Genomic DNA, 68,864 nt, shown 5'->3' with positions numbered 1-68,864 from the left:
GTTGGGGCATAACTTTGCTGGCTTTAGACCAGAATGTGGCTTCTGGTTGTCGGATGCGGAATTGCATGGGGTTATCGGTATTCCAGTGACTCCAGTCGGTTCGGGGCTGAAACTGGTCAGGTTGGTCGGCAATTAATTGCTCGAAGGGCTTCTGAAGGGTTGGTCTCGGACTCGTGGTAGAAGTTGGCTTGACCGCCCTCCTGGTGGACGTGGCCAGAGAAGAAGTCGGACTTCTTTTCGGGGTAAAAGAATATCCTTTTGCTGTCTGGCGTTCAGTTGGGCTTGGACATCTTTTTGAGCTTGGGCAGGACTGCGTCGCATGTAGAGGAAAACTGGCAACTAGGAGGGTGGAAGTGAGCGCAGGACGAGGTGCGGGCGATGTGAGTAAACTAACATGGAGAGACGCAAGGCGGAGTAAAGAAAGTAAGAGCTTCTGGATTGTGAGAGAATAGAAAGTAATATAATATTGAGGTCGGCAGTTGAGGTTTCTGTGTGTATGAGGGAGGAGAAGAAGAAAATGAGAAAGGAAAATGGAGTAATCAAGTTTTAAATATCCTTACCTATGGCGCATACCGGCCTGATGTTGGGATTGCCAGTTTGCACAACAATCAAGGGGCGTAAAGTCCTGGCAGCTGTAATTTCAATATTGAAGGTGCAGATGGAATCATTCCGATCTCAATCTTGGTCTTAATCCCTAAGCAGCAATCTGGCTGAGAGGGCACAGTTCCTGATGCAGGGGGTATCTGACATCTTGCCTATTGCAATATAATCTTAGGTCATTCTCCTGGAGATGGAGCCTAACTGGGCTTTATTGACTGTAGCACCCACACCATCTTTGCTGCCCAGAAATATAAAGCTTTACTTCAATCCCCATCATGCAGTTCTAAACCTCAAGACCAGTATTGTCAACAAGAAATACAGCCATCTTCAATACAGTCTTGGGTGTCGTTACTGGCTTATGAGTCCTGGTCGCTCGGCCGGTGGGGATAGACACGATAAGGAAACCTTTTGGAGGCATACAACACCTCGGCGGCGGTGCTGCTGGCACCGGTGATTATATGTCGACGGTAGGAGGCTGCTTGGAGTTGAGATTCATAGCATCCACGTCTACTATCTAACCGTCACAAAGAGTAGGGTCTGGTGTGGCTGGTTCTGTAACCGTTGCATGTGGCGTTTGGACGGTATGCTGGAACTTGCGCGTGGCATCTTTAAATCAGATTGTAGAGGTCGTAAATACAGCATCTGGTTTCGTCGACGACGGTCGCAAGCTCGCTGTGGGGGGGCCAGTATCGATTCATCCCCATGATGAAGTGTCGAGTCAGGCCATGGCGTTCAGAGGCTCTTGGATCCATTTTGGAGACGAGCTCTGCCTCGATGTTGCCGTGGAAAGGCAAAAGGTGGTGCGGCTGCTCCAGTGTCAATAGGATGACTTTTCTCCTTGCTCTTTATTACTTGGGCTCAAGGGAGGAGAAGCTGAAAGCGTGTGCTTGACAGTGGATATTGCAAGTTGCCCTCAGCCCAAGCGATGGCCGGATTGGATGCAGGAATTTGCTGATGCTCCGAGTCGCAGCGATTGATGGAGACCACTTGACTGGTTGTGAGACTATCGGGGCAAAGAAAGAAGGAGAAACGAACTGTACATATGTAGGCGAGGCGAGGTGGGCCGAATACATGACAATGGAGACGGCTGGCGCTCGGGGGTTGCCGAGAGACTGCAACATGAAGCCGGCGTAGGTGTGCTGAAATAAACGAGAGGCGGTTGTGTTGTGACTAGAAGGTGTATCTGGCGCCATATCCTCGTCGCTCCGATTGCATAAACTTGATAGTTTCTGTTTGTTAATTAATAAACATGTGGAAGGTATTTGAATAGGTAGCTAATGTAGGGAGGATGTCAAACCTGTAAGTTCGGGTCTGTGGCTGCTGAGGGTGGGAGGGGTCGATCATCTGACGTTAATTCAACACTCTGGATCTGGCCACGGAAGATGAATTGGATGACATTGATGAGCCTCCACACACTGTGCTCAAGGTAACGTTCTACAAACAAGGGGCTAAAAAGACACAATACCATAGCCGACCGAGACTAATAGCATCCAGATGCAGCCACCGGAGCAAAAAAAACATACACACGATCCATCCACCCTCACACATCGTCCCTTCGTCCTTGCATACTGCTGATTATACCGTCCTTGCCGAGCAGCTTGAAATTTCTGTTGTTCTTGAGGCTCAGTTCCCAATCCAGTGAACCCTCATCGCCGTGGATGGAAAACATCCGTACCAATTCCTTCTGCCCTGATCGGTGAATGCGCCCCTCCGCCTGCTCAATGTATTTATTATTCCAAGGCGCTCCCAGTTTGACAAGGTAAGAGGCGAATGTCTGGAGGCCGTCAATGCCAGTCGAGAGGAGAGTGTATGTAGAGACAACCACAATGGGTCGGTTGGGGTTTTTCAATGCCTTCTCCTCCAAGGCCTTGACAAACTTACGCCTCTTGTCGGGCTTCAACGTGGACGTCACCTCGGCGACGTGGACCGCATCTCCCATCCGATGAGTTAGCCATGACGCGACAATGCTCGCATTGAGGGGGTACATTGTCATGACCAAACCATGGGCAACCTTGCCCTCGTGTCGCTGTCTGACCACCTGCTCCACGGCGGTGAGCTGAGCACATGCCAGACTGGCAATGTGCTGTCTGGCGTAGTTGGCGGCGGCCGTAAAGTCGCGTTCCACTTTAACCCACTCGTCGCTGGGCAGGGCAGCGATTCCGGGCATCACGGAGCAGCGGAGCATGGTCTGGAACTCTCTGGTCTTGGACAATTTGGATATGGCGATGGTTCCGTCCGCCTTTCGGGAGTTTTCGATGACCTTGCGGAGCGCCTGCTTCATGTCATCGAGCTTGGTGGCATGTTGCTCGTCGGTCTTGCAGTACTTTTCGGGGTAGCGCAACAGCTGTGGGCGTGGGTCGTGAACCGTGCCGTCGAGGAACGGCATGCCAAAGTACCGCTCGAACATGCAGCCGCTGAGGTGCTTGTTCCGGGACTCCCTCCAGGCATTAACCAATCCCGAGTCTGGGTCCATCAAACCGGCCATGTCTCCCATGCTCTTATATGCAGCCAGGTAGGCTGCAAGTAGTTCTTCTAGAGTCTGGTCGACGTTCTCCTCCATCGAGATAAGCGGCAAAACGCCGACGAGGTCTTTCGGTCCCCGAGGCATGGGAGTCCCGCTCAGGAGGGACACCAATGGCCTCTGTCTGTGTGTGTCGTTGGAGCAAATGTCGTTGAGAACTTGGATCATCTTGGTGTCCTTCCCCTTTGCCTCCGTCCACTCGTCGTAATACACTGCGGATGGCCGGAAGCATCTCAAGACGGATATGGTTCGGGGGCTACCTCTTTTGTGTTCAGATACCTGGATAGCCTGTCTGAACAATGTATCGAAGCTTCCATGAGATATGATGTTGGAGCTGCACACAAGGACCAGACGCTCTGAACCAATGTCTGTTGTTGGGAGCTTCGAGGGATACGTGATCTTCAACGTCATACCTTCGAGTTTGCTGAGCTCCTTCATGGTGAAGGAGTAGAGCTCGTTGTCGTCAATCTTTTCTAGGGGCTTCTCGTTTTTCTTGAGGTGTTTGTTGCGCTCTTTGAGTATCTTGCGTCGGTATTTTGTTTTTTCCTCCAGATACCCAGTTACTTGGAGTTGGGCCTGAAAGTCGGAGAGATGAACGGGTTGGCGTGCTTTGATGTACTTGTTGCTGTGGTGCACGGTGCCGCCGTGAGCCCACCCCATTAACAACAGCGGCTGGTCGAGGACTTGGATCACTTTGTTCCCACTCTTGAACACCACATTGTGTTCAAGCTTGTCGTGCGCCTCGCTGATCCACTGCGTGACAATGCCTGCCGGAGCCACAACGAGCTGCGGCGCTCTGGTCGTCCTCTGGCAGATTTGTCGAGTCAAACTGTTCGGGTCACAGTAACAGTGTATTCCGAAGGGGTGATTGAGGGCGCAAACTCCTGGGCCCCGTGCATTGTGTTCGTCCTTGTTGCTCTTGTAGTGGTCCCGACTGAGATGGGCTAGGGCTATCACAGCAGCCGTCATTAACACTTCAAATGTTTTTCCAAGGCCGGGTTTGCAGGCGTTGAGGGTTCCGTTGAAGGTTATGGAGTCGCTTACTCGGAGCATCTTGTAGGCGTCGAGCATTTGGTAGTTCCGAGAAGGCTTCGTCAAGCCCGGTAGCCGCACACCAGTTTCTTTATCTGCGATATCGTGGCGGAAGAACTTGCATGCCTCAACCCACAAACGGCAGTCGTCTCCGAGTTCTTTGTCGCCCAGACCGCCAACCATGACCTCGTGGTTGGTTTCATCTTCGTTGAATTCGTCGCCGAGCGCCTCCTGATCGTTTCCATACATGGCAAACTCGAGTTCGCCCTTGCCAAACATCGCCTCGAACTGGTCAGGAGGTATTGGTTGTGCTGCCTTGCCTGTATTGTTTTCAGTTAGCTGCCATCTTTATATTTTCCATTGGGGGTACTGTATCTTGCTTACCAGCCTCGGTTGAAGCATACTCGACAATATCCAGCTCCATGTTGTCGATTTCAGTTTCATTTTGGCTGCTGCAGATGGTATGCTCCAAGGCTACCGAGTCGATCCAGCCGTTGGCCTGGCACCTGACTGCCTGTTCGGCACTGCACACCAGGATGACGGGCGGGGGACAGTGGCACCAGAAGCGAGGGTTCAGTCCCAGCTCCGCCCACAATACCTCCATCGCCAAGTACCAGCTGAAACTTGTCGAGATGTCGAGGGGGTCGGGCAGGTTTGGGATCTTGAGCATGTATCTCTGCTCGGCGGCTTGTTTGGCTGAGAGGCGTACAGATGTCAAAAAGCTGCCCCAGTTGGCCCAGCACGGCTTCCACATCTCACAGTCAACAATCTCGGGCGCGAGCCATTCTCGACATGAATGAGCAGCGGTGCTCTGTCCGAGATGCAACCACCGCACAGTGTCCATCGTCGTCTCGTCGTCTTGGGGCTCGACGTGCTCGTTCGTGCAGCCATTCTTTGTGTCTGATCCCCAAAGCGATGTGCTCTCCCCTCGAGGGTGCATGTCGGCGAGCGAGTCCTTGCTGCTGGGTCGGCACTTGTGCATGGCCATCGTGGAAAGTGGGCGATGCCCTCGCGGAGGTCGGCTTGTCGCGCTGGTAAACGGCCTGTGATGCTTTAGCGATGCCCTTTCAAGTGTTTTTGACATGCAGTCTCGAGCTTACAGGTGTGCTGAGAGAATGCGCGACGAGGACAAAGGTTCGGGGGTTTTAGTAGAATCCCAAGATGAGGAGGTAGGCAGAAGTCGGATTCCAATCACTCGGCTTTTCGTCGATCGAGCAACGTGATGTGGAAGAATGAAGGAGTGAGAATGAAGGAGTAAAAACGGAGGAGTGAGAATAGAAGAGTAAAAACGGAGGAGTGAGAATGGAGGAGTAAAAACGGAGGAGGGAAGTGAGCGGCTGTGATTGGGGTTTATCGAGGAAAACAAGTTGGAGGCAACAACAAGGCATAACTTGCGCAACCTGAGGCACAACTCGCGTATCCTCAGGTAACAATACAGACCGTCGACAGCAACGGTCATTGGGGGAAACTGAGGATATAAATAGCTGTTTGCTCAACAGTAGGTTCAGGTAGTTAGTTGTGCTATTTCAGGATCCAAATGTTTACTCAAGGTGGCAAGCAACAAAGATTTGGTATATAGAAATACAGATGTTGTTGTTTTGTTGCTTCAAGTAAATATTCTAATACAGCTACTTTCATCTTACACCCTCGTAACCCACTCGTTCAAATCTCTAAACATAATAGTTCCACGATCCATATATCGAGGTTGGTAAACATGGGCAATCAACTCTTTTAGCCTATTGCCTTCATCGCCTTGCGGAAACTGACCCACGTACCCAATAGCCATGGCCTGGAGCTTCCCATTGACTATTAGCTTGGGCTGTTGATTATGGCCTGGGATCCAGACGCTTGTGGGCTCCGAGAATACTTTGTCAAACGTGCTTCGAGTGGTGGGCGACAGGGCCGTGACAAGAATGATCCTCTCTTGGCAAAGGTTCTCGTCGGGGCTGGTGGACAGGCTGGGATGCGACAGGGGCTTTACCTGTATCTGCGTCCTCAGATGCGAGAGGGTGGAGGATTCCGGTATGTTTGATTGAGCGTTGCCAACCAGCGCTACTCTGGCCAAAAAGTCTGCCGCCAGCAGGGGACGGGTCTGGCTGGGTATCAGATTCCCGTCAGATAAGCCAGTCTCGCCGAAGATGGCTGCAGACATGAAGGGGATGATGGGTTCTTGACCGGGCGCAGAGCCGAAGAGAGTAGCCAGGATACGTGTTACGTATTGTACATCTTGCATACTGGCCACGAAGATGACGCTTGGGGCTCGTACCGTGTTGACCCAGATGTCGTAGGTAAGGCTAGGTGACGTACAAGGACACTGGATGCCGAATTCAAGGTGGTCGTGGTCGTGGCCTGTGCGACTTGGACATCGCCGACCATGCCTCCCGGTTAGGTGCTGGTCGACAGCAGACCAGCAGAGAGCAATGACGGCAACCTTTGCCACCTCCTCTTCTGTGGTGAGCGGCGGTGGATGATGCGATGGTTTTGCCAGCGCAAGAAGTGCGAGGAAGATTTTGACCATGGCAATAGGGTTGAGTGGCTTCCTGAAGCCGGGCAAGTGCGTCCCAACAAGCGTATCCGAGATGTCGTGACAAAAGAATTGGCAAGTAGCGCGCCAGTGTAGATAGAGGTCTGGACGAAGGTGCAAATCTGGGGAAACGAGGTTAGCAAGGGTCACTACGGACGAGGGCTGCCTTGTCCAAGCTCAAGAGCTGTCCAAAGACGTGAGAACAAGGTCCATACCTCGCAGGTCGGGCCAAGACGTAACAGGACCAATCTCGGCGGGCCAAAACTTGCTGGATGGCTGGGCGTCGTTGAAGAGCGACATGAGATCATGGATGGCGTATGCCCAGGCACGAGGGTGGTTGATGGGCCATGTACGCGAGCCCAGCCGCATCCTGTAATCTCGATCAACCATTTCGACACTGTCTGTCCCCAAGATAGAGAGGAGCGTCTCCCATTGGAAGCACAAGTCCACAAAACCGCCAGAGCCGCCGACAGCCTCGACAATGGTCTCGGGGGGGCTCGATCCTTGCATGAGTTCGAAGAGGTGGATTTGCGTGTCGAGTTCGCAACCGGAGGAGTCGAATATCTTGAAGCATGCGCCGCCAAGCTGGAAGATCTGTCGCCCGTGGTCGGGGGCTCGGTGCTTCTTGGGGCTGGGCGAGTTGCTGAGGAACTCTTCGTCAAAGAAGTCGGCCGGGGCAAGGCGCTTCTTTGGAGTGGTGATGTGCATCTGCTTCCGTCAGTAATGTCGACATGGCTGGTAGAGAGGGTTGCCGCGACTCACAATTGCGCTGGGTGTGGGCTGGTGCGATGCCGGAAACGCGTTTGCAGGTCGAATACGAAGTGTCGAAAGGGAGTTGAAGGAAACGTAACAAGTATGTCTCAAGTACAAGGGGTCGGAAGGAAATGGCAGCGCAGCATCGAGTGAATGAGGGCTGCAACCCAATAGATAAATAGAGAGAGAGAGAGGTGGAGGTGAAGAGGTGGAGGTGGAGAGGTGGAGAGGTGCGTGGCGGAGAAGGAGACATTGGTGATGCGGGCCTGAGGCAATTGTGAAGTGGTAACACAAACGCCCTGTGCAGGCCACAGTTTTGAGTGTTGCATCTTGGTGGCAAGCGTTAAGTGACTGAAAGGAAAATTCAGTAGAAGCAAAGCCTTCTGTTATGAAATGATTCGTACGTCTCCTAGAGAATAATAAAGCTATTGGTTTCCTATCGAATGCAGGGCTAGGGGTCAGTCCTGATGGTTTAGCAGCAGGAAGGGACGGAAAACAACACCCAACTCATTAACTTACCCTAGGGAAAATGCACAGAGAGTCGTCGCACAGGCGTCTTGGCCGGTCAGCCCGAAGCTGCACCAGATTACGCGTATGAGGTCGGATCAATCTGAGGCTTATGTCTCCTGATAGGGAAGCATCTCATGAGATAGAATATCGGGTCGGTCGCAGGGAAGTTCGCTGGCAAGGCATCAATGGGGCCTGCGGCAGCCCAATATCTGAGGGAGGTTGAAGACAGAGGTTGGACAGGGAACGTAGTAACGGCAAGGAGGTTCAAATAAATCTCTCAAAAATAAAGGCAATCAATTAATAGACTTCCTAGCAGCCTCGAGCCCTTCCGGCCTCTCTGACTTCCAGGAAGAATCTCTGATGAAAGAAAAGACGATGATTTTTCCCCAATGACGGCACTGACCTCCCCTTTTAACCCCATCCGGGTCACCCTAGAGACATCCCCGCTAGCGACCAGCTAGCCCAAGCGTCCCTAACCGCCTGTCACAATGGGTGGAACGAAAGCTCTAATAGAGGTATGTTATTTTGTGACAAGAAAGACAATTCTGTGTATGCTTGATAATCCATGCCCTATCCCATAGTGATGGACCGTCCCAAAAATACCACAGTCCGGTCAGAAAAAAGGCATAATAAGTGTGTAAACTGAATCGGATGGATCCATTGAGCTGCTTATATCGGCAGGGGAAACGGTTTCCTGTGGCACGTCACCAGGGCTTTCAACCGTCAAGAATCTCGCAATTGAATTACTTGGGTCATCAAACGACGAGTTCACAATCTCTCGCGTTAACTCGACTGCTAACTAGTTTGCATTAACCATAATTGAAGCAGGGGAGATTAATAGAAGGGGCATATTCTAGGTGGCGCTTCCCGAAACCTCGGGTTTCTCGGGTTCCACCGGGAAGAGGGATTGTAAAAGAACATCTAGTTCAAGGGAGTGAATGACCACTTAAACCATGACTTAAAGTGATAGCTATAGGTGACTCTGGAATTTCTCCCCGAGGCGTCGGCTGCTGGGCAGGTCAGAGACTCTTCTGGTAAGAACAGGGTTTGGGAATAGGCAGTATTCAAGATATTCAATCCAAGAGGGTTTACTGCGGAGTACTCCTAGCCCTGTAGTTGTCCAAACTGGAACGCCTGGAACTGGGTACTAACAGAGGGGCTCGGCTCAGGAGGATTCCCTACAGAGTGGGTATCCAGGCCTGATGGTGTCCGGGAGACCCACTACATTCCGGATGTCTAGGACGGGATTCCTGGTATCTAGTTAAATTTTAATTCCGAGTGCCCATAGCCCTTTTACTACAGTAGTCTGCTCTTGATTTAAGAGCTTTAAGCTATCAGTGTGACAGGCGGTCAGGGACGCTTGGGCTAGCTGGTCGCTAGCGGGGATGTCTCTAGGGTGGTCCGGATCAGGATAAAAGGGAGGAAAGGAACCTGTGCTGGAGGACAGGAAAAAGATCGGTTTTCAATTCTTTAGAAATTCAAGCTGGACGTCAGAGAGGCCGGCAGGCCTCTGGACAGCTTGGGAGTCTGCTTTTTCTTTGCCTTTAATTTTGAGAGATTTATTTGAGTCTATTTTTGCTGTTGCTACGATCCTTGTCAAACCTCTGTCTTCGACCTCCTCCGGATATCGGGCTGCCGCAGGCCCAATTGATGCCTTGCCATCACCTGAAGTCTCTCAATATGCAGCTGGAATTATATTTAATCTCTTTTGCGTCAGGTATAAGATGCTATCAACCATAATAACCTAGATGTAGATGGGATATGGCATTGCGCCTCCTTGAGATCCTTGCCGTTGAGCTCGACTTGCTATTCTGTATCTCGAGGGTCTCCTTTACTAACACACCGAGCGCTCCCGTAAAGACACTCGGCTACTCCTGCAGCCCAGAAATTATCCCCATAGTTGATCAAGATATCGTCGCCCGGGGCGATCTCCACCATGGCTTCCACCATAACGCGCCACCTTCCAGAAATCCTCCTGTCCACGAATTGGACATTGTATTCGCACGAATGATTGGCCTTTCGAGCCCAGTTCCCCATGAACCGAGGATATACCTGGCAAACCGTCTTCAGCTCGCCCTCGTCCGACAGATCGTCCCTTGCCATCTCGCAGGCCCATCCATCTTCAAAGGTGCCGATCGGGACCAGTTCTCCTACCAACTCCCCGAGCAGATCTCCCTCCTCGTATGTAGTATTGGATCGAACGCCTTCTCCCATGCTACCCGCCGGCACGATATCCGGCACATCTGATCGTACCTTATCCACGATACATTTGCAGAGACTCTTGGTGCAGAGGTCGCACTGCTGTAGATGCGGTTCGATGTATGTGGGATCCACATCGTACTCCTAGTGCTTGTACTTCCCATGATTAAACACATTGCATTTAATTTCGACAAAGCCTTGGTTGATTTCGGCATCCGTTGGCAAGAACCGTGTATTGCTGTACGGCGCGATTCTTGGCCGCCTTGTCGATCTCCTGGATCGCTTCTGCATTCGTGCGCTTGTAACCCAGCGAAAATTCTTCTTTATACTTCCGTCGCTCTCGTTGAAGAATGATGGCGCGCCATCCACGCGAACACCTCGGAGTGGCCCGGAGGTAAACATCCCGCCAGTGAATCGAACCTTTGCGGGTCTGGACTCGGCCATGTGCCTGATCCGCTCCAGCTCGTCGTCAGCAAGGCCTTGCTCCTTGGACATGGCCATGGCCTCCCAATGTCTCGCGGTGTTTGCATTGCGAGTCGCGTGAGATTGGCCGTTCGGGTCGGCCTGTGAGACTCTGATTAGCATGCAAGCCGAAGTGGAATAGACGATGAGAGAGAACGTGGGGGGGGGGACAAAAACGATGAGGGCGAGACAGACAATAACAACGAGCCAGGAGAGGAGGTGTGTGTGGTATTTATGGTGTGGTTTCGCGAGCCCAATTGGGGTGGACCAGCGATCGGGTGCACAGGGTGTTGCAGCATCACAGCGTGCAGTTTAGGTAGTCGAGCCTGTGCACAATGAGTCTTCAATGAGAACAACCATGGTAGATAAATGCGGCGTAGCGAAGTTATCCTGGTACACAAATTGTCTCTCTGTTAGAGTTCTAGGCGCCGCCTAGAAGATTGAAATAGACCGCCTACTAAGGCCAGTAGCTAACTGAACCATGTGCATTTATACTGGCCGCCTGCTTGAAGGTGGCGCCGGATCTCCTTTGTCCGAGACTTTTTCTACACCAAGGAGGTATGTAGAGACAGGTTTGACAACTTCTCGAGACCGAAGCGAGGAACGAGCGAGAGCCACCGTAGCGGAGCGTAGGTATGCCCCAGAATGGAGCGGAGGGTGCGGCCACCGTAGCGCAGCGCAGGTAGTCCCGCCCCGGCAGCGGAATGACGGGTGCGGCTGGGTCGAGAGAACCCCAAGGATCCATCCACCAAAAGATCCAGAGAACTACGAACGAGCAACCGGAGGTCCATGGAGCGTCAGCGACATACCATAGGGCGGTAGGGAATATGAAAGATGAAATCTCACTTGTGGTATTTGCAAACCGCTACTTACTCTGCGCTGGGCATTCGTCCGTTTCCTGCTGAGTCAGCAAGCCGACCGAGCAGCACTAAAAGTGGGTCCACCACACAGTTGTCCTCATCAAGCGCACACCATGGCATGCATCTACTCCTGTAGCTATGCCTTTGACCTTCTGATATTAAGCACTTCAGCCTCAATATTCATTTTTTGCTCGCCCAGATGGATAAGCAGCATAAGCAGGGTCGCCCTGGCGGGTGCAGCTGGGTCGAGAGACCCTCAATGGATCTTTATCTCCAGTAGCAATCCACACGCAATACCCCTACTGACGTTCAGTACCACTATACTGGCGGTATCATCGCTTTGCAGTCGGCACATCAATGAAGTCTCGTGCTGCTCCATGGCCACTCTGGCGGTTCCATTTGCAGTCGCCGCGCTCCTGGAATAGGTCACCGCCAAACAATAATGCAATCGTTAGGTGCTCCCTGATTTTTCGTCATATGATTGGCATTAATTTGTCTGAATTTTACCACTAGCCTAGTTCATACAAGATAGCCACTCGACTCCCTTGGCCTAAGTGCGTCTATGGATGGTAGAGAGGTGGGAATCGTCGATACAACAGCTACGGCGAATCTTGAAAGGCCTTCGGATCTCAAGATCTTGAATCGCCTCGACTCACTGATTCCATAGTTTGATGCGCCCCACTGGCCCAATCACGTTGCCATCGGCATCGACGACGTCCACCATGACATCCAGCCCCGACTTGTCGCAGGGGCTACTCTTGTAGGGGTGATTGCCGTTTTGTTGTTGTTCGACGCCCTCCATACTGGCGTCCTCCACGGGAGTCTCTCCCTATGCCCTTCGGCGTCTCTGTTTCCGAAGGCGCAGGCCGGGGCGCGGGTGCAAGCCTTTACAACTCGATATCTTCAGGGCCTTCGACGTTGGGGTCCTCGCCTCGCCTCTCGTTGAAAAATCGGCGCATGGTTTCCTGAACTTTTTGCTGCGCTTCTAATCGCGCCTGTTGTCTATCGCGATACCCTTGCTCGAACTTGTTCAGGCGCTCAGCCTTTTCATGCCATGCTTGCGACACGAGGGCGAGCTCTTCCTCGACATTGGCGAGTTCCCTGACTAACCGGGCTTGAGACTCAGACAACAGGCTGCGACGTCCCGTCAGGTTACTTAGCTCCACCTTTGCGTTGGTGATTGTGCTTTGGTACGCCTTGTCGGCCTTGATATCCGACGCTTCGTGCTAGCGTTCCCGGTCGAGCCAAAAGTTGCGTTCCGTCTCATTCCAGACTGATTGGCGCTCCTCAGCAGGGAGGGTCTCCCGTGCGGCCTCTTCATCAGCTGACGCCATGCCGGGCTGGGTTGAGATGAACGTGTCGTGTCAACGGTTTGAGTGATGTACGTAGGTTGGCCACGATACAAGTGGACGTACGTAAGAAGATGGGAGTGAGTAAAGATTGAACCCGAAGGGACGTCTTTGTCCAGATGGGTGGCGGGGGGATCCTTTGTTGAGATTCCCGTTGGAAGTGCTAAACGCATAATCTAGCAGCCTCTGCCTGGTCCTTTCACTTTCGTCTTTGTGGCTTGGCGTGTCTTGGCTTTCGCCTCCAACCAACAACCCGATTAACGATTGTGTATGGCTGTTCGGCGAGGGACGGCTTTTATGGACCGAAGATGAAACTCCCTGATAAAGCAGAGGGTCAGCGCGAGCGTGGCATTTTTTTGCCACCTATGCTATGCCGGGGAAGCCAACATACAAGGTGTAGGTGGGAGAATGCGAGGGACGTACACTTGTGCGCGCGCGTCCGAGGCCGCACGGCATGCGGATGTGTTTGGGTAGAGGAATAATGTTCAATTCGTATTCATACTTCCGCACGAGCTCAAATGCAAGCAAGAAGATTGCGAGGAGGGTGACCGATCGTTGCGCGCGCCTGTGTGTGCACAACAAGAGAGAGCGTTGAAACCTGCGAGGTTGTGGGAACTTTTCCTCTCTGTTTTTCTATGGTTGCAAAGAAACAACATTGAATCACTGCTCCCCGCTGGACTCGGCTCTTTTCACGAACCCTCTCTCGTAATCCTGTCGCTTCCACCGCTTTTATTTATTCATCAACACGTCCGGCCGTCCCCCCAGCACCCGCCTATCGCCAACCGGCGTCCTCGCAGCACCTCATTTCTCACTGCCCATTCCACCTGTCTCTCACAATACCCATGCAAGCACCTCCTACATTGCTGTCATCGTTTTGCCCGTCTGGCCAGCATCCCTATAGGCCACAATATAGACCTCCCCTTCCACATGCCGATTCAGACCGCAGTTGAGGTTGACGAGAATGACACAATTGATGCGGAAGAAGACGAGTCGGGGCCCGATGTCACCTTGCACTCGAGCAGCACCTACCTCGAGTGCCTAAGCCACTCTAAACCACAAGCCCGTCATTGGCGTCATGCAAGGCCGAATGTATGTCAAGACGAGCCTGTTCTCTCAAGAGACCTACCTACATCAACAGATACCAGTCCCCGCCAGTCCCAACTGATCAGTACTAATGCCGACGCAAGCAGCAGCGGCCGAAAACGAAGGGAAGCTCCCGATGCCACCTCCAGCACCACCTCCTCCGGAAGCCGGCTGGGACGCCATGGTTGAAGATGAATACACGATTGACGCGGACGAAGGACGAAGACGACTCGGAATCCGACATTGCCATGTACTCACGCAACACTTACCTCGAGCCCCAGCCGCTCACTCTGAACCGCAATCCTGTCATCGGCGCAGTCCAAGGCTCACCTCAGCAGCGACCCGGCCCTGCCCCTCCTCGCCGACTTTGAGCGAGATCAACTAGTGAGCCCCGCTGCAATTCGCGGCGGCCGGCGCCGCTCCGTGCGCCGCTCCGTACGCCGCCTCGGAGCACCTGCCTCTCCGGATGGACGGCTCCTATACGCGACTACGAGAACGAGAAGCAGGACCTTGAGGTGATGGATATGCCAATGTGGAGCTTGACGAAAAAGAGGGAGACGGTGCGGTGTGGGGGCCCGAATAGGATTGGGGGTGTGGAAGAAGATCCCCGGCATCCCAGAGACTCCCTGGATAATATTCGCTTTTGGAGCTGGTGGCAGACGTCGACCTGCCAGTGGCCTGCGAGAAGCACGATCGAATCACTCAACTTGGCCACCCTACTGATTGGGACATGATTCCAGGAGGCGGGTGAATGGAGCCCTGCGATGAGACATGTCCAAAAAGGCCACTCATGCGAATCCATTTGCCATATTGCCAACAATACAAATACCAAACGCCGATAGATGTGCGATAAAACTCTACCATACAGCCACAGGTGCAGCTCCTTCTGTGGATCCCCTTGCGAATGTCCTCGAGGGTGTAGCATTACCGCGCTTGGGGAAGTGGACATGCTAATACGGCCACATCCGGGTACAATAACAGCTAGAAGCCAAGAAAGTGAAAACCCAAGCCCACGTAACGAGCCACCTCGTGTTAGAGGAGGGACAGGAGGGACAGTAGTCGCAACATGTGCCCATTTCCCTTACCATTCGAGGGCGATCGCCGCAAGAGGCCCAGGGACAAGTCCAAAATTATCAGGATGTTACTCTTATTGTTATGTCCTGGCTGTCTTCCGTCTTGACATTGGCAGAGTCAGGATTTCCAGATGGCCTGGGACACTGTGCATCATTGGAAGTATTCTCGTCTTCTGTCTTGATCTCTTTGCAGCGCCAACATATGGTCAAGTCGCGTTGAGGCTGATTGGAATGAAAAAAAAAAGGAGTTCAGAACGAGAGGGGTTTCAGGAATGTGAGGGAGGGGTGGGGGGGGTAAGAGAGCGATGCGATGAAAAGAGGGAGGTGAAAACGATAGAAAGAGACGCCGGAATACCTACCTACCTACTGTAAGTACCTAGGCGAATATGACACAACGCCTAGGTACATCATACAACCAACTTCAGCCACCACCTCAACTGCTGCGAAGCAACCCCGCCCTGGAGGCCGCATGCATTCCCTCCACATGGGCAACAAAGAGGTAAACCCCCCTTTGTTCCCCTGTTGCTGTTTATTACTGTTCTGATCCTTGCAGCATCTCGGGCGGATCGGACGCGGCAAGCGAACCCCCCCGCCCCCCCGTCGAAGCTCGCTACCGACGGCTTCGTGACGACGGGGTCGGCCACTACGCATTGCCGTGAACATTGCCATCTGGCAGTTCCAAACCCAAACCGCCCGAGGTATGACCAGCTCTTGCATCGTATCACACTTCATTCAATTGAGTTCTAGGTGGAACCAACCCCGCGATCAGAACCCTCTTCTGCCGCCTCGCCAGCCTTCCTGGAGCTCCAACCGAACCCGTCGCCGTCTTCGACGGACCCAACAAGCCCATCTTCAAGCGAAATAAACGATCTGGCCGTGGAGACGGTGTCGCCACTGCCCAAGCGAAAAGAATGATTCGGTTGTTTGGCTTCACCATCCACTATGCGATGGGGGGGAGGCCGAGGCCGAATGTGCACCCCTTCAGCGACACGGCATCGTCGATGCGGCGCTCAGCAAAGATGTCGATACCATAGTGCTTGGGTAAACCCGGACGATGGGCAGTTGGTCGGCCGAGCCCGGGGAAGAGCGCGGAAACGCCCAGCCTCGTGTCTCTAACAATGTCGAGTCAATGAACATTGCGGAATCTGGGCTAGGTCGATGAGGCCTAGTTCTTATTGCTCTTATAAGTGGCAGTGATTATCTACCGGCTGGAATTCCCGGCTGCGGTGTCGAAGTGGCATTTGAAGCTGCCAAAGCTGGCTTTGGGAAGTCCATTTGTCGATGGAAGGCATCGGACGGGGATAGGGGTCCAAGTATAAGGTAGCGAGAGTCCCAGGTGCACAAATCGAGGGCCTAACAGGAACGACGGTTTCGGGATAGATCCAGACCCCAGCAATACCCAACAATCCGATCAATCTGGAAGTCCTTTGCCATTACACTCATCCAGCAGTTCCCCTTGAATGCAATCTCGATGCAGTTCGCAACAAGTTCGGCCGGAAGCGGGACCTTTGCCTCGAAGATCTGAGAGAGTTTACGAGAGGGGGGAGGGGGGCTTTCGGCTGGAACCTTCGGATTGACTCTACAAGTATGTTCTCTACGTTTACGATCTAGTTGCTAAGCACCGGTACGGTAGCTTGGGACAAATTTGTAGCAAATAATGAACTTGCAAAGTTGTGTGTATTCGAATAGCTAGATGTTTTGCGTCCATTGTATTTCTTGATTCGACTTTGGAGCAAAGTTGACTTCAGATTCCCTGAAACTCCGATTTTATAGCCAGAGTTCCCGTGAAGTATTGGAAGTTCCTACCCGGAAGCTATGAACCCAATTGTCAAGCAGTAACCCCAATCGTCAATTTCGACGGTCTCGTCCTGCCAACTAACTTAGGGAGTTCCACATGCCATTCATACATCTGCTTCTCCTGGTCTTCCTTCTCGACTGGAATATCATTCAAGTCCTTGGGGATGCCTAAGTCTTGAATAGGATATGGTCACCATCGAGGTGGCGGAACCGTCACTGACCCTCTCAATCCAAGAACCGCTTACGGGTGTTCGTGTTGGGGCCTCTTTCCTGTCTTGGGCCGTAGATCCCGTCCCGTCGTTCTCGAGGAGGTTATTAAGTAGGTACGCTACCTGCCCCTTGACTTTTTCAATGGCCTGCGATGCAACACTGTCGACTTCACCAGGAATCATCCTTTTCCTGGCGTCGAGGTCTCCGTTGAGTGTACTCATGACACCTAGGCAATTTTCTTACTTATGAGCTCCTGTCGCGCTTGATGCATGCCTTCGCCACCTGGATACTGTTAGCGAACTATGATACTGCTTTTTTTCATATGGCTGTCTACCTTCATCCGTGTTAGGTCCAGGCTTTGCCCAGTTGGAAACTACCTAAGAAATGGTGACGATCTCGAACGTCAGTCAGGCTCTGGATCACTTGATCCTATAGAGTACATACCGTATTCAGTCTGAGCAGGGAGTAGTAGACTCCTTCTCTCTTGTCCTTGACTTATTGATTCATCTTTCACGACACCTGTCCGCAGTCACCCCATGCCAGTCCGTTACAATCAGCAGGCTTTGTCTGCAGGGTGTGTCGTATTATTCGACGTCAGGTTCGGGCTTGAAGCTGCCTTTCCCTGTCCGTCTCGTTATCATCGGCTCCTAGACTCTCCCGAATTGTCCTCCAAGTCAGGCTCTGAGGATGTCCAGCCTTCATTAGGGATGTCCGACAAGCCCGATTCAATGTCGGAAGTGGAACCTCGGGGTCCTAGAGCACGTCCGGGGGATCGTCTTTTGGGATTCCATTGACTGGGAACGGTCCTGTCCACCTTGTTTTTTTTCGGAACCGGTAGCAGCGTGCGATGTTGATGTGTGCTGGCGATTCTCGGCGTGGGGCGTCACTCTCCTGTAGGCTACGAGGAGACCAAAATGAGGGTGACTGTGGCCGGGGGGGGGGGGGGGGGGGGGGGCTCTGGAGGTTCCACGCCACTCCCGGGAGACAGCAAGAAGAATAGGAAGCCCATCGACGGCGCCGAGCGAGTGGCACGTCCAAAACAGAGGGTGACGAATCTGTGCGTGTGGTCGTGTTGTGGTTGTGGTTACTGGGCCAGCCAGTATGACTTACGCGGTTCCCAGATGTGACCGCACGATGGGCTGATTTGTCAGCACGATATCAATGTGTTGTAAACTGCCGACCAGGAGCAACAAAAGCAATTCATCAGGGCGGAAGTTGCACCTATCCCACACGAAAGGTTTGCAGAGGAGGCTGTACAACTCCTTCAAACTTCCTCACAAGGCTGTATGCAGACCAGCCAAATAACTCTTCAGCTCGTGCATGCAGCGCAGCTTTCGCTACATACTACATTGAGGCCGACCAGCTTTGCAGAATTCAGGAGACATAGTCAAATAAAGATATTCTAACCCAGAAGCTCGGGTTACCACAGGATTTAGCAGAGGGGGACGTCCTCTTTTACATCATAAAGTGTGTTTTTGTTTTTTGGAAATTCTCCATGCGGTACCTGATGATCGATTCGATTATGATGGACACCAGTCAAATGCCTGGCATAAGACTCGATGGTTGAGTCGCGCTGAGCATAGGCTTCTGGACTACAGAATGATCAGGAATTAGTTGGCCTTGATATTAGGGATGTGGATTTTGGAAGCCCGGGATTGGTATGAGTCCTCGAGTGGGGGTTCGCGAAGGGTGGTGATTGGTATCATAAGGGAAGAGTGAGATAATGAAAGCAGCTGTTAAAAGCAGCAACATACTGAGTTGTGAGTATTCATGCATTTTTGCATTTACTATAGAGCTTGTCTTATTATCAATATTAATATTATTATTATTATTATACTTTATGAGGCTATTCCTACTATTATACCTATAATCAGTACAGAATTAATACAGATAGCTACATATCAATTTACTAGAATATAGATAGCATACCTCCACTGTATTGTTTCTTCTGGCCACACTATTTTACTACTCTTATTACTGCAGTAGTATAGTATATATATAAGACTGTGCCTTGAGGCGAAAAGTGGGTCTGTAACACTATAATCCATTAGATGTTATATTGCACTATATAGATATTCAAGACTGAATTATATTATATAGAGCGGGTGTGTATAAAGTTGTAGCTTTTATTTAGTGAGGTGGGGTGATATTAAGGCTGGTCTAGAGTCTTAACGGGAGTGATATTAAGTGCAGGCTATACTCAAAACTAAAGATGAAAATTGGGCACCCATAGATATTTACTAGTATTATATGGGTACCCATGGGAAATTGAAATAGACTATAATTAATATTGGGTACTTAAAGACCTATAGACCTATAGATGTTGCAGCTATACCAGTTAATAGTATCTAGCCCACAGTCAACATTCGAGGATTTTCCTTCCCTTTTATCCGGTTATATAAATAGCTTTCTAAAGGCATATTGCGAAGCATTTTAGCGGGCAGGTTGGTGTTATTAGGCTAGCTGGTTGCTAGTAAGAGTGTAATATGGGATAAGTAGTGAGGCAGCTGCCCATAGCTTCTGGATCATCATTGAGTCTTCAGGCTGTTTTTAATTCTATCAGTTAGAGAGACAATAGTCTCGGAGGCTATTCGCTTTGTCAGAGTTAATAAGGAATTCTGCTCTTTGATTTGAGAGAGATATTGGTGGTATATTCTTTTTTTTTTCGCCGGCCTTTACGATCCTTGTCCAACCTCCGTCTTCAACCTCATCAGATTAAGATCTTACCGAGCAGCCAATTGATGCATTGCCACTGTCTTTTGCCACGGCAAGTTCGATATATCATCTAATGGAATGCTTCTCTATTGAGAGGGCCAAGTCTCAGATCAATCCGACCTCACATATGCGTAGCCTGGTGCAGCTTCGGGCTGACCTGGCAAGACGCCTGCGCGACACATTCCTGTGCATCTCCACTCTAAACGAGGTTGTCGATTTGGGTGTTGGTTTTGTATCTTTATGCCGCTTAAAGTACGTAATAACACCATCATTTCCCAGGGGGGTAACTGGGCATGCCATAACAGCTGGGCTGGGGCGTAAGTTGGGTACCTACGGGACGCAATCAGACTGTGCCCTCGTGCGAGAGGTGTTATGTTATAATATGGTTCTGTGGTCCCGCAAGGAACGTTCGTCCTTTTGCAACGAAAAGTGAACACGATATTTCACAGGGGACCGTAATGTTAATTACTGCTGAATACCACCTTTGCATCTCATTATATCTGATAAGTAATCATTTTATTAACCTGTTTCAAAAAAAAAAAAAAAAAAAGAGATCATGGGAGGTTCGAGTCCTGTTCACATCTGGTAATATGTAGCGTATATAGTGAGCTGGGTAATCAAGAGTATTGGCAGATGAGGAGCTGGTGTCTTGACGACAGCTAGTTCCTCGGGTCATACTGCGATGATCAAGCTGATCATGGAGTGAGTGATCACCCATAGATTACCTATTGCTCGCGTCCGGAGGTTGAGGAATATTCGGTCCCTTCCGGGCCCTCTTGCCGGTCGCAGCCAGGCCGTGACACACATGCCTGTGCCGGGCAAGACAAAGGAGATTAATGCCACCACCGCCTTCGGCATTGCCGATAGATGGTGCCCCCCCCATCTCGGCTCTCCCTTGGCGCGCTTGTGGGAACTTAAATAGACCCTCAAAAGACAGATAAGTAAAAGAGACGAAATATAACAAAGAAAGCACTATTGAACAGAGGTCATGATATTAGACTGTCGAATAAAGACTTTCTCATGTATCACGTAGAACATCAAAAATAACACTCCCCACAAAGAATTAAAAAATTAAATCTAGATACTATAACGTACTTGATAAGCGAGCGCCGCAGACAAGCGAGCGCCGCAGACAAGCGAGCGCCGCACTTTTCCATCTTGCACCTAACTTTCTACTTTATCAAGCAAATCTCAACAACTCAACATGCCTCAGCAAGATAACGAAGCTAAAACCCTTCTTGCCCTTCAAGCCCTTCAAAATAACCCAAAACTAAGTATCCGACATACCGCATCGATATATGAAGTAGATAAGCAAAGGCTGCGTCGCCGACAGAAGGGCATTCAGTATCGACGCGATACCATTCCCAATTTGCGTTGACTAACCGATCTAGAGGAATAGATTATTATTTAATTCATTCTCGACCTAGATTCGCAAGGATTTCCTCCGCGACTGCGTAGTGTTGAAGAAATAGCCAACCGACTGCTCGCTGACCGCAACGCATTACCAGTTGGCAAGTGCTGGGCTTCTAACTTCGTCAGGCGACACCAAGAGCTTAAGATGCGTTTTTTTCGTAAATATAACTATTAGAGGGCTAAATATAAAGATCCGACTATTATTCGCGCCTGGTTCAGGCTCGTGGAGAATATAATTGCGAAGTATGGTATTGACCTCGCCGATATCTATAACTTTAATAAGACTGGCTTTATAATAGGTATAATTATAAGTAGAATGGTCGTTATAGGCGCAGAAAGGCGTGGAAACCCAAAATTAGTGCAGCCTGGAAACCGAGAATGGGTTACGGTTATCCAGGCGATTAATATGGAAGGCTGGGCAATCTAGCTGTTCATCGTGGTTGCGGGCTAATATCACCTTACCAGCTGGTACTGGGAAAGTAATCTCTCGGGCGATTGAGCTATTGTAATAACTTAAAATAGCTGGACCGATAATAAGATAGGTCTTGAGTGGCTTAAGCACTTTAATTAGTATATAAAGGATCGATTGATTGGTTGCTATTGTCTTCTGATCCTCGATAGGCACGAAAGTTACTACTCTGTCGACTTTAAGAAATATTATAAGGAGAATCAGATTATTATACTTTATATGCCGCCTTATTTATCTTATCTACTTTAGCCTCTTAATATCGGATGCTTTAGGCCGCTTAAAATAGCCTATAGTTGAGTAATTAAGTAATTAATTAGATACTCTATAACTTACGTTTTAAAGACTGAGTTCTTCCCAGCCTTTTATGCTGCTTATGCAGCTGCTATAATAAGGAGTAATATTAAAGGAGGTTTTTAAGGGGCCGGACTTGTTCCCTTAAACCCAGAAAATGTCATATCAAAGCTTGATATGCAGCTACAGACTCTAATACCAGCTGTAGAGGAGGTCGGTCTTGCTGACCCTTGGGTCTCGAAGACCCTAAAAATAGTACTTAAGGCCAGTTTGCAGTCTGAATACCTTAAAAGACGAGTAAGAAGACATCAGAGTAGCTCTCCAGCATCAATTCTTGAGGCGCTTGAGTCATTTTCTAAGGGAATAAAGGCAATAATATATCAAATGGCATTATTAAAGTCTAAGAACCAGATCCTTCGACAGGCAAATAAGACTCTTAGCAAGCAGCGCAGAGCAAAAAGAACCCACCTATATAAAGAAGGGAAGATGACTCTAGATGAAGGAAGGGATGAGATAGACCAGAGAGATATTAATATGCAGGTAGCAGCTAAATTGTTGAGAAGTGGTGGTCGGGCGAGGTTGGCAATACCGAGGGAAAGGCGCTGTGGAACTTGTAGAAAGGCCGGTCATAATGCAAGGACCTGTCAGGCTGTTATTGAGACCTCTGGAGAAGAGTATAGCGATTAGTTTTAATTGATTTAAGGTCTTATTGTGGTTTTATAGTAATTGTTGGATGATGACCCTGTATGACGAAACCTCGGATAGATTGATATCCTGACCTTAGTCAGAAGGGGGGTATGAAAACCCCTCTTCCGGCCGATCCGGATGACCGGCACAAGCAATCATCAACATCATCATCACTGTATTGATCCCTATCCATCTAATCGAATTGACCGTAACGGATCCATCAGTAATTTAAAAAGTAAGGGTTAGGATTTTTGATCAACTCGCTTGTTTGATCAACTCGCTTATCAAGTACGTTATACTTATACTTAAAGATATTTATACCCTTAGCCAGATACTTAAATATTTTAGTATTAATAGGTTAAGTGGCATTTTCGATTTTACAGCTAAATAATAGGCTAATTCAGTTTTGGTTTATTTTCCTTATCAGAATATCATAAGAATATTACAGCAGACTACTATTTATATTATTATTCCTTTTCCAGAATTTTTTTAGTAGGTTAATAGCTTCGATATAGCCGGTTAGGCGAATCTGATAGTAAAGTAACAATTAAATTAAGAGTAGGCGTTGTAGGGTTTACCGAGGCAGAACTCTGCCTAGTAATATTTAGCTTGTTAGAGGAAGATACTAAGGCTGAGGCAGGGAAAGATTGAGTGACAGTGCTGTAACTGTCAGACGAAGAGGAAGGTTTCGGGGCTAGCTGCAGCATACACAGTCTCTTTGTCAGTATCTGGGCAGGGTCAGGGTAGTATCGCTTTAGTGGTGGTATAACGGGCTCGGCTGAAGATAAAGTTAGAGGACTTAGTGGGAGAGTATTAGGCGTAGCCACAGAATAACAGGTAGCGTGTATATCTTAGAAAGCAGAGGAAGCCGAGGAAGTTTGTTGTTTTGGTGGTGTAGAGAGAGGCAAGGCCGGCTGGGTTGCTATAGTGGTAGTAGTAGCCTTGTCGAGAAAAGTCCAAGAATCAGGAACGACGATAAAGATGTAGTCTTATTCGAAGCCTGGTGGGTGGGCTATAACGCGATAATCCAGGAGGCCAGCGACTTTGCCTGTACAGACGAATTGGGTGTTAGTCTGGAACTGGGAATCTCGCCTCTCGGTCATCTTCCTGCACAGGATAGCCCAGGGATTCGTGTGAATAGGGAAGATGACGAAGACCTGGAAAGGGTAAAAGCCTCTGAAGGGAGTCTTGTCGGGATTTCCTGGGGTAAGATAAGTGGAAAGCTGGATGAAGCCGCAGCACTTTAGTTGGGTGGTGTCCAGACCCGGGAGAAGGTCCTGTCGCAGCAAGCAGTTACCAGGGCCGACAATAGGGCCGGTAAAGGAAACGACAGGCGGGACACAGAGGAAGCTGTCTATAGAGGTAAAGAGCCTGGGAAGAACGCTTTGGGCATATATCAGCCGAGTTTGTTTAGGAAGTAGGTGTGGGGGGAGTGTATTATGGCCTACGGCTGACAGCCTTTATCACAGATAATAAGGGCAGGTATGGTATAGAGAACGGTGCGGCCTATATCAGATTCTAGACTGTCTTGCTGCTTAACCTCCCATGCAAGTGCGTAGGGGTGGACGCGGCCATTCATAAAAAACCACTCTTCAGTCCATTCTAAGGCAACAATAACCTAATTATAAATCGAGAGATTAAGACTGAAGAAGATGGATATCGGCAAATCGTCAACATCCAACTGCAGGGGGGTATATTCTGCAGCTAGCAACTATAAAGGAGTAGGCAGGAAGATACAGGCGAGTGTTTCGGCATTGAGGCCCTTGATACGATACTGATCCTGGTAAGCGAATCTGGAGGGGCAGTCTGGTTGTGCGAAGAATATTATAGATATCTCTCCGCCAGCGCCCCTTTAGGTGGCGAGCAGCTTTCAAAGGTAGGGTGAAGCATAGGCGACGGGCGAAGGGGAAGATATAATACATCCTGTATAGATTAAATAACCGATATCGCTACAAGTAGAGGATTAAACTGCAGCTATAGTGCGGCACGGATATATATTTAGCTGACGACGGAGCAGAATATCCCTTAGTAATTCGGGTAAGAAACAGCTCTTAGCTTCTATTAAAAAGAGTGGTAAACTAGGCTATTTTATATACTAGATAATATCCGTTCGATACCGGACCATTTCTATATTAAGACAGTAAGTAATATAATAGCTCCTAAGCTTACTGAGACTATTATATATAGTAGACGATATTAGTTTGATATGGGACTGTTCCGTGTTGAGATAGTAAGCGATATAATAGCTCTTGAGCCCTCTAATCTCAATAGGTACTATATATTGCGCAAAGCAGCAACAATATAACCGTCCTCCTTAAAATTACAGAGGGACGGGGAGGAGAGGGTGGTATTAGAATAGCCCGCTCTTAGTAAAGTTACAGCAACAAATTATATATATAGACTGGCTGAGATTGTAGTAATAGATGCATACAGGCAGAGTTATAAGTAGTTAAGGGGACTATTACTATTATCAGCCAGAAGCGAAATTACGAAACTAAAGAGAGTCCAACGTAGAAGCCTTATAATCTACCGTCCGCCTGGAGGTATCGATATTAAGAGAAGGCAGCTGATGCGGATAGACCGATCCTGAGCCTCATGCTCAGGGTCGGGCCTGAGGCATCAGGCCTTGTGCGGTCACGTGGGTCGGGACCCTTACGGTCCCGAGCCCTCGACCGCAAGATAGAGGAATCAACCTTCTTTACACATCTTCATGACACCCTCACTTACGTGACTAGCGACCCTATTCGCATCAGCAGCAGCAGCATAAATAGTCCGGCGGCGAAGCTATATAAGGCGGTTGCTTATATAGAAGCCTGCTTGTTATCAGCTGGAAATAAATAAGAGGGTAATAATATAAGCTCCCTTCTTATCAAACTGTCAGTCCAATAGAACATACTTATAGCTGATTCTATCCTATTAAAGAAGGTTTATAGGAACTGCAAGCAGGCAAAGCCGGCAGATTAATTTATTTTAAAGAAAAAATCCTCTATATTATGTAGAAGACTTACGGTTAACTATCTTAACTATAGAAATCGGCAAGCTTTATATACCTCTAAGCGTACTGTAGAATAAGCTGAGTTATCCCTAAAATGTCAGGGGGAATTGCTATTAATAGACTTATAACTATATACACCAATTCTACCAAAGGAGTCTGAGGTTGCAGATACTGAATGGAGGAATTATACGGAAGCAATTGCAAGGTCGTTACCCAGAAGACCTCTGCGAGGCGGTTTGCGGTTAAATAGAGCACGGAAGTCTTATAATACAGCTAACAGTGGAGGTTCCGCGCTACATCGGCCACCGAGTCAGCTTTAAAGGCTCTTGTCGCCCAGAGAACGTAGTGCACCGGAGGCCGCGGGTTTTGATCCTCCGCTCTTTCATCAATGCTTTTTGCCCCAGGAGAGGCGGGATGGAGATAATAAGCAGCGTAGTAGGGCGGCAATTATCCAGCCCAAGCAATCAGTCTCTGAAGACATTAGGCAAAGCAAGCTAGCAGCAGCAATTACACGGGGTTTACCCCAGAGATATCGGAGACGGGGTCGGCCGCCAAAAGCAAGACCAGACACTAGCGGTACCTCCAACATAGGAGGTTCGGAGCAACATCCTGCGCTAACTCACCGAGACAAGCCTCCGAGAAAACAAATCCAAGCAGGAACCCGAAGGCAGAGAAGACGGGAGTTGCAGGCCGAAGACCTGGCGAGTATGTTGCGCTTCTTAGAGGACGAATTTGCCGTAAAGGAGAGTCTGTCTAACGAGCAGATATACTATACGCTAATATTATATAAGAAAAAGGTATCGACTGTGCAAACCTTCTATAAGGCGTTCTACAATGTTGATACTCTGCTAATATAGACTTATATACTGTACTACCGCAAGCGTACGAAAAAAGAGTTGAGAGATGTAATATAGGACTAATAGATATCGAGCTGCGTCGAAAAGGAGAACTGCTTGCTATTTTTATATTGGGGCTGCTTTCCCGTAGGCGAGACCTTCTCGGCATGTGCGGAGTATGCTTGTTACTTGAGGCGGGGTGTTCTGTCGCCTGCGGCCCAGCTTTACAGATGTATTGGGTGTGAGTATATATTTCCTAAAGAGCTGAAGGGTCTCACTCCAGTTAAGGAGAAGCTTATCGCGCTGAACTTATATTACAGTTTCGTTATAAGGTATAGTATTATAAGTAGCTAGAAGTAAAGTGCCCGGTATCTAAAGTATATTAAGGGCTATATTATAGTATTTGCGAACAATATGCAGAAGCTGGCTATAAAAATACTCCCGCACCTGCTTGTATAAGTTATAGAAGAGATCTATATCTCGTAGCAGGGTGCAGAGAAGCCAGCGCCAAGTAACCTGTCCGGCTTATTGTCGGTAAGGCGACGTATCGTTAAGAGGGCGCTCGTCTGGCTGAAGAAGAATAACCCGCATTATGCCGAGATCGAGATTGACGCGGCGGAGATGGAGAGCTGGGGCGCGCCGCCGCATGGGGTGCCGCCGCTGGTGTACGATCGCATGGAACGGAATGAGCCAACGGCATGGGAAAAAACGCGAACGGCGTAAGTTGTTCTGCCAACGGAGCGTGGCATGGACGACGAGGGTTCGTTGGAGATCGAGGAGGTCCTCGCTCGTCTTAACCGAGGAGAAGACATGCCCAGTGGCGAGACCCAAGGGCCGGAGCTGAGCCAAGACGAAGGTGGTAGCTGCCGGAGCGAGGTTAACTCTGACCGATTGGGAAAACAGATTAACGAAGTCACATCATCGGGTATGTTTGCTCTGGACGGGCCGCCAGATATACCCGATGTGGAGAAGCTCTTGTTTGCCTGCAATGCAGTGAACGGGGATGTGGCGGCTGGGGGAGGCAAAGCCGGCCCGACAACACGAGTGGAATCGGCGGAGAGACGGCCAGGGCTTGCTGACGGATGTGAGCCATACATTCACGTTTCTCGGGGCGACGAATTCGCCGACACATTTGATGCCTCGTTCTTCGCGAAGACGTTCCCCACGCTATTGCCCTTTGGCGTCGGGGGGCCACGGTTGGTGGAAGAAGCCGCCCTAAGCGTGGGAAGAGGTGCCGATATGGGCGGAGCAGAGGTGGCGGCGCAAGACCTCGTCTCTTCCCGTAACATGAGTCTGCGAACATGGGCCGATATCACGCTCCGGCGCCATGGTGGCCGATTTGCGACGTATTATATCTTTGTATTCCTTGTGTTTAATATGAGTGTACAGTCGAGGAACCGTCGCGTCAGCATGTTAAGCGTAACGAGGAAAGATTTCCGCAAGATAGAGCGTATTATACGGTTGCTCTCGGCAGACAGGTTAGCAGCAGCAAGGATTGAGTTGGAGAACTCAGGAAAAACGAGTGACGAGGCCGTGAAGGAGCTTTTGAGAAGTCTTTTCTTGTACGGCTTCCGGCAGCCTATATCCAGAGAAAATCGCTTGAGTATGCAGCGGAAGATACAGTCGCTTGTTCTTCGTTATGGCATGCCGGCGATCTGGTTCACGCTCAATCCAAATGATATTACGAACCCGGTGAAGCTGCGACTTGCAGCATACCGTACTAGCAAGCCTGACGCGGCCGAGGCTTTTCTAAAGAGCCTTGGCATATCGTACAAATGCCTGCAGCTGGCTATTTCGGACTCTATAAGCTCGGCTATCTTCTTCTACCGGGAGATAATATTATTCTTTAAGTACTATATTAAAGTGGGAGAGGAGTCAGTATTCAGGCGCATCATCGACTATTTTGGTACTGTTAAGACCAATAAATAAGGGGCGCTTTATATCTATGGGTTGCTTTAGTTGCATGGAAATGTACATTTAAGTTCGATGATTGCCGATATCGACGGTAAAGACCAAGCAATATATTGTAACCGTATTATCCAATATATAGATAGTATATTCTCTGAGGTATAGTATAGCCCTAGGCATATCGAGGCGGGGCTAAAGCTGATATACCTATAAGGTAGGACCTAGACCAGGAAGGGTATTGCGCCCTCTAAGCGGAATAGTCAGTAGTATCGAATATTTCCTTCCTGCTTAATAACAGGGAGTAATTTTCAGCTGTATTTAATGAGGAAGCGAATTTCTATGCCGGTGTAACACAGATCTATACTTATAGCCTAACTTGTATTAAGTACTCCTTGAGTAAGAGTAGAGAGAGGGAGAAAAAGTATGGCCTTTGTCGATTCCAGGTGCTATGGAGACTAGTCGAAAAGACTACCTTTACAGCAGACAGTATGTTGCAAATTCGAAGGAGGCATAGTATAGTGAATCGGTAGAATAAGGCTATGGCCGTGGGGCTTCGCCATAACTATAATATCTCCTTTATAGCAATATAGCAGAAGACTATAGCCCTTATTTATTATATTACAAATTACACAATAAAAGTGGAGGATCCGGTGTGGAAGCGCGTCGCTGCCGCAGCCGAACTGCTGCCTGTTATCTCAGCAGGTAGTGGAATGACCGATGGCGGAGAGGATTATGGAGACGACGGTGCCGGTGATGCTGGTACCGGGAATAGGACGCGGCAATTCTTGATAAGACTGGCGAACTGCATATTCACGGAGCGATCTCTATCGCAGGTCGAAGTAATCGCCCACCTTCTGGGATACCTAATTAAGTTCAGTAATAGTAGCAACTGGACGTTCCTGAACGAATCTCTGCTCTACTGGCACGTCTTCCGACGATGGCGATACCTCCGGAAAGAGAGTGGGGCAGAGGCTGTAAACGATTCCGTAGATAAGTTGATAGTTGTGGAAGAAGCAGGTGAAAGAATTAGCTATGCGGAGGCATACCAGCACCGCGGAGACGTTTTGCGAAGCCTGTATCTCTATGACTATGTGTCGCTCGTCAGACTCAAACGAATTAGTAAAGATGAGATCGCTGCTGCTTGGGGAGAGGTGCTATTCGAGAGCAAGTAGGAATCTGGAAGAGGCTGGTTATAGATGCTGAGACGGCCGGGAAAGCACGCCAGCGTCTGCCTTGATGGCTACCTGAGCAAGGATTTCGACCAGGATGACGAAGAGTCGTGCTATCGAAGGTGGGTCTGCCGCCGCCGACAGAGGGTAAAAAGGTCGTATTGAAGAGGCTAACCTCTATACTGAAGAGCAGCCGTCCAGCACCTTATACTATTTATGCTATAGAAGTCTTTTCTATACCGAGAAACAGATAACATTAACAGCATATAGATGCAGGCTCGAGAGGCACTTCCTGTCAGAATATTATGCCTCGTCGATAATATACAACTACTCCGACAGTCGGCTGAAGACGCGAAATACGACGCCAGGTAATGGGCAGCCTCAGCTGGTGACGCTGACTTTACAGCTGCATGTGCGGGTGAGGAAGGAGAAGGCGAGGCTGGTGGTGAAGAGGTCGCATCGGTTTACCAGTCTGGCAGCATCGGTAATACAACATATCTGATTGACGTCGTAAGAAGTGCAGTGGGCCCCGACCAGATTACTGCCGGCTCGCCGGAGCTTATAGTAACAATAGAGCAGCTGTATTGCTTTTAGAAGTCAGTACTAAGCTCAGCTGCTAAGCTCCAGGCTACCGTAATACCCAAATGGAAAGAAAGACAGATAAGCATACCAGAAGGGATATTTTCGGGGACCATTATACCACCGCAGGATCAGGTTAAGGCTATTAAGTCGCAGCAGATCTGTGCCTCCAGAGAGAGGGAGCGAATAATCCAGGGCATACAAAGTATAGCCAGGACTGATAAAACTGATTATAGCGCGGCAGTGCAAAGTATGCTTACTGGTTTCGGTGAGGAGGATATCTAAATAACAGCAGCCGACTTAGAAGAGACAGCAGGCAAGGCAGAAGAGGCAGGTCCGCATATAGAAGTCGACTTTAGTGTATTAACATTCTTCCTTAAGGCAGGTAAGGCTGTGGCAGCACAGTTCACATTAAACAAGAGGCAGACAATTACCTTCCTGATTATATACCGCCAGCTCGATTCGATATAATGTAGCAGCAGAGGCAATATCGGTTAGCTCTGCGAATTTATTAGTAGAGAAGGTAGAACCGGCAAGTTACGAGTTATCGAAGCACTCGTTAACCTCTTCGCATCAAAAGGTATTTCAAACCGTCTGCTAATCACGGCAACGTCGGGGACTGCCGCAGCGCAGATTAATAGCATCACAATCCACTCCGCCTGCAGGATCTGCAAGGACCAAGCAGCGGGCAGCGCGAATACAGCCAAGAATCTCGACGGTATACAACTGCTAAAACATACTAAGCGGTTCGTCTATAGCCAGTCTTGTATAGACTGGCAGAAGAAAGACCTGCTAGTAATTAACGAGGTGAGCATACTGGGAGCGCGGACGCTACACGCTGTGAACGAGCAGCTCTGCCGGCTCTGCGGATCGCAGCAGGACTTTGGCGGGATCCCCATCGTCCTCTTCTGCGGAGACTTCCACCAGTTCCGCCCGGTCTAAGAGAGGTCGATTCTGCTGCCCAGTGCGGCTATCTTATAGGATAAAGATAACTTATTTAAGGCCGAGTAACAGTACCAGTATGATAGGGCGTATGTATTATAGAAGAAGTTTACGACGGTTATTATGCTGGATGAGTAAGTATGTGCCGCTGGAGATACAAAATTACAGAGACTGCTAAAGCAGATCCGACTGGGCGTGCAGGACCGCACAGATTTGGACCTCCTTAACTTAAGATGCTACCGGGAAGGCAGGAGGATTCCGTGGGAATCGGATATTACTGTGGTAATGCTACTAAATTGGAATTGGTGGAACCTAAATATAGAGGTAACCTTATTATTCCAGATCCAGTAGCGGTTGATGATGCGAATCTTTATCTCTGAGTATAAGTAGAGGGACGGTCTGCTGACTGAGGAAGAAGCTACTATAATACTAAACTAGAGCGATAATAGTATAATACCAGTAGTAGGTATCTTTATGTTCGTGCCAGGAATAGCAGTCGTTGTAAACTACAATACCCACCAGGGCTTGAAGCTTATTAATAGGGCCAGTTACATAGCACTTGACGTTATCCTCGATAAGGTGTATCCGGGCTATCAGATCTCGGCTGATATAACAGTCTACTTCGGGCCGCCGGCAGGGATAATATTGGCATCGGAGGTAATAAAGAACTTCTACTTCGTCGGGATGCTGCCCGGCACGATCCTATTGATACCTATAAGTATCAGTATACATTGCCAGCAAAAGCAGCCGTGGCAACAGAAGGATGTCAGTTGGAAAGGTTTGCCCTGTGCGGCGGCCTTTGCGTGCACAGACTATAAGGTGCAGAGCAGAATGCTAGAGCGCGTAGCGCTGGAGTTGCGGGGGGCGAGGACGATAAATATCGACGGATACATAGTCCCCGCGCAATGTGATCCGTACAGCCTGTATGTGCAGCTGTCTCGGTGCCGGTCGCTGGACGGCATCATGCTCATCTCCAAGGTGCGGGAAAGAGATCTGGTGGGCAACCGGGTTCCCCACGAGATGACCGTGGCAGAGGCCAGACTGGAGGAACTGAGCGACAGGACGGTTCAGGAGGCATTGCGCTGGTTTGATGCGATTCTAAAGAGTCCAAGTTGACAGGCGTTGGGTGACGCGGATGAGAGGGGATGAGGAGCTGGACGAAAGTGGTAATTTTTTGGGCTAATGAGAGGGGTTCTTTTATATTTGCAGGGTGAAGTTAGCCTTTTTCGCGTCCTTTCGGTCCTCACACAAGGCACACATCCGACCAGTCCGCGTTGACTGGAGACCCATCTGACAAATCAGAGTAGAGCTTTTAGAAGCTGAACCGACCCATGAGAGGGGTTCTTTTAAGGTCAGTCGGGGGCGGGGCATAGACCTTTCGTTCCTCAAGGCAAAACGCCCTTCGGGCTGAATAAACAGTGTTGCTAATAATATGGCAATAAAACAATGTACTGCAATACATACGATATGATATGCCCTACACGATATTGTATCAATACAATATGCAGATTGCCATATTGATATCGGGACATCAAGTCATTTAGGAGGTGCCATTGGATGCTTCTCTGCTCCTTTGCCCTTTCTCCGGGCTACTGCAGGTCAATCCCGCGTCGTTGAGTTGTGAATTCGTCGTCCGTTCACCAACCGGAAACACCAAGCTGAACAGCGGAAGCGCCCATCACCATAACAACAGACCTACGGACTTTGCTTCTCAGGGGAGTCCTGCCCGCTGACTCCCATCGCGATGGGGTTATCTCTCACGTCACCATGGGCATGGCCAAGCCACCTAGTGCCTCGCCTGCCTCGCCCGAGCTGGTCCAGAAGGCTGAGCTGGCGACCAATCTGGCCATCATGAGCGAGAACAACCAGCCCGTGGTTGAGCATCTCCCGGCCTAAGAGGCACTAGCTCCGCCAATGTGCGTCATGTGAGTATATTGCAATGGACTGATAACAGCGCCGTTCGCGTCGGGGGCCGGAGCCAACTTTTTGCGAGCCGATGCCCCCAAACCAGCGATGTCCCGCCTATGCTTCGGGGGTCATAGGGGTAAAATCGCCTACCCGAGGATGATGTATCAGTATTACCTAACACCTTTCTGCATGGTCTGTATGGTTGTATAGAATTAGATTTAGGAGACCTTCGACTAATTTGAATGCTTCAGTCATAATTGAGCGTCAAAAATTGCTGGGTATATAAGAGCTCGGGCCGGCCGAGCCGATGTTGGGTATATCCAAGTTGTCGCGATACGTGAGACCCGATTCTATTCCCATTCAACCCAAGCAGCCAACAAATAGTTCCATAGCCGTAGAACCAGACGAATCCATAATCCTAGCGACCGTGATTCGGAAGAGTAAGGCCCTCTTCGATGCTCAACTTGCGGGTTGTCGTCGTCATCCGCCGTTAAACGTGATCGCTCCCTCACATCATAAGCAACTTCATCCAATCCAAATCCTTACGGCCTTCAGCCAGTCGACGAAGGCGGCCACTGAGGGCTCTGCTCTGGCGCTTTACCATCCCTCGCCTCCGCTTGCAATTCACTTTCGAAGATATCGACCGATAAACTCGCCTCCACGAAATCCTCAAGCTCCTCCGTCACGGTATTGAGCTTCTCCTTCACCGCAATGGCGCCCTCATGACCAACAATGTGTCGCGCTGGGGGATTCTCATGGCCCCCAATAGCTGACAGGGCATGCACCGTCTCCGTGACAAGCTTGTCTGCCGCGCCTGGGGGCAGCTTCGGATATCGATGCAAAATCTCGCCGGGAACAACATCTGGCTCAATGGCTGAGCTGGCGGGTGACATTGGTGAAGGTCCTGATTCAGGTGGAGACAGTGGGAAAGGAAGAGCCGTATCTGGGTGAGTGTTGAGGACGTTGGTGAGGATGTCGCGTATACTTGGCACTGACTTGGGCCCTTGATCGTAGGCGGACATCTGAGGAGCAAAGGTGAGGCGGTTCGTCAAGGATTGTATCTCCTTATTCGGCTGCACTATGGTGACTTTGATGTTGAAGGGCGCAACTTCGTAGGCGAGGGAGTCGCAGAAGCCCTCAAGGGCCCAGGTGGCGGCTGTGTATATTGACATGCCAGGAGTGCCAATGTGACCGCCAGTGCTTGTGAGGACGATGATGTGTCCGGTATGCTGAGAACGGAGCTGGGGGAGGGCAACTCTAATGAAGTTAACCTGGGAGAAGAAGATGGATTCAAACTGATCACGGACAAGGTTCTGGGTGAATGGAGTCGTTGATAGCTCCTCTACCGTCCCAACCACAGCTTCAGTAGAAAGCTAGTTAGCAAAGCTCATTGTCGTCTCAGGAGACGATATTATAGAGTGAGACATGTGACAGGGGTAAGCCTCGAGAGCCGCGGAGATTGAAAACACACCTTCGGATTTGCAGCACAGCAAAATATCAATACAGCCATAGACTTGAACAGCCTCAGCAACAGCGGCGCCGCAGCTCCCCATGGAGATACCATCATAGCGAATACCACGGATGCGATCCTTCCAGCCCTTGCAGTCCTTTCGCGTGCTCTTGCACTCGTTGACCAGCTCCCGGAACTCGGCGCTGCGGTCTTCATGGTCGATCTCGTGGGGCGGTAAACAGGCGACGACGTAGTCGCCATGAGCGAGCAGCGTCCGGATGAGGCGGACGGCAAGAGGCGACAGGGCTGAGGTGAGGAGCCATGTTCGCGGCGAGTTGTGCGTGGCTGCGGAGGGGTTAAGGTCAGCGTCGGCCATTATCACGGCAGTACATGATTATAAATATCCTCCGAATGCCTCCCTCATTCAACTCTTTTTTTTGCCCTGTAAAACAGTATTGTCCTTCTTTCCCTTGCTCTTCTTTTGTAACCGAGTTCCCTTGCTGGTGAATCCTGCAAAATGTCCTTCGGAAACTTGTCCGACCTCGGAGGGTAAAGTTGGCGGTAGCCGTATGAAGGTTGATGGATGAATGGAGGTTAAATAAAGAATTGCGGGAGGAATGTGGAGTCATGAGCTTCTATGGGAATTACATTATTAGCAGCAACATCGCTCCTAATCCACGGGGATAAGAGTATGATAAGAGTAGAACAAAAGAAAATGGAGAAGGAATGAGTTAGGAAAATTGATTTGCTGTCAAAGGGTACCTGGAAAAGTGACAGCTGTAGAGCTGAAAAGCTGGCGAAGCAAGGATAACCAAGGATAAAAATCTAGGAAATCTGGGGGTGACCGACGAAAGGAGGGGTTCGAGATTGAGTGAGTGTGTCGTGGGGTAAAAACCGTTTGGTGGGCGCCGCGACTCGCCCGCTCCGGGCCCGACATTTCGGCCTCTGATGATCCAGTCGGATGCCGCCCAATTACAGAATTCCAACCAAGATTCTGCAGGTATAGCCAGATAATCTCTCAGGGCAATCGAATTCTCCTTCCAATCACTTCACAGAATGCTGGATTCAAGACGGCAGGGATTCGAAATCGGGTGGTGTAGGTAATAGAGCAAGGTTCACTAGGCGCGGAATCGGCCTGACACAACTCGACCCTTCGAAATGCCAGAAGAACGCTACCATGACGTCAGTATGCGCCGATCTTTGATCCTTTTGACTTTCTTTTTGGGGTATGCAGTGTTGTCTGCCTTCATTTCCTTGGGATACTGCAGAGAGTGATGTCATTCTGACTACAAAATTCACCAACTATGACGGCATTTCCAAATCGGTGAAGAGGGGCATGATGGCCCTCATCGTTATAGAGGTTGAGGCGGCTCCTTAGCAACGGATCGTTGTACGTCTCGTCTACTAGCTTCTGAACCGCATTTTCCATAACATCTCGCTGGCAATTTCGGAGTCCAAGCTCGCTGCTAACTAATACCAATAAATACATAATTGCATAGCTGTCTAGCATCCAATAGCCTCAACTATCCAAACAGTCCTCTCAAACTCGCAGTGATGATTACAATGAAGAGCTAACCAGACCAGGATAGTTGTATGCCGGTTTCAGTCTCTACGTCTATTCTTGACAGTCCCCAGCAAAGCCAACGCTTATCCCCATACGATGTAATGGTTATCAAGTCGCACGAAATTTCTACCGTCAATAATTTTATAGCTGCCGTATCCAACTGGCTTTTCCTTGCTGGCTTCATAGTTATTTCAGGAGCTTTTACTTCAATCAGCCATACTGCGCTCCTGAATGATTCCCAAACAGGGAGGGTTGTACAGTATGCTCTACGTGGTACGCCCCTCCTTGTTCTTGGTAGCATATTCTGTTTTGCTGGTGGAATTGGAATGGCATGGGTTTATTGGCAGGTCAAACACAACTATAGCTGGCTTGTGGACCGGGTTTTCCTGTAAGTTACAATATTTCTTGATGCAGCGATAATCTTGCTAATATGCCTAACGGTCCGGGCTACTTAACTCGGTAATGGCTCTTATCATTAGTGTCAAATATTAGGGTGAGAAAATTGTCTTCTCCCTTCCGCCCCTATGTCTTGAGGTTTCAGGGCAAGCTTTATATACCCTTTCTCTTCTGTATAGAATCAGCTAGAAGCTGATTGCTAAGCCTTGTAGCAATAGGTAGCAATAGGTGACAATAGGTGGCAACTTTCGCCTCTGACGTATCTGACAATTAGTTTAGTGAATATTTATAGCGCACAGAACGGGGATTGGTCTGTCACAGCCATCGACACTGTTTGTATCATGGGGTCATCTGTTTTATGAAGGGGTTAATGTTGGCTGTGTATGAGTTCTGGCTCGTGGAAAATCTAAAGCGTGTATCTTGATTCAATATAGACAGGGTGGCGATCAACGCAACATCAATCAAGAGGCTGTCAACCAGGTTGAAGTCAACCAACTCAACCCAACTCAACGGAGCCTATTCTTACTAATCAACCAACTCAATATCATCACGATATTGAGTTGGTTGCGTTCACAAGGTTGATTAGGTATCGTAGCGATGTTCCCAGACTCCGGTGCCGGGTAGCTCATCCCAAGGCGGGTTGGGTGTTAGTATTTATTAGGAGTTACTTTCCATCACACCTAATTATATCATAAACCTAGGTACCATGGAGCGCTCCTTAACATGCTATTGGCTCGACGCGTCAACGCGTCAGATGCGAAACGCGTCGGATGCGATTCGCTCGTCCATCGACTCTGTCACTCTTGTATCAGCATCAGTCTAACCTCCCCTTCATGGCTTGCTTCTCTGGCATCTCATTTCTTTAGCTTTAATATATCACAAAGTTCAGATTTTGAGGCTGTGAATTTCGTAGCAGGTCGTAATCAGATGAGTTTGCTATGAAAAGCCGAAGATGTGAAATAGCCGCCCTGGCAACGGGTGGTATCAGTATAGTCTTTGTAGACTTCCGATTCAAACTCATGGGTATAGGGTAGGTACACTTCTAGCAGAGTAAACGTCATGCATTAGACTTAGTAGAGAAAATAACATAGACTTAATACGGATGCACACCGGAATTGACAGGGATTGATAGGTGGGCGCGGCTTACTTTGGACTGAAGGACATTTTGCTCAAGCTGCTGTCCCTCGCCGCATTATCTTGGAAACATCAAAGTTCATGATGGCAGCGCCGAGTATATTCCTATTAACAGCGGTATGAAGTTTGATCAGTCTTGACATCGACTGGCTATTGTCTGGATTGGTCAACTAAACCTATTTCCTATTCCTGGTTCTTATTTATATCATGTTGGGCCCAGCTTTCTAGGATGAGTAGGACAACTGGTTGACTATTGTTGTCTGCCTTAGCGATAGTAGAGTAGGCTGCACAATCACGACCCATGATGTGATTGAGCGTGGAAGGTACTTTGCGTTGAGTGCCGTGACTCGCTTTATATATTAAATCAGGTATGGACCACTTCTGTTCAGTCCACTTCTGTTCAGTCCACTTCTGTTCAGTCATGCCTAGGTTAGTCAATGGTCACACTTTGTCAGAACGGCCCAGTCTCGTCAAATGTCCGATTTAGTCAAAGCCAGAGTTGGACATCTTACGAACGGGAATCGAATCGATAGATTCATTCGATGCCAAGTCTTACGAATGTCGAATCGAATTTCTTGGCGTTTGATTCGCATCGAATTAAATGGGCGCACTCCATTCGATATGCGAATCGAACATGCCACATTTCATTCGACATCGAATCGAACGGCGCTAAGCATTCGATCGATTTTCGATCGATTCGGTCGAACAGGGCTCCCGATTGCAGAAACACGTCAGGGGGCCTAAATTTTAGCGTAATTGATCGACGTGTTAAGAAGCTACTGGCGCGATCTTACGTGACGATCCCAGTACGCTGCATCGTTCGCCACGAATCTGTCTTGTTGCTAAGATGTGTTAGTAAGTACGTCTATCCTCCCCGAGAGATCCATGGCGCAATAGGTACCTTGCAACTTCACTTATCATCCCGACAACCCACAATTGGATGTTTCATAAAAGTTCGAAGACAATCCATTTTGTAGCTTAGAATGAGGCGTCTAGTCGATTTCCATGAAGAATATACGATTTGGAGGAGATATTGAAGTGCGAGTTATCTTAGCTGCAAATTCCAACTTGCAAAGTTAGGAGGTACTGGCACTACCATTATTACGGAGGCCAGAGCTGCAGTAGCCTCTAACACAATTGTATAGGGTAGGTCGACCCCAGTAACATGGCGGCACACGCAAGGCCGAAATATCCCAAATATACGCCGCTTGTTCAGCAGAATCAAATGAATGCAACTAAAAATCAGTGCCTCTAGATTCTCTTACCGAGAGCTTTCTATTATTGCCAATCTTGGCATGATCAGATGAATATTTCAGACTTGGACTTTTATATATTGACATATATGGGACTCATGGTCTTCCTTTGTTCATCCAACGGTCCCTCTTTGTCTCGGGGACCTGCAACCAAACCAAGCCGTACCCGTGAACAGAAGTACTAGCGACTTCGTAGGACCCTCGGAGTGCTTTCATTTAGAGCCTCAACTTCAAGTGCCCACCGTTCCGCCTCACGTGTTCCAGTTTACGAAGAGCTCAAGAATCCATTCTCAATTGACGCCAGATTGGAATGAGACCAAACGTGAAAGCCGATACGGGCAGAAAGACTGGGCAACGAGGGGATGAGAATTTTTGAGGCGGGTGCGCAGTGACGCGAGCCAATAGGGGCCTTGGAACCAAAAGGAATAGGGAATATATGGAACCTGGCCGCCGGAAAGCTTGCCTTTGGCCCGGGGTCTGTGGACCTGACCAACAAGACCTGTGAATTGGTTAGTTGCGAAGCGCGGGGAGGTTTAGTAGATCAACACTTGGAAGAACATCCCTCCGCCAATAGCTGGAACAAAGGTTGACTCCTTCGCTACGCTGGCGTCTTCACGCGCGACTGCTTCGGATTAGGACGCGCCATGTCGTCACTCGCACTGGTGGTCAATGGCTCATTCATTCTTACAAGGCTCGGCAAGTTCAACGGCACTGGCGACTCGCGAATTTCGCGTTGACGACAACATGCGTGTGATATACGCGTGTTATTGGCCTTACACATCTGTGCAGCGATGGATGGATATTACTTGACCCTCCGCACGCAGCCTCAATGGCTTCCAACAACATCGTTCAGCTCACTCGATCCGTACGGCCGACCTTCCCGTCTAGCTAACTATGTCACGATGTCCTCCGAAACATTCTCTTCAAACAGCCCATTCTCCGATCAGCCAGAGGCTATAGAGCGCATTGAGTTCTCTTCGTCTTCGCCGGCTGTTTCGTCGCCAGCATCGTCGTTGCCAGCGACACCATCGCCCCGTCCTCGCGGGACTGCCGCCGACTTTATCAAGGTCGATTGGACACTCTGGGGCCGCCAAGAGTGGATGAAATGGCCAGGATTCGAGCGCTATACGGGCGGCCAAGACACGAGGGCGTGGTGGCAGGAATATGGGTACCGCGTTGAAGACCATTCCACCTGTTGACAGGGGCCTCTATCAAGAAACACCTTCGCGCAGCCCACGGGATTTTGGTATGTCCCCTGGTCCGCGGCCCGTTGATATGCTGATTTAAAAGGGCCCGAACCAAGCTGCCCGTCGCGGGGGAGGCTCATTGTTGCATAACCAGACTATCACTCATTTCCTCGACGCCGACTTCAATAACCCTAACGATCAGTTCCTCCTCAGCAACCTGCGTGGACAATTCAACGTCAAGGGCCTTCGAGTTCTTCTTCTCGACTGGATTACGTACCACAACTTGCCGTTCGAGATAGTCAATGCTGAGCGATTCCAACGGATCCTGCTTTACGGCAACCCACTCCTTGATAAGGCCCATATTCCCTCTGCGGAGACTCTTCTTCGCATGCTCGAATCTGAGTATAGAGGCGCCGTTGGGCCGGTGACTGAAGTATTGCGCAGTGCTCGATCCCAAATCCATTTCTCCCTCGACGGCTGGACGTCAAAATCATTCGTCTCGTTCCTTGGAATCAATGCTCAATTCGTCGATCGCGATTTCGTCCAGCACCGAATCCTCCTCGGACTTCGACCTCTCACCGGGCGACACACCGGCGCATCGCTTGCCGACGAGGTGGCGGATACTCTTGCATTCTGGCAAATCAATGATCCTGACAAGATTGGGTACTTCACTCTCGACAATGCAGCCAACAACAACACGTATATTAGGGACCTTGCATTCGAATACAGCTTCTCTCCTGAAGAGCGACGGATTCGCTGCGCTTGCTACATCGTCAACCTCTGCGTGCGGGCACTGCTGTACGGTTCCAAGCGGGGCAACCTGGCTGCAATTGTCGCAGCCGATGGCGACGATCAGGACGACGATGAGGAACGGGTTGATCAAGCTATCATCGAGGCACTGAATGGAGAGATGGAGGACGACGAGGACGAAGAGATACAGTCTGACGTTGCTGTCAGTAACCCTGATGAAAACTTCACGTCGTCCCACCCGGCTCCGGAAGAGATCAACAGCACCACGTTCAGGGAGTACAGCCAGAACGGCGCCCCGGGAATGCTTCACAACATCGGCCTTCAGCTACGAGCGAGTCCACAACTGTATGAGCAGTTTCTTCAGTCTCAGCGCAAGGAATCTGGCAAGGAATTAACACTCTACTGGGTCTTTAACAACGCCACTCGATGGGACTCGGACATGCGTATGATGGAAAGGGCCCTTTGTCTCCGCCCAGCACTTAACACATTCTTTAATGACGTTCAGAACCGCTGGGAAGCTGAGGGCGCCTGTGAGAATGCCAAGCCCGCAGTTCTACAGTATCGGCTAAGTGGGTACGACTGGAAGATTATCGAGATGCTGGTCAAGCTTCTGAAGCCTTTTAAGGTCGCTACTAAGCAGCTTCAGGGCAGCGGTATTCCCGGCGTGAGATCGACTTGTGGTAGCTTCGACGAGTACTTCCCTGTCTTCGAGATGCTCCTTGACTACCTCGAAAGTGCTATTGAAGGTACAATCTACGAAGAAGTTGAGGATCCGGTGAGCAAGAGGAGGAAAGACGTCGAGGTTGCCATTTACGCGGGACTTGATAACAGAACTCGTAAATTGTTCAAGGTTTTCATCAAGCTCGGGTGGAAGAAACTTCATAAGTACTATGCCCTTCTGACCAGTGCCGCATATATAGGCGCCGTTATCTTTAACCCTGCGAAGAAGTGGCGTCTCCTCGACCAACTGTGGTCTCGAGTTCCTACTCGCAAGGCGCAGGGTTGGCGAGCCGACTATGAAGAGAAGCTATTGCAGATCTGGGAGAATAGCTACAGTCAACGCGACGTTGATAATGAGGTCCTTGCTATAACTGATGAGGCCTCAATGGATTATATCGAGCGCAGGCTTGCCAGGAGTGTCGCTAGCTCGGCATTTGCCACGACTTCACCTGCCACCGCTTCCAACCTCCGCAAGACCACACGCAAGGCGAAACAGACGACCACGGCGGCAGCGATTGATGATGAATATTCCAGGTACTGCGCCGAGGATATCGTCAACAGTCAGTACTACAGGAGCAGACCAATTGACTGGTGGAAGACCAATGCCTATCGGTACCCGCGGCTGTCTACTATGGCTGTTGATATGCTCAGTATCCCATCGTCGTCTGCAGAGAGTGAGAGGACGTTTAGCAGCGCAGGGCTTATGATGGCGCCGTTGAGAAATAGGTTGGGGAGGGAGATAGTGGCTATGGGTCAGTGCATTCGATCGTGGAGCAAGGCTGGGATCTACACGCCTTCGCTGCCGCTGCTTAGCCTAAGTGATGACCAATGGGTTGATGTACTTGCGTCGCTGAAGGACACGAGCGACTTCTGATCTGCCTAGTAACACCTGTTTTCCACAAATTGACTCTGTTCTGCGACGTCTCTTCCCAAATCACGATCATAATGGTGATGCTTATTCCGACCGCTATGTTACATACTCCCTTCATGTGCTTCCCCGTGTTGCCTATTGCCCTTACATAAACTAGATTTGGATCACTCTATGTCAAACGGTCCTCTTATTGGCAAGTCACCATTTCCTCTAACGTTCTCTACCTTTACGGGGATTAGCCATCTATTCGATCGAATTCGAATCGAAATCGATCGAATCTTGGCATCGAATCGAATGACAGGTGCTTGATTCGATATCGAATCTATAGGAGACGTGCTAGATTCGCGTCGAATCATATATGGTTCCACCCGAATCGAATGCCAAGCCATCGAATCGAATGGCACGGCCCGGTATTCGATTCGATAGATTCGATAGATGTCTGTCCCTGGTCAAAGCCTCAATTTTAGCCAAACGTCCAGTTTTTAGTCAAATGTCCAGTTTTAGTCAGAGCTTTCCTTAGGAATCTCGTTCTCTCCTTGTAAACAATCATTTTGCCCAAGTCGCACTCGACCTCGTTCGTGCTCTTGTCCCGTCACAGGAGAGACGGTCACATGAATTAAACTTGAAGATTGTGAGTTGAACGTAGAAGGATACTAAACCCCCATGTCCCTCCGCCTCTTTGCCTTCCTGCCACCCCCTTTTTCAACCCACTTCACGCCGGCCAAAGGTGCAGAGATTCATGCTGTTACGGTCGCCTGTCGCGGTATGGGTGTCTGATGACATCAGAAAGAAGGCATCTTTCGGCCTCGTCAGTTATGTCGCCCTCGAGGATTGGAGTTCTCGGCCATCCAGTTGGTTCTGGTGGGCATTTGCAAGATTCGCGATCGGTCTTGCACTCAGTATGCGCTAGTTGCTATTCGATAAATCTTGTGCTCATCTCATCGCGGGCCTCGCTGTAAGCATCCAATTCTTCAAAGTACTCAGCAATCTTGTCGAGTTTAACACGCCCGCTGTGCTCCACCCATTTTTGGAACATCGGACCCCAAGGCCATGACGAATTTCCGTTCCATCGATACCTGTGATTGTCGAGATTGAACTGCGTTAGTGCAAGTCTCGCAAGATCAAGCATGTCTTCAAGACAAGACACGTGGTAACATTCGTGATCGCTACTGTCTATGAACACTCGGTAGTCGTCCGTTATAGTGTAGCCGGGCCTTCTTTGGCTATGTTCATGAGGACAGGATGGGTTACAGCATTGCGCTCGGCTCATGTGTCTTGGCGGGGATGGCTGCAATAGGAGTGTCGTAGTCGGATTGTCTTCTAGATATCGTTGCAGCTCCTGCTCCTGCTCTCCTAGCCTCTCTGCTCGTTGAAGGCGAGATCGTCTTGCATCTTCAACCTCCATACTGTAGCTTGAAGTCTGCCGCGGTAGTACTCTGGGGTGGCGATTTCCGTTCCAAAGCACAGAGGTTGACCTCTCCCGGTGACGCCTTTAGCCACGCCTTCGCTGTTTCTGGTGGAACTTTAGCTCGAGATAGCAAGCAGATGTAGGGAAGGGAAGCAGTCTTCGTAAGGACAGAGCTGTTGGTAGGTCTCAAGAGGGTCTTCGAAAGTCGTGTTTGAAGTCATTAATACTGAACGAGGACGCGCAACGAAGAGGGTCTGTACGAAATAGATGGATTGAGTAATAGGGCCCATTCCTCAATTCCTTAGCGGAGGGGCGATGGCGTGAAATACCTCAAACGAGTAGGACACAATGGATATTTGGTTCCGGAACGCGTGTTCCATGCTTCTTCACGCACGCAGATGTAAGTGGGTGCTCACTTCGGGGCTTGAGTTGCCCCGTACATCTGATCTGCATCTTACACCGTCCTGGCGTACTTTAGGCAGCCGGGGCTGTGACAAAGAATTTCTTCTTGACCAAGAGTCAACCACTTCTTGACTATAAGTGGAGATTGGATTTTTTTTTTCTTAACTAAGGACAAGAACCTCTTCTTAACCAAGAGTGGAGACAGATCTCTTTAGGACTAAGGACAAGGACCTCTTCTTGACCATAAGTAAAGACAGTCTTCTTCTTGACAAAGGACAAGGTCCTTTTCTTGACCAAGAGTAGAGACAGGTCTCGACCATAAGTGGAGATTGTTTTTTTGTTGACAAAAGACAGATCCTTTTCTTGACCAAGAATCGACCACTCCAGTTTGAGTCAAATGTCCAGTTTTGTCAAAGGCCAAAAATGGATGTTGGGGTATCGGGAAGCTCAGCCATAATGTGGTGATAAAGTTACTAGAGGACGGTATTTTGATGCTCCCGGTCCATTTTCAGCAAGCTGTTAGCTTGGGCATGGATGTCAAAACGAGAGAGACCACGACCAGGGCAAAGAGCACAGCCAATGCAATGACCTGAGTTTGGGACAGTTGCTCCATAGTGCCGTCGGTGAGGAAAGGACGCTGGAAGGTGCGGAAGCTAACGACCCATTGCGCACATCGTGAGATATATACTCCTCTATACGGGTATACCTACCCAATCTAGTCTTCCCTAGCGCGTCACGAGAGATCCGAACTCTTGTGTACCGCGCGGCCTTGTCACAATCTCATGGGACCTGCTCGTCCCTGTGTCCTCGCAGACCTCCACCTGGAACTAGACAAGGATCCGAGGAAGGCAAGCTAAGGTAAACCGTCTTGTACCGTATAGAGTGGGTCCGGAGTTCGCTCAGCTGGATCCCGGGATTATTACTACATCTCGTTGTTTCGCAAAGGCCAGCGTTCGATGCATGACACCATGGCTTCATCATCAATCACACGACTTGCTCATGCTAGATTACTACCGGATAATTGACCAAAAGGCTGTGGTATTCGCTGAATGGCACTCCTGGAAGGTCAATTTAGACCACTAAGCACTCGTAGACGACTCCTCTGTGCCATCCATGGAGCCGTCATCTGTGTTCTCCGTTGACCCATCCAAAGAGCCTGCACCGGTATGCTCCGGTATCTCGTCGACAGCGCCGCCAACAGCTGAGTCTGGCCTCAAGACTTCACCCATATTAATATCCTCGGCTGCATCATTTCCAGACTCGGCGTCCTCATCTGGTACATCCTCGTGCGGACGCTCTCTCGAATATGTACTATCCATAGAGCGGTCATCTGTGTTCTCCATTGACCCATCCAAAGAGCCTGCACCAGTATGCTCCAGTATCTCATCGACACGGTCCTCAACAGCCGGGTCTGGCCCCAAGACTTCACCCATATCAATATCCACTGTCTTATCATTTCCAGACTCGGTGTCCCCATCCGGTACATCATCGCTCGGCCGTACTCTCATAGCCGTAGGGATGCCTTTACGCAAGTTAGTTTGAATTAAGAGTCAGACAACGCAACTTACCGTCAGCAGGGGAAGACTTTATTCTCTCGTTCGAGCTGGCTGAAGGGTTGGTCGACTTGAGATGTGACGCTGAGATGAATACTCTGTGAAGGTTGATCGATAGTATTATGTGAAAGGACACCTTATTTAGTCTTGATTAAGGAGGGTGAGTCACTATTTTATACCTCAGACCTTTTTATCTGGTGCTATTACGAGCTCTATCCATGGACTGTGAACTTATGCTAATTGCAGTCCAGGGATGATGCGTTGTTCAATGGGCAGATGCAAATATTCAGAGAGTAGTAGGGCAAGGTGGATTGCTATGCTGCAAGCCACTAGAACTAATTCTACTACTGGCGCTGCTCTGTTAGTCTAGACATGGTTGAGGGGCCAGTTAGACGACTGCAAGAAGTGAGGCTTACAGGTTTTGGCAGTCTGGAGTGAGACCTTTCCATATTGAAGGATGGGCATCATGCATGTTCATGATTGACGTGTCTCCAGCCATTGGAGACGATCATAGGCCCGTATCTTGACCACCCTCTATCACACATGGTCTCAGAGACATACATGCAGACTCTGACAGCCACTCAATGGCGCTAGGTCGGGCCATGAACCATTGTTGGCTGATTCAAATCCACCCCTCTCCCTGGAGTGCATGGTTCGTTTTCACTCCACGCCAACCAGGCCATCCGGAACCATGGCGAACCTGAAAATCGGTCAGGGGTCACTATGTTGGTCTGGATTCCACTGCAGAGACCAGTTATGCGGCCAGGACGAGAAGCTTATCGACCCCGTTTCTGGACATCTCATCCATGAAAGCTGGATGCGAGGCCACAATATGCACATTAACGGCCTACTAGTGTCTCTAGCCCTTGAAAGTTGCGCGCACTGGCATGTCTTCATATGCATGGAACCAAATCCGACCAAGGGCCATCGTCGAGTAGCTAAACAACGAACCCATACAAGCCACCATTTACTTCTGTATTGACCAAAACCCCCTTCTTTTCAGTAACTATTAACGCTGTTGTTGTCATAAAACATAAGAAAAGCAACAGCGGTAGAAAGAATGTATACAATATACAATTTATTACGCCCGGCGGCTTAAGTCGAAAGGGCACTAGTAAGTAATATTTCCATACATTGCCCAAATTGTGTCCTAGCCTCCTAAAGCCCATGCTGCGTCCTATCCTTACAATCTTGCCTATTCTTCTCATTTGCTCTCGTCTTTTCTACGGATGCCCGTGGGTTGGTCATACTGTTAGCGGACTGACTTGAAGCCTATTTTCCAAGTGTTCAGTGTCCTATCTACGGCGGCTGAAGCGGTGTTCGCTAGTTCGGCACGGGGTGAGGGTGGGGTGAAGTTGAAATAGTAGGGTTATCAAGGAGTTAATAGAGAGAGTCCTGTCTCCCTAGTAGCTTGCATCGAGGCGGCCTGTGGCCAATGCAAATCGGATTGTCGCTCGAACGGCCTCCATATTTGGCGTCTATTTTTGGTCATCAGATGGTGACTTTCCTCCAAGATAAAAAGAGACATTGCTCCTCTGGGTGCTAGTGCATTGAAGCATCTCTGTACGGTATGCTGTCCACTTTCGGCATCGGAAGAGGAAGTGTTCAACCGTCTCTCTCGCTTGTCTACAATCACACTGGTCTGATGATACCGCTTTGATGTGAAAGAGGTACGAGTTTAGCCTTGCTATGCCTGTTCTGAGTTGCGCAAGCACACTGGCTTTCTTCCACGATAGTTGGTCGTAGAGTCGTCTCGTGTGTATGCCCGGCAGCGCGGCGTCTACTCGTTTGGAGTGTCTGCCGACGTTTTCAGGCAGTGCCTTATCCATATTGACTTTCGATCGTGCAATGCTGAGTGTCGTCGATTGCATGCTAGGGAACTGTTTTTCTGGGGTGGGCCCTTGCTGTGTCGCCTTCCGGGCCTCCTCTTTGGCATGCTTGAGAAGCTCGTTCTCGCCGCTTGAGGGTATCCACAGAGCCCTTACGACGTTTCCATCTTCCCGCAGCTCTTCAATCGAATCATAGATACAGCGTATATATTCCTGCCCGGATTGCTGACGGAGTTGCCTCAGGGAGAGCGCGGCAGCTTTGTTGCTCGTGATCAGTGCGACGCTGCGATATCTCAACCTTGGTAGCGATCGCCTCAAGGCATATGCCATTGCTGCGAGTTCTCCGCTGTACGAATTCTGCTCCGCTCTCATCCCCAGTGTAAACGAGAAGGTCTCCAGCCTCGGACCGCCTCGCATGGACATCGGGATCTGGATTGCGCCTCCGACACCTACCACGTCGTTCCGCGCAGAGCTGCTCACTGCAACGCGTATGGCCCAGGCTGCCTCTGCCTCTCTTGTTGCTGACTCGTCGGTAATGGCTTCCACTCGCTTTTCCCATGGCGCCAATGTGAGTGGTTGAATGGTTTCTAACTTCTCCATTGGTACGTCTCTAAGTGCCATCGCTACCTGGTAGAGTGGTGACTGGTGAGACCTTCTGAACGCTCGTATGCGGGATGTTGTCCTTCGAAGCGGATTGGTATTGGGCAATATGTGGATATGCGTCCACATCTTGATTGCCCTCTTCCAAAACCGTTGTTTCGTAGAAGCGATATGAGCTTCTGCTTCCGCTACGCTCGTCGCCACTGTACTAAATGTCCCAACGATCGCCTGTGCTCCCACTTTCTGAACCCTGTTGATCGGTCCCATGAGTCTGTCTTTGAACCTATGCATCCACATATTGGAGGCGTAGTCCACAACCGGGGCGACAGTAGCTGTAAATAACTGTCTTGCCGTCGCTGGCGTTAGACCCCTTAACCTCTTCAGTTCCATTGCTGCTTTCAAACCCTTGGAAGCTGCCCTTGCAATATGTTCCTTGTACTTAAGCCCGGCATCCATGATAACTCCCAGGATCTTGACATGATCCTTCGGTTGGACTGTCTGTCCCTTGATCGTGAAGGGCTCCGAGTCGGTCTTGTACTTCTTTCGGGTGAAGTGTATGATAGCAGTCTTGTCCGCCTCAAACGTCGCGGCGCTTCTCCTCTCCCAGCCTAATGCCTCCTTAATGATCGATTCGACTCCCTCGCGGTTGCTTTGTGCCGTTGGCCCTGTGATCCAGGCTGTGAAATCATCCACAAATGCTATCGCCCCTCCATTGCTGTCGATCCGCCGCTGTACCAAATCTGCATTAAAGAAAAGGAATAAGATTGGAGATAGAGGAGAGCCTTCGGGTAGGCCTGCCTGTGGTAGGTCTCGAGTTTCCGATGACTCTCCGTTGACTTGGATCACTGCCGTGCGGTTCGAGCAAAATGCCCCTATCCTTCGGAGAAGCTCCTCTGGGATGCCGCGAGCTTTCATTCGTTGGAGCAATCTCTCCTTGCAGACGCCATTGTAGGCTCCCTCAACGTCGAAGCTGATAAGGCTGACAATTCGCCGGCCTTGCCAGGCCCTATAGATCTCTTCTTATAAGACTAGGAGTGCCTGCTCTGCCGATCGTTGTTTGCGGGCTCCAAAGTGATTCGTCGGAAGCAGCCCATATGTTTCCACTGCATGCGAGATACATTCTGCGACCACCGATTCCAATACTTTGCCAAGAGTAGCTAGAAGTGAAATCGGTCGCCAAGCCTTTGCAATTGTATAGTCCTCTTTACTGGGCTTTTTCAGCAGTATGATCTTTGCATGCCTCCATTGATCGGGTAATGTTCCCTCGTCTAAGGATGCCCGGAAGATGGCCATCACCCAACGCTTCACCACTGGCCATACCTGTTTCCAAACAATTGCAGGTAGCCCATCTCCTCCAGGAGCCTTCTACGTTTTCGCCGCAAAAAGTTGTCGTTCTACCTCCTCTATCGTGATATATTGTATTGTATTTTATGTCGGCCGGGGGGACACCCCAGAGGGCCTTTGCGCTAAGCTGTTTACGTTTCGTACAGTGCTTACATTATCACCCAAAGCCCCACAATTTCACTTTTAATGACTGGTCCAATCTGATGTACACGCTGTCGTGACAGGCCTGCTTGATGGCCAATTTCTCCAAGTGTTCAGCATCCTATCCTCAGCAGCTGAAGCACGGTCTGTCAAAATGAGACTGTATGATGTTAGTGGGATTTGATCTGAATAGTTAGTGTGCCTGAGGCTTCTGGTCCATGTCAAGCCTCCCTGTTGCAATGGCGAATTTGATTGTTGCCCGTACCGCCTGCATGTTTGGCGCCCATTTGTTCCCGTCAGATGCTGCCTTTCCTCCCAAGAAGAACGAGAGGTTTCCCATTTTTGTCTGTGAGCATCGCAGCATGCCTTCTCGTTGCGCGGTCCATTTTGTGCAGCGGAATAGGAAGTGTTCCACTGTCTCTGATGCTTGCCCGCATTCGCAAGTGTCCGATTCCATTGCTCCTATCTTGCACAGAAAGCTGTTAAGTCTCGCCATTCCGGTGCGGAGCTGCGACAGTACGTCTGCTTCCTTCCTCTTCAGCGGGTCATATAGAGTACGGGTATGCTTGCCTGGCAGTGCCGTGTCTATCTGCTTCGAGTATTTCCCGACTCTTTCTGGTAGTGTTCTTGTTTGCCGCTGCTTGGTTATCGCTATTCTTATCCTTGTGGACCTTGCTAGATGTTGTGGCACATCTGGTCTGCATTCTCCTTCTGTGGCCTTCCGGGCTGCTGCTTTGGCTTTTGGTCCCAGCGCGAAATCCTCTTCTCCTGTTGGAACCCACATCATCCGGAGAGAGTGGCCCTCGTCTTCAAGACGCATGATATGGTCGTAGATTTGCCGTATGATCTGTTGGCCAGATTGTTGTCGTGGCCGCCGTATGGCTTCTAGTGCGGAGCGGCTGCTCGTCATGACGGTCATATCCCGCCGGCAGAGTCCAGACGGCATACATCTCAATACCATCTCTATAGCGCGTAGCTCGGCGATGTATAGGTTCAGCTCTTCCCTCGACCCGAGAGTGATGAAGTAGCTGGCCACCACCTCGTCACCATTGTTGATCGCCGTATCTTGTACGACACCTCCCATGCCTACCATGCCCCCTCTCTGCGAGGAGCAGGTGGCAATGACTCTGCCATCTAACCCCTTTGCTGCTTCTACCGCTTTCTCCCGGTTAGGGTTGCACGACATTAGTGTACGGCCTCCCTGACCTACCCAATTCCCAGCCCACACTGGCCTATATCAGACGACAAGCCCGAGCCTGGATGGGCTCGGCTTTCCAGGCCTGGTGGCAAGACAAGCAGCCAGCCAGCTATCAACCTCTTGGGCTTGAAGCTAAGCCCAAATGCCCAGACGAGCTCTCAGTCCCACGGAAGCTCCTACGCCATCTACTAGCAGCTAGATCACAACATGGAGACTTTGCGGCCTATCACGAAAGGTTCAACCACACTGACTCTACCGACGACTGCTCCTGTGGCAGAAGAAAGTCACCCACGCACATCTTCTATTGCCGGAAGATATCGCCTAACAAGAGAAGACGGCTGCCTCCAAATACCCCTGAAGCTATCAGACAGGCTATTGGCAGCGGCTTTGGAGAATTCATACAGCTGGTTGAAGATACCGACTTCTTCAATCAAGTCTGCCCGACTCAAAGATCACCCACCTGGGCCCCCCACCAACCTAGCCTGACCAACTAGGCAGAATACGCTGCCCCCCCCTTCTCCTATGTCCCTTTCCTCCCTTTCCATTTCTCTCTTATCTATAGTTTTATTGCAACCAGGCCTAGGCCTAGCTGCTAGCTAGGACTGACCTTTAGTACACTAACCGAACAGCTGGCTGAAGAGAGATGCTTGCCCTACAAGGCCGAGTCAGCAGCTTGCAACTCGACACTCCCAAGGTCCGGCTGCCGCAAGCAGACCTAATCGCAAGATCAGAAGATGATAAGATTAAGAGACCCTGACCTGCAGTTAGCTTGATTACACACTTTGGCAGATGGCGTCACTTTTATAGTCACAGAAGGAAGATCTCAACCCAGCTTATGACCCCAGCACTTTCCCTATACACACACAGCTCTTCTAGCTGCTGATAACGCACTATACACTCCTTATGTACAGCCCCTAGCCCCCGCGGACGGGGGCCGGGCCCGAACCGCAATAGGCCCTAGAGCCGCAGAATTGCTAGATAGCTGCACAGTGGTGGAGGACGCCAAGGACTCTGAGGCAACCATAAATCATGTATGTAACTAGCCTAGCACGTCCTTTTGCCCCAGATGGGGATCGTGTGGGTCTTTGACCTTCAGGACGGAAATGAATGAATGAATCAATCAATCAATCAATCAATCAACGAGACACGACCGTTACATCGCGCGACGCAACCGTTGGAATATGGATGAGACTGGGATCTTCCAAGGGGTTGGGACCAATGGGCCTGTAGTTGGCCAATCACAGCGGAAGTCAACGATTAAGAAACACCCGGGATCTCATTGGACTACTATTATTGACGAGATTTCCGCAACCGGAAAGTGCCTTGATCCATTGGTTATCTTTAAAGGTAAAGAGACCCAACAGCAGTGGTTTCCAGAAGAGATGGACTTTCTAACCAATTGGGTATTTGCAGCTTCCTCAAAGGGCTGGACCTCTGATGAGATTGGTCTTGAATCGCTTAAAGGGATCTTTATTCCAGCCACAAAGCCAGAAAGATCCAATGAGAAGCGGCTTCTTATCCTTGATGGCCATGGATCACATGCAACGCCCGATTTTATGCGTCTCTGTGTGGATAATAGAATCCAATTGGTCTATTTACCACCACACACAAGCCACGTTCTTCAACCTCTTGATATATCAGTCTTTGGGCCACTTAATGCTGCATACTGAGCTGGCTTTTCCTGCCAATCCATTCGCGCTGAGCCGTTGACGTATCGATCGGATGAGTTGGAGGTCCCGATCCCGTCGAAGCCCTTGTCTCTGCTGGCGATCATACGCGATGCGTCCTTGGAGAAGTTGCAGGCCGAGTAGATCGTGATGCCGTTGATGCGAGCCGCCGGGGTCCCCAAGGTCCCCGTGACCAGTAGGCGGTTTGAGATCTCCTTGCCAGCAAAGAGCTCGACGAGTGCCTCGATGACCCGCGACTTCCCTGTCCCGCCTTCGCCGTCGATGAACTGGCACAGCTGGGGAGCAGGTTGGCCGTGCGTACTCTCGCCACTGTGTACGAGGTCGAGCTGCCGGCAGACGAGTAAGAAGGCGACCGACTGCTTTCTGTTGAGCGTGAAGCGCTTCGCCAGCTGCCTCCCCGCCGCTAGGAAGGATGTCGATGGTCCGAACCGGACGCTAACCGTTGGGCCGTTGTCTAGCATGCTCTCCTCGGTATCGGTAGCGGTCAGCTGGACGTCTTGCTCCCCGAACCCGCTCAGTACGGCGTCCACGGCTGCGTTGCGGCCGGCCGTGTTTCTGTCGGTCAGACCCTGGATGCCCTGGATCATCCTCTCCGTCTCTCTCGAAGCGCTTTTCTGCTGCGATTTGATAAATTTCAGCAGCCTCTGTGCTGGAATTTCGGATCCGGTGAACTGACCTCCCGGCAGGGTCACTGTTCTTGCTCCCCGCTCGGATGCTATCCGGGCACTCAGCTCAGACGTCGAACCCAGAGCGGCGTACCGGAATCGGCAGAGCTGCTGTGTCATCACCGAGAGCTCCTTCGAGCCGGCCGTGATCTGGTTTGCTCCACCGGCGCTCCTCAAGACGTCGATCAGTCGCGTGGCGTCCCCGATGTTGTTCCAAGTACCGCTGCGTTTAGCGTGATAAAGCGCAACGCAACAGGGAGGTTGACTGCAGGGAGCGGGTGGAGTCGTAGGCAGGCAGGTACCTAAACCTTTGTCGCACTAGGCTGGGAGGAAGCGTACGATCCTCACGCTAATAGTCCTCATTTTCTGGGAGATTACTGAGGGAGCTTGTTCTTCGGTGGCGTACGGAGTTTGCCGTACACGAGAAAGCACATGAACTTTGTTGAGCATGTCTGATCGCCGTGCCGTCGCCTGTGATCCTCGTCCATGCAATTCGCGCGGGAACTTACTATCACAAAGAGTTTTCAGACCTATACAGGCGAACTTGCTATGTCTGGCGAGGTCAGCTTCCACGAACACCATTCCGAAAGACATATTCCACGGAGGCGCCCGCATGCCTTCGGCCAGCCCGAATGCACTCACAGAAATGAACGACGAATGCACCAGGGTAGAGTAAATTGGAGATCATTCACTAATGGATTCGCGAAGTCACAAATCGTCAGAATCTCGCGGGCACCTTTCGGCATAGCACGCGCTGGCCTGGCAACTTAAAGACTTGAGACGGGCCGCGACGCAAGATAATTCCGTGGGTGAGTCGATTGTCGTGGAAGAAGCAGGCATGTGGTTAAGGTTTGAATAGCTGCCGTTGAGGCTGAGACCAAAAATTATGATTGGATATTGCCCACCAAAGCTGACCAGTAGCCAGGCACTGGTTGAAACGGTCTGCAAGTGCTGCCGCTGAAGGACATGTGTCTGACGGGCCGGGTGCATGCACGAATTCGTCAGCAACCCATCTGCATTGCAACGGCACCTTCCGAACCAACCACAGCAATCAGTTGAACGTTGAGATTTGGTTCAGCATCTTTGGTGAACTACGGTGGGCAAGCTTGACGTTTGGGAAACTTGCCTGACAATTAGCGGCGACTGCTGCCGCGTTGGCTTTTCCTATACCCGGCATATGCGTGAGCACAACGTTGTAGCGGCCGATGTCTAACCAATACATGCATAGATAAGTCAGCGGAATTTACCGAGCAGCCTAGGGATCCAAATAGTTGCGTTGTTTCGTATCGCAAGCCACAGTGACAAATTTTCGAATCAACCTTTTTTTCCTTCAAAATCAAGTCAAAAGATATATTCTGAATATAGATAGTTCCCAGAGTCTTATGCTCTCACAAGGCGTTATTCAGCCAGCTGAGCCACACATAGCATTAGACTCTCATACCCTCATTAGCATAGCTGCCATGCATGTGATAAAACCCGGCACTTGGGAATCCCTGTTCAAAAGCTCTTCGGAATCAGTAAAAGATAAATTTAGCAGTCTCGAATGTTATTTGCTATCAACTTAGCGGTTGTGTGCCCTGGTTTTAGCGCGGCGGTTCCTGGGCTAATCCCTTGGTGTGCTTCGACCCTCCGTGCTTGGCAAAGCGACCGGCACTGCTATACACGAGGGGACTCTGTGGCGTCGAGTTGAGGATGTCCATGGAAGATAATTTTAGAAGTCTGGGCTTTCTGCCACGCCCTGGCCTTGGTGGCGGTTCCTAAGCTAATCACATCCACGCGGTGGCGTGCGCGTGGACATCAAGAGTTCGCGGGGTGCATCGACCTGTACACACAACAGAGCACATGTAGCGCACTGACCCAAGGGCGGGCGAGTTCCAGCTGGCCTCACACAGGCGGTCATAGCCACGGGCATCTCGGCATACTTGTGCGTGTGATAGGGCTAATGAGTGGCTGCAGAACGGATAAGAATTCGACGTGTTGAACGATCAGACAGCACCGTGGGATGTCAACTCCCTGCTACGCGTCTGGAAACCCCCATAGGGCTGTCCACGCTTGGCCTTAAAAGGGAGAAAGCGTACAGATTAGAACTAGTCGCGGACCGCTTTGACCTGTCAAGAGGCAGGATGTCGGCGTAGGCCACAGGATCAAAGCTCACGCTATACTCCAGAGAGCTGGTGGCTCAGCTAGTGCGACGTTGGGAAACAATTCAAAAGTTACGACAGCATGACGACATAATTTATCGGTCGATCAGCGCTGGTATACCGATGCTCTTTTTCGTGATCAAGCTCAAGCGCCATAGCTTGCCAAGCAGCTGTTGGATAGAGTGACCTTGGTGAGAAATATTGACTGCTATTTGTATATCTCGGACGAGTACCAGTATCTCCGCGGAGAGCTGTTTTCCCTATCGACCTACGACCATTTTCCCTTTGTCCTGCATGACCCTCCCCGTGAGAGTATGAGTTGCTGCACTGCAACTTGTGGCTGAATAGCTCACCATCGGAGCAAAGACCAAGAGATTCTCTCCGCAATAGAGACCATGTCCCTGGTAACATGTGGGAAAAGTCTCCTTCTGCCAGGGCGATCCCGGAACCTTATCATCCATGATGGTGGCGTTATTACTAGCCATTTACGAGGCTCATGCGCCAGGGGAGCTGGAGCTGCCTCCGACAAAGATGATGGTGTGGCCGACATCCAAGCCTCGTGGGATGAGAAGCCGTGGAGCCTCTTCATCGAAAAGAGGCAGGATCATTTGCACCGTGAGAGCCCAGGCGCCCCTGGTGACCATCGCCCCGACTGGGTTAGTAGATTTGCTAAGTGCTAGTGACTCTTCACTGCATGTCGGTGGTGTTCAAGTTCTCAGACCTCTTGGACCCCCGTGGTCAACCAGATATTTAAAAGCCCTCATCTCCATTTCTGCTTCCAGGCCACATAATCTGACCAACTTCATTCCTTACCTCTTCCCTTTCAGAGAAACCTCCTTAACTCTTTAATTCCCACTTCTCACATTTCTTCGCTCGCAAATATGGCGGAGTCAGACTCGACAGAGGCCAATGCCAAGCCTCAGGCGAACCTCAACGTCCTCGGCGTCTTTTGGATCGTGTTTGCCCTCTCCTGGACCATGATCGTCGCAGGCGGCATGCTCTTTCTGTGGCGTCGTCGCGACATGCCCATATTGAGGATTCGAGGCCTACCGCTATCTTTCCTCGCTATCACATTGCTCCATCTCTACTGGGGCGCCGTCCAGACCGGGTATGTCTGGTTCCCTCTCGCTGCACCCGAGGTCGAGTACTGGATCATGAGCATCTACCTTCCCTGCGGTATAGCTCTATTCCACGCCTCCAACAGCCGATTTCTCTATGTCGCCAAGGCCCAGAAGGAACTCTTCGCTTCAGACTCTGCCTCGATCAAGACCAAGCCTGCCAAGTCCAAGTTCTTGTTCTGCCGCTTTCGATCTCTCAACTACACCAGAAAGATTCTCGTGCTTGTGGGAGCGGGCATGATCTTTCAGGTAATGCAGCTTGCAAAGTGATGTTGACATTTCAATTGCTGACGCGAAAGCCAGCTCTTGCTTACAATCTTCATGTACCTTATTTCGAGAAAGTTCCATCCTCTCTTTGGCATCCCGGGCACCGAGGTTACAGGAACGGAAGACGTTCAGAAGTCTAAAATGCGCAGAGGCTGGGAATGGTAGTGCCGACTATTTCCTGGAGCAACCCAGTACTAACACATCTTTCTAGGTGGCCATCTGTCTTTTGGCAGTTCTTCTGGGCATGGATAGTCGCTCCCTACATTCTCTGGCAAGCTCGTGGAATCAATGATACCCAGGGATGGAGGACCCAAACTATTGCTTGCTGCCTTTCGAGGTTAGTATCTCCTAACATGAAATGGTCGATTCTATGCTGACAGCTTAAGCAGTCTTCATGCTACCCCTCTGTGGCTTATTGCCTTATATGTCCCTCCTATGTCTGCCGTCGATAACTTCTGGATTCCTCCTCAATGGTAAGCTATCCCAATATCTATGTGATTAACGGGGGAGATACCAAGCTCACTCTATTCAAGGATTGCCCTCTCGATCATGATGCTCGAGATCTTCACCATCTTCCTTCCCTGTTGGGAGGTCTTCAGATACCTGGCTCTGCGCCGAGAGGCCCTCGAGTCAATCGCTCAATGGCAACTCAATAGGAATGTCGGTAAGGCCTCAAGGTCAATTACCACAGCCTCCACATCGGCGGCTGGCTCATTTTTGACCGCGTGGTCGAAGGATGGCTCCACTACGAGCGGCTCCACCGCGAGCGGCTCCACCACGAGCGGCTCTGGCGTGAGTATCCTCACCATGGAGGCTCTCGAGTATATCCTTGAGCGCAACCCTGGGCCTCTTCAGCAATTCTCTGCCCTCAGGGATTTCTCTGGAGAGAACATCGCCTTCCTAAGAGCCGTTGCTGAGTGGAAGTCTTCGCTTCCTCCGGCAGTTCTCGACCCAAAGAAACTTAAGGATAACGACGACGTCCAGGAACTTGTCCGCGAACGATTCAACAGCGCTCTCCGAATCTACATCGACTTCATCAGCTCTCGGGATGCCAAATTCCAAATCAATCTTTCCTCTCAAGACCTCAAGAGGCTTGAGTGTATTTTCGAGTCGTCCGCCCGCGTTCTCTATGGCGACAAGCACGAGGTTAATCCGGCTACGCCCTTTGACTCCTTTCCTATGACTAGTGTCAGGCGGCCTTCTGCGTCATCTCACGGTTCTGAGACTGGTATCATAACCGGGTCGATTAATGACACGGAAGTCATCAGAGACAAGACCCTATACTGGGGTGATATCCCCGACGGCTTTGATGTCACTGTCTTCCATGACGCTGAAGCAAGCATCAAATACCTTGTCTTTACTAACACTTGGCCGAAGTTTGTTAAAGATCAACAATATCATCGTTCGTAATGAATTTGGAGAATAGAGGATCAAAGCTTTCTGTCCCTCTTAGGGATGAAAACAAGTCGGTTTCTTGAACATAGGATCAATTGGGCCTTGTGGCAGTCTTTTCACAGCGAGCAAGGGAATTAAGGATATCATTAGATTGAAGCCTAGTGTATTTAGTTTGTAGCAAGGCTTGTTCGCTCCATGATATATTATACGGCTGCTACGACCACACTTCCTCGACGTATTTGTGCTTCAAGCTGTCGCACCCTGCTATTATTCGCATCGCCCGGGGCTTTTAAATAGGTAATTGAGACGGTTGATATAGTGAAGCGAATTCAATAGCAGAAATAAGAAGTTGCATGTGTAGTGATTACCTTTTTGGGTGATGTAATTAAAAAAAACGAAGACAGGCCTGGACGCCTTGGATCAAGACCACCGGGTTTCGGAACCACCTCTACTGCTTTAAATAAGCATTAACAGATGCCAGTGTTCCCATTAAACGCGCTTAACTTTTATTACAAAGTTATTACTTTCCAGTTACAAAGCATATCTAAGATGTCCCAGTTCCAGAGTGCTTGGGCGAGCTGCTGTAGCTCGGTGTCGGTGATGGTCTCGAGCGGGTAAGGAGATACCAGAGAGCCAATCGTACTGGGAGCCCGGGAGAGACGGATAACTTGATTCTCCAACGAGAGGGCACCTGGTGTGGGCATGTCGACGCATTTATTGTAGTTGGAGGTCAGCACAGCCTGGTTGGCTCGGCGTGAGTCTGGGATACTCCCACAGCCTCCTCTGACAAGGGACCGATGGAATTGTGGCTTGTTGGGACCCAACAAAACATCTCGCAAGGCACATCGGGGGCAGCTGCTGAGCCCGGCTGAAAAGCCCGCACTGTTACTCTTTCTCGCCCATGAGGCCTCCCCTCACTGCTCACACTCTTTTTTTCAACGCCTTTTCGTGCGTCTAGATGATAATGCCATGAGTGTCGCAATGACTGTTACCCCCGCGCCCGCCCAACCGCCGTTACGACCGAAGCCGCGCCGTCTCTTGAAGGCCCAAACGACCGACAGACGAGATTCAGGATACGTCACCCAGTCCCCGTCGCCCGACGGCAAGTCACTCGAGACTACACAGAATACCTGCCTCGGCGCCACCGTCGATGGCAAGGCCCGACCCGTTCCGTCAGCCCTCACGCGTCTCGCTGACCTCGCCGAATTTGACAAGAGTGTTGGCGACGCCACGCGCTCCCACTTCAACCACATGCACTCGCGGCTTGAAGAGCCGCTGCTGGCGTATATTCGCAACAAAATTCCAGGCAAGAAATACCGCCCGATTGCCTTAAGACTGATGGTCCTGGGACGCTCCGAAGATGATGCGAAGCCGTGCATTGTCGTCCTGTGTCCAGAGCAGCAGTCGAAGAGGGTCAGGAAGTTTTTTGACAAGGATTCCGTCAGGACCTTGTGTCGGCCTGAAGACGGTACTCTACCCTCGTTCGAAGTCTTCGTCCTCGGTCGGCCGCTGGAGACGAAGCAGGCAGACGAAGACATCAACGTCCTCATTCCCATCATTGGGGAGAGCGAGGGTTATACAACCGAGACGTACTGCGGAGCCCCTATCGTCATCCGGCAGCCTTCCGGCGTCGAAAAAAGGGGCACCTTCGGCGGCGTCGTAAAGACTGTTTGGTCGAATGGAGATGTCAAATTATACGGGCTAACCGTTGGCCATCTCCTCCTGGGCGACTTGGAAGATGACCTGACGCTTGGCACGGAGAGCGACGGGGCCGAGCGCTCGGACGACTGGGGATTCGAGCTTTCAGACTCTGAAAGTGAGGCCGAGTCCGATGATTCGGCTGAAGAAGAGCCGGATGATGAGACTCAACCATTGCGTGTGATGGATGAACTCCAGTTGCCTTCGGCAGACGCAAGTGCATCCTGGACGGTCCTCGAGTTGGGCAAGATAGGTTCCATTTCGAAGGACTCACCGCAAAATCAATCGGCAACGACCGGCGCAAACGGTGAGCCAAAGGCTTACTACGACTGGGCTCTTATCGATATGGTCAGCTACAAGCCGAACCGCATTCGACCGAGGAACTTGCCACACGGCGAGGTTCAGAAGGACGGAGCCTTCAAGTCCGGGGATCTCGTGATACCCGCCTCGCCGTCTAGCAGTAGACAGTCAGTCGTCCTTGTAAGCGGATCAGCAGGGCTGAAGCGAGGATCTCTGTCGGCTCTGCCTTCGAGACTCCTTCTAGGCCCTGGAAGAGAGTTTGTTGACGCACTGGTCCTAAACCTTGATAGCGATAAGCGTATGTAGTGGCTTTCCTTTCTCACTTACTCTACTTTTGGAGTCGATCAACTAATATGTGAGCAGAAATTCTCGATGGCGACTCAGGGTCATGGGTGGTCAACGAGAGAACCCTTGAGGTTTATGGCTACATCGTTGCTGCCGATGCCTTTGGTGGAGGCTACATTATTCCACTCGTTGAAGCATTCCGGAATATCAAAAACACCCTGGGATGTCAATCTGTCGATCTGGCTACCACAATCGATATGGCGAGTGCCAAACTTGAGCGTATGCCCGACATGAATGGCGAACCAGCAGCCACGATGGCCCCCATCCTTGCGGAGCATTCTGTGCTGCGTGGTCCACCCATCGTCTTCCCAGAAGCATTTTCAGTCTCGCCTTTCGCGTCGCTGATGTCGGGTCGCGCCAGTCCCTTCTCCCCCACGACCTCTGCCACTGCGACAAAGAATGCAATGGCGGCCTCGACCTTCGGAACCTTCCAGTCAATGGACAAGATCTCTCCTCCCATGAACGCTATGTCAGGGGGCGGCAACGATCTCAACCGCGCCATTGCTCAAGAGTTTCGAGAACTCAAGGATGATCACTTTGAGAACTCATGTGAATGGTGTCCGTTCTACCTTCATGAGCCCATTAAATACTATCCTACGCCATGGACTTCATGTACCAAGCAGCGAGCAGAGATATCGCACATCATCACCCACACAGTCAGTGACCACGGCCTGATTCGAGGTAACAACTCGAAGCGAAGAAATCAGCGATACATTACCGGGTGCAGTAGTCACAAGGCTGAAAAGAAAGGGAAATCGGATTGTGTCAACTGCTCCCAGGTCGAAGAATGGACGGAGGGGGAACTCAACGACGAGACACACGCCGGACCCTCCCTCTACCTCCGCTGCTACACTCAGCTACCAACGAAGAAGGATCTCTTTTTCCACCTCCAGTCACCGAGCATATGTCTATACCAAGAAGACCTTCCGATGCGGGGAAAGTCAAGAATTCTGTATAGCGTGTTCTGTTCATTGTCCGAAGTTCCCAAGTTCCGTCCTCCACCCGAGACATCTGCGCCATCCCGCGGCGCGAGATCTCGGACACAGAGCGTTTCTAGCGATAGGCCTTCAACAATGGCCCACAGCCCGATGTCGGGCCCTTTAACAGTGTCGCCTGAGGCGGCCTTCGTTGCCGCCTCTGCTGCTTCCCAAATCGTCACGAACGACCACGACACCCACGCCGAGACCTGGTACGACCAGCATGGCATTGAGCCCGCTAGAGAAACTGCCCTAGTGTCTTCAGAAGCCCTAAAACTTGTCAACGACTTCCTCGACCAACTTCTCTTCAACTTCCTCTCCGTTGCCCGAGCCACCACCCTCTCCGCCTTGCGACCAGCTGTTGCCGAAGTTCTGAAGCGAAAACTTGCCAAGGATGCCGTCAATAATTCCGACGAGGAACTGCGCGAATACCTTGGAGAGGGTTATGAGGAGGACTATTTTCAACCCCAAGGCGCTGATCCATCTCGAGATTGGGATCTTGAGCTGGTTTGGAAGCGCACAAGACTACGATGCATGGTCTATTCCTCGCTGGGAGACATGGAGGAGGAAGACGAAGATCTGTATATGGAACAAGAGAACCTCGAGGTTGGCGCCGACGAGCAGATTTCAGCTGTTATTTCCCCTGCAGTGGCCATCTTTTTGACATCTGTTTTGGAATACATGGGCGAGCTCACCCTTACTGTCGCCGGACAGGCTGCATACCACAGGCTGCGAACCAAGTTCCAGAAGGAGATTAACGAAGGCGCCAAGAGCCCCACAGACATTGCTGATCGAATCGTCGTCGAAGACCAGGACATGGAGAGAGTTGCTCTCGATAGAACTCTTGGACGACTATGGAGAGGCTGGAAGAAGAGAATTCGCTCCCCAACTTTCGACATGAGTGGTCGGCCCTACTCAAGGTCATCCATGGGTCATCTGAGGCACGATAGCAACGTTACCGAGATGAGCCGAGTTCCCTCACACGGTGACGGAGACAACGATGCCAAGAAGGATGGGAAAGAAACTGATGATACGGAGCGTGCCCCCGCAGGGATCGCTTTGCCAATGGGCGACAATGACGTTTATGAGATCGAAGTTCCTGGCCTCGCAGCATACAGCGATGACGAGGATGAAGATGAAGAGGAAGAGGACACTTTCAACGGACGCCGACCAAAGAGCTTGTTGATTCTTCCATTCGAGGGTCCTTCTGGCCTCCCAACCCCTGTCATGTCCCAGCCAAACACGCCCGACTTCGCCGGCCGGAAGAGATCCAACTCCCTTCCTACCTCTGGGACCTCGCCATATCGCCCAGTCACAAAACGATCCAAAGAGGCAGCATTGGTGGAGGCCCGTGTAGCCAACGAAGAACAAGACACGAAGGAAGTTGCAAAGGAGGAACAGGCAGTCGACGAGACAAAGCCTGCTGAGGAAACAAAGCCTGTAGATGAGCCGTCATCGAAAGGTTCGACCTCAAAGCGACTGTCGAAGGTTGTCACAAACCCGTCGGCCGCTGCAGCCTTCCGCAATCGATCCCGGCGAGGAACCGGCGAAGAGGAAGAGGGAAAAGTGGCCTATGAGAAGGCCGAAATTCTTACCTCATCCAGAATATCAGTTTCTGGCAGCGCATCACCTGCGTTCTCTGATTCTAGAGGCCCGTTCTCCTTGAAGAGATCCAATAGCGTTCATTCCGCCCGCATCGTTGATGTCACAGGGCCTAAGAGTCCCAGCGGATCTCGCTCACCGTCCGTGGATACCACTGATCGAGTTCGCCCCGCGAGCGTCAACCTTTCTGCTCAAAGCAGCGTCTACTCCACCAAGTCCACTCTCCCGACATCCCACACCCACAGCATCGGAATGGTTTCAATCGAACGGTCTAAGACGAGAGACGATGTCGATGACGCTGGAGTGAGCTCATTCGCTCCTCGGCCTATCCATACCTCCGGATCGTCTGCTTCGTCAGGAACGTCCCGCTTGAAGGCGGTTCGGACTTCGGAGGAGAACGCCTCACGCTCTGAGAATGTTGCCCGCAACTTTAAGGAGCTGATACAGAGCAACCAAACTATTACTTACACGCTTACACCCGAGAATATACGTGATATTGACGTGAGCGAAGCTAAAACCCACCCTTTTTGTTATGTACTAATCAATCAATATAGCATAAACGATCTCTGGGTCAGACTCCCGTTGTTACGAAAGGTTCTTGGAAGACCGATGACGCTCGGAGCCACAACCGGTCTCGATCCTCATCAGCCGCTACTGAAGTCAAGACGCACCACCGTGCAACCGGTCTGGGCGACGACAAACCTAAGGTTGGCGTTCAATCTCCGACCATGGCCTCTGTGAAGCCCGCTCGCGGCCCTTTAGCTGCCCGAGAGGCGCGAGTTCCCAGTGAACCCACCGCAGATTTTGCCGAGTTCATCAAGTCGACTGGGCCCTCAGGAGCAGCACAAACTCGACCTGCGCCTCTACGGAGCAACCCACCTGAGACCACGCCTTCCGCGACCAACCCAGCCGTTGAAGCTCGCCGCGTGTCTTCCACTAGCAATCGGAATCGCTACATGCCTCGAGCAATGACTGAGGGTAGGTCAGGCAACTCGGATTTGATTGATTTCATCCGGCAAGGTCCTCCTGGTGCCTCCAACAACCGTATCCAGCGCACTGTTGCTCCCTTCCGAGACACCCTCGACTCGGATGAAATGCCGGGTGCTGTTGGCGGGAAAGCTGTGGATGCTACCATCCCAGACATCCGATATAGCCAAGCTTCCACGCATGCAACCGATACGTCAATGCCCTCGATTCACTCCTCAGTCAACTCCCATATTGCTCTTCTGAAGCACAAGGGTGGGTCTGCGCCCGCCAGCAGGATGTTTGACGACGAGGACATGATGCCCAAGGGCAAGACTAGGCGTGTGAAAGATCCTTACGCAATCGACTTCAGTGATGAAGACGACGACGATGACTTCATTACGACTCCCAAGCCCCCAGTTAAGAAGGAGGAGAGCCTAGCGGAATTCTTGAGAAACTACGAACCGCCACCAGAGCCTGTCAGTCAGCCGATCGCGCACAAGATGCCCAAGAAGAAGGCGAGCGCACCCAGCCTTATCGGCAGGTTCATACGCAGTAGCAGCAACGCCAACCCTGGCAGCGTGCCCCAATCACCCGTCGTGGACTCGCGATCCCTCAGCAGCAGAAGCGGGGGCAAGGGCTACATCCCCATCCAGGTCAATATCCCCCCTGGCTACGACAAGTATGGGCCTATTGACAAGCCTGCCGCTCGGCCTCCGATGCCTCCATCAGGTGGCTCCATGGGTCGTGTCCGATGAAGAGGTTCGAGCCCAGAGAAGCTGTGTCAAATGTTAGCCGTACCTCGGACCTGGCAGCCTTCCTTCGTAACTCGGAGCCGCCGCCAGAGCCCGTTGCGCCGCCCCCCCCGACAGGAGGAGGGGACAGCTTGTTGAAGAAGTTCGGCAGGCGAAAGAAGCCTTCAATGGCTTAAAGATTCCATGTTTACGACCCGATCTACCCCTCACGGATGTTCCGCTGCCGCTTCGACGATGATCTACTCCGCTTACGAGCTCATGTACCTAATACTTAGTGCATGTCGATGAGGGAGGCCTTCCACTCTACCTTTTTTTTTTTCAATCTCTGTCATGCGTCGGCGTTTTTATCGACATTTATATCTCAACTTTGAGAACTTACCTTGACCCAATCTTCTTAGAACCCCCCTTTACCTACCACAAGCATCAACTCAAAGTCTCATTTTCGACGTCAGCATGGACATGAAAGTCCTTACTCACAGCCCCAGCGTGCTGACCAGTCCTGATCGTCTCCATAAGATTTACCGACTGCAAGAGAAGAACATTTCCACGTACTTGCCGCTCCCCCAGTTCGTCGCCGTCGGTGATCGGAGCTCCGGAAAATCATCTCCGGTTGACGACATTGAGCGACAATTGCAAGGTATTGAATTCGCTAAGCCGGCGGCCGTGGACACATCCTCTCGACCTCAACTACCGGCTCAAAAGAGACTGGTGGAAGCACTTACCGCTCCCCTTAGCGACACGCTCGAAGGCCAGTTTCGGCGGAGAGACAACACTATCAACGCGGTCAGTGCGTATTGCGTCGTCGAAGAAGGGCAAACCGTCCGCCGCACAAACACATCGTCAGCTTACCCCAGCGAGCGTGCTGTCATTGGCGAGCCTCCAGCCGAGAGCCTCTGCATATGACGCTGATGTCAGTCTTCGTCAAGACAAAGCAGGAGAGACCGAGAAGGTGCTTCATATGTGTCGGCAAGGCACTCACCTTAGCGGGTGATGATGGAGCTGTCCAGGATCTCATCCACGAGTTCTACACTTCTGGTGACGTGACTAAGCACCTTCAACGCAAACACTTGTCGAATCTGCGGGACGGCGACAAGATCCAGTGCCATATTTGCGACATGTCACTTGACCACAAAATGCACCTCAAGAACCATGCTCTGTGAGTGCACGGAACCGTGCCTTAGGCTGCACTTTCTAGTCTTCTGTTTCAACACGCTACATTGAGTAGAGTAGATTGCAATATAGAGAATCGTTTTCAGGCATAGCGTCCTGCCGGCCAGGCCACGTCGCGTATCCTCTTCGGGAGCCTTTAGTAGTTTATCTCATTGCTAGCAGGGAGCCGTATCGCAGTCAATATATTTCGTTTTCTCTTAGTGCGTACGTGAAAGAAAATTCTGGTGCCTTTTCGCGCAAGCTAGGCTTAGACTCTACGTGAGTGATCGGAGGGCCACAGACTGTGCAAGGTAGATGCAGAAAACATACTATCCCACTCAGGTACATGCATGGATCCGCATCTAGCGCTCGTTGGTTGTTCTTTTCTATCATTGATGCAGAATCAATAGAAGGAGAAATCTCGGCGGTTTTGGAACTCTGAATTATCGCTATATCACTGCCCGAGGATGCCTACTGAGAATCACTATTCATCCGAGTGCTGCAGATGTCGGTGGTTGGTAGGCTTTCTCGGTTCATATGTCACATGTAGGTGCATTAGCTGCGAGGTTGGACAACGTGATAGAGGAGTTCGATCAAGGACTGCAGTCGAGCGGATGGAGAGTGAAAGAGACAGCAACAAGCCTTTTCCCTCCACGTAGACAGTAATATGTCCTGAAGTTAGGACAGATGTCGTGGATACCTAGGGCAATGTTGAACCGGGTTAGTCAACTGGAGAGGACTGTGATAGAAGAGAAACCTCTAATGTTGTTATGTTTCGTCATAGTCGATACTAAATCTAACTTGCCGTGTTTTCCTATTCAACAGAAACCGAGGGGGTTGACTTTCTTTTTGTTGGCGAACGGGGTAATAGGAGGCATTGATCGGGCATTCGGAAGCGTGCAGAGAGGCGGGATTGAAAATATTCATCCGCACCAAAGGCCGTAGGCAAGTCACGTTCGCAACCAATCTTTCGAGAGCTTGGTCGTTGCGGTGCGCTATCCAGATCATGCTAGCGCTATGCTTGAGGATTCCTTTTTTGCTGTCCGAAGGGTTCCGATAGGTAAATTGTCTGGGAAGAGATGGTGCGATTTGTGTCTTAAAGGGGCCATACAGCCACGTGACATCGCAATCTTTCAGCCTGAGATCAAATAATCATATTAATTCCGCCCAAGACGACACGAGCAAAACCCTCGCCAATCAGCAGGTACAACTCACCAATTCAAAGTTTCTGGGGAGACAGTCTTCAGCAAATACTTTGACTTAGTCCAACTTGGTGGTTCACCTGCGGCTCTCTCCTCGGCACGTTCTGTCCTGCGATGTATCGTCGCGGTAGAGCACCGGTCTATTTCCTTGGGAAGCCTGGGCTGTGGGCAATGTTGTAGTCAGGTTCCCCGTGAGGTGCGGGGATGGTGTTGGCGCTGGACTGATGGCAAGAATATCTCGAAATTTCGGCGCGAACTCTTGTACGCGATCGTCGTTGTAAATCACATTAGATACCTCGGGAATCTTGAGGATGCCAAGTACTATCTGTGCACAGATTAGCCACGTTTATGAAGGTAGAAACTGGTGGGGTTGGCGATATGGACCTCGCCAACATCCGCAGATTGGATAGCTTGGATAATTTTCTCTCTAAACCGTTCAATGTCGAAGGCCATGTTGTTTTGGAGGCGAAACGTGTTTTTGAGTCAAAAGAAGAGACGGCAGGAACCATTGAACATGGTCCTGAAGCGGGTATTTGTATTTGTATTTGTACATACCTTGTACAGGTACATAACTCTGCGCGATCAATCCACGGTCTGTCCCCAACAAGGTGGGTCACAGTTGTTACAAGCACGCGTCCACCTTTGATCTATCTGCCAATTGATCATATCGAGTTTCAGTATGTACAGCAAAGCCCAGTTGTGTCAATTTGGTGTGTATGCCGAGGTTAGTCAATGGTCACACATTGTCAGAACGGCCCAGTCTCGTCAAATGTCCGATTTAGTCAAAGCCCCAGTTTTAGTCAAACGTCCAGTTTTTAGTCAAATATCCAGTTTTAGTCAAATGTCCAGTTTTAGTCAAAGCTCCAGTTTTAGCCAAAGCCCCGGTTTTAGTCAAACATCCAGTCCACTTCTGTTCAGTCCACTTCTGTCCTTCTGTCCACTTCTGTCCTTCTGTCCACTTCTGTCCTTCTACTTCTCTCTTTCTGTACACTTCTATTCAGTCCACTTCTATCCTTCTGTCCACTTCTCTCTTTCTTTACAATTCTGTCCTCAGCTTGACTTTGGGAACGCAATCGATGCCAAGAATCCTGTGAATTAACTACAGATAGACGAGATCCAAGCTAAAATAGCCAGCATTATGCTACAGTCGAGCCAGCCACAGCAGCAACAATTCTCCCCCCCGCATATTCTAAGACCGTTCAACCCCAGTCGATCCCCCGTTGGCAGCCCAGACTGCGCATAATTATGATGAGCGTCTGCAAATTGTGTTGTAATGCCAATGCCGTAAACTGCCTCTTGCTAAGAGTATTAAGAGTAAGGTTAAGCGATGAATCGAGTTGGCGTCCGCAGTGAGACTTCAAGGTCTCCTGTAGTTTGTCTGAGGCATGGCATTTTCCAGATGCAGTTTGCATATACCACTGGTCAAGAGTCTCATTCATCGATAACAGGATCTTGGGGTCGGGATTGCTTGCGCGCTGGCCAGCATCATCGCGATGTTGTAAGTTGTAACCAATGGAAGCCCGGATAAGATTCGTTTGCCATTGAGCGGCTGAACCGTCAGGTATTTGGCCAGGGAAAGTTCTATATCTTCAATAGGTTTGAAAATAAAATCCCGCTCACCCATCCATTGCGTTGTCCAAACTCAGCGAACCACGCTAGTGACGAAACAGTCCGAGTCGAGAGAATCTGAATCGCGTTTGATGAGTCGGATTCTGGGGACAAACGGGAGTTAAAGTCCATTAGCACGGGTTGACCGATATGTTGGAGAGCAATCCCCCTTTTTTGGAGCCTGTAAATGCAAATGAGACCGGAAGTTTCTAGCGTCCTGCCTAAGGGTCCCGCAATGCAGCTAGGGTCGGGGAGTCGTTCCATCCTACTTTTCCTGTGTAACTAGGACTCTCCCCGCGGCGTTGG

General features: G+C 50.4%; 15 protein-coding genes across 15 annotated transcripts; 6 read left to right on the top strand and 9 right to left on the bottom strand.

Moving 5' to 3' along the window:
• Positions 1–1,458: 1,458 nt before the first annotated feature.
• On the bottom strand, positions 1,459–5,237 carry BGZ61DRAFT_486075 (uncharacterized protein; the record flags this gene model as incomplete). Its single annotated transcript, XM_046249806.1, has 5 exons — positions 1,459–1,603; positions 1,636–1,829; positions 1,898–2,048; positions 2,145–4,473; positions 4,538–5,237. The coding sequence occupies 5 exons, from the start codon at positions 5,235–5,237 to the stop codon at positions 1,459–1,461; spliced, it is 3,519 nt and encodes a 1,172-aa protein (XP_046095415.1).
• A 555-nt stretch (positions 5,238–5,792) lies between these two features.
• Positions 5,793–7,385, bottom strand: BGZ61DRAFT_486074 (uncharacterized protein; the record flags this gene model as incomplete). Its single annotated transcript, XM_046249805.1, has 2 exons — positions 5,793–6,799; positions 6,893–7,385. The coding sequence occupies 2 exons, from the start codon at positions 7,383–7,385 to the stop codon at positions 5,793–5,795; spliced, it is 1,500 nt and encodes a 499-aa protein (XP_046095414.1).
• A 2,361-nt stretch (positions 7,386–9,746) lies between these two features.
• BGZ61DRAFT_486073 (uncharacterized protein) lies at positions 9,747–10,724 on the bottom strand (the record flags this gene model as incomplete). Its single annotated transcript, XM_046249804.1, has 2 exons — positions 9,747–10,283; positions 10,314–10,724. The coding sequence occupies 2 exons, from the start codon at positions 10,722–10,724 to the stop codon at positions 9,747–9,749; spliced, it is 948 nt and encodes a 315-aa protein (XP_046095413.1).
• A 1,624-nt stretch (positions 10,725–12,348) lies between these two features.
• On the bottom strand, positions 12,349–12,795 carry BGZ61DRAFT_540401 (uncharacterized protein; the record flags this gene model as incomplete). The annotated part of the gene is made up of 2 exons (XM_046254904.1): positions 12,349–12,687; positions 12,736–12,795. 2 exons carry the CDS (start codon positions 12,793–12,795, stop codon positions 12,349–12,351), a joined length of 399 nt encoding a protein of 132 aa, XP_046095412.1.
• Positions 12,796–13,737: 942 nt separating this feature from the next.
• BGZ61DRAFT_540400 (uncharacterized protein) lies at positions 13,738–14,264 on the top strand (the record flags this gene model as incomplete). Its single annotated transcript, XM_046254903.1, has 2 exons — positions 13,738–13,899; positions 13,998–14,264. The coding sequence occupies 2 exons, from the start codon at positions 13,738–13,740 to the stop codon at positions 14,262–14,264; spliced, it is 429 nt and encodes a 142-aa protein (XP_046095411.1).
• Positions 14,265–23,361: 9,097 nt separating this feature from the next.
• BGZ61DRAFT_499922 (uncharacterized protein) lies at positions 23,362–25,313 on the bottom strand (the record flags this gene model as incomplete). Its single annotated transcript, XM_046251468.1, has 6 exons — positions 23,362–23,470; positions 23,629–23,931; positions 23,997–24,166; positions 24,224–24,252; positions 24,286–24,398; positions 25,276–25,313. 6 exons carry the CDS (start codon positions 25,311–25,313, stop codon positions 23,362–23,364), a joined length of 762 nt encoding a protein of 253 aa, XP_046095410.1.
• A 1,813-nt stretch (positions 25,314–27,126) lies between these two features.
• Positions 27,127–27,878, top strand: BGZ61DRAFT_486070 (uncharacterized protein; the record flags this gene model as incomplete). The annotated part of the gene is made up of 2 exons (XM_046249803.1): positions 27,127–27,709; positions 27,769–27,878. The coding sequence occupies 2 exons, from the start codon at positions 27,127–27,129 to the stop codon at positions 27,876–27,878; spliced, it is 693 nt and encodes a 230-aa protein (XP_046095409.1).
• Positions 27,879–33,436: 5,558 nt separating this feature from the next.
• Positions 33,437–35,410, bottom strand: BGZ61DRAFT_433785 (short chain dehydrogenase/reductase; the record flags this gene model as incomplete). Its single annotated transcript, XM_046243933.1, has 4 exons — positions 35,185–35,410; positions 34,357–34,680; positions 33,807–34,245; positions 33,437–33,764 (listed from the first exon to the last, which is right to left on the bottom strand). The coding sequence occupies exons 1-4, from the start codon at positions 35,270–35,272 to the stop codon at positions 33,437–33,439; spliced, it is 1,179 nt and encodes a 392-aa protein (XP_046095408.1). The 5' UTR covers positions 35,273–35,410.
• Positions 35,411–35,928: 518 nt separating this feature from the next.
• On the top strand, positions 35,929–36,657 carry BGZ61DRAFT_370965 (uncharacterized protein; the record flags this gene model as incomplete). Its single annotated transcript, XM_046242056.1, has 2 exons — positions 35,929–36,287; positions 36,534–36,657. 2 exons carry the CDS (start codon positions 35,929–35,931, stop codon positions 36,655–36,657), a joined length of 483 nt encoding a protein of 160 aa, XP_046095407.1.
• Positions 36,658–45,099: 8,442 nt separating this feature from the next.
• On the bottom strand, positions 45,100–46,072 carry BGZ61DRAFT_486068 (uncharacterized protein; the record flags this gene model as incomplete). The annotated part of the gene is made up of 3 exons (XM_046249802.1): positions 45,100–45,542; positions 45,589–45,671; positions 45,990–46,072. 3 exons carry the CDS (start codon positions 46,070–46,072, stop codon positions 45,100–45,102), a joined length of 609 nt encoding a protein of 202 aa, XP_046095406.1.
• A 6,534-nt stretch (positions 46,073–52,606) lies between these two features.
• Positions 52,607–53,245, bottom strand: BGZ61DRAFT_300085 (uncharacterized protein; the record flags this gene model as incomplete). Its single annotated transcript, XM_046238675.1, has 1 exon — positions 52,607–53,245. A coding segment is annotated over one exon (639 nt), but the record flags the coding sequence as incomplete, so codon positions are not given.
• Positions 53,246–56,060: 2,815 nt separating this feature from the next.
• BGZ61DRAFT_499920 (uncharacterized protein) lies at positions 56,061–57,974 on the top strand (the record flags this gene model as incomplete). Its single annotated transcript, XM_046251467.1, has 5 exons — positions 56,061–56,546; positions 56,601–56,725; positions 56,776–56,901; positions 56,954–57,037; positions 57,098–57,974. The coding sequence occupies 5 exons, from the start codon at positions 56,061–56,063 to the stop codon at positions 57,972–57,974; spliced, it is 1,698 nt and encodes a 565-aa protein (XP_046095404.1).
• Positions 57,975–58,940: 966 nt separating this feature from the next.
• On the top strand, positions 58,941–64,602 carry BGZ61DRAFT_540393 (uncharacterized protein; the record flags this gene model as incomplete). The annotated part of the gene is made up of 3 exons (XM_046254902.1): positions 58,941–60,255; positions 60,321–63,382; positions 63,436–64,602. 3 exons carry the CDS (start codon positions 58,941–58,943, stop codon positions 64,600–64,602), a joined length of 5,544 nt encoding a protein of 1,847 aa, XP_046095403.1.
• Positions 64,603–65,052: 450 nt separating this feature from the next.
• On the top strand, positions 65,053–65,502 carry BGZ61DRAFT_540392 (uncharacterized protein; the record flags this gene model as incomplete). Its single annotated transcript, XM_046254901.1, has 1 exon — positions 65,053–65,502. The coding sequence occupies one exon, from the start codon at positions 65,053–65,055 to the stop codon at positions 65,500–65,502; it is 450 nt and encodes a 149-aa protein (XP_046095402.1).
• A 1,524-nt stretch (positions 65,503–67,026) lies between these two features.
• On the bottom strand, positions 67,027–67,403 carry BGZ61DRAFT_486064 (uncharacterized protein; the record flags this gene model as incomplete). The annotated part of the gene is made up of 2 exons (XM_046249801.1): positions 67,027–67,275; positions 67,335–67,403. 2 exons carry the CDS (start codon positions 67,401–67,403, stop codon positions 67,027–67,029), a joined length of 318 nt encoding a protein of 105 aa, XP_046095401.1.
• Positions 67,404–68,864: the final 1,461 nt, after the last annotated feature.

This window comes from Ilyonectria robusta, assembly GCF_021365365.1.
Source record: "Ilyonectria robusta strain PMI_751 chromosome Unknown BGZ61scaffold_43, whole genome shotgun sequence".
Taxonomy (NCBI): domain Eukaryota; kingdom Fungi; phylum Ascomycota; class Sordariomycetes; order Hypocreales; family Nectriaceae; genus Ilyonectria; species Ilyonectria robusta.
The sequence above is the reverse complement of the archived record's forward strand: the minus strand, read 5'-3'. Positions and strand labels throughout refer to the sequence as shown.